The sequence below is a fragment of the Saccostrea cucullata genome, unplaced genomic scaffold (genome assembly GCF_032062105.1).
Source record: "Saccostrea cucullata isolate Sc308-1 unplaced genomic scaffold, CSIRO_AGI_Scuc_v1 ctg330, whole genome shotgun sequence".
Classification (NCBI taxonomy): domain Eukaryota; kingdom Metazoa; phylum Mollusca; class Bivalvia; order Ostreida; family Ostreidae; genus Saccostrea; species Saccostrea cuccullata.
The window spans coordinates 583,640-655,728 of NW_026935947.1; the positions used below are offsets into that span (position 1 = coordinate 583,640).

General features: G+C 33.7%; 2 protein-coding genes across 5 annotated transcripts in view; both read left to right on the forward strand.

The window, feature by feature from the left end:
- The first annotated feature begins 25,631 nt into the window (after positions 1-25,631).
- On the forward strand, positions 25,632-45,699 carry LOC134244338 (uncharacterized). 4 transcript variants are annotated; one of them, XM_062726613.1, is made up of 2 exons: positions 25,632-25,754; positions 43,608-45,699. In XM_062726613.1, exon 2 carries the CDS (start codon positions 43,630-43,632, stop codon positions 45,577-45,579), a length of 1,950 nt encoding a protein of 649 aa, XP_062582597.1. In that variant the 5' UTR covers positions 25,632-25,754; positions 43,608-43,629; the 3' UTR covers positions 45,580-45,699. The 4 variants fall into 4 exon arrangements, with proteins under 4 accessions (XP_062582597.1, XP_062582594.1, XP_062582595.1 ...); XM_062726610.1 differs by lacking the exon at positions 25,632-25,754 and adding an exon at positions 35,995-36,418; XM_062726611.1 differs by lacking the exon at positions 25,632-25,754 and adding an exon at positions 41,215-41,275.
- Positions 45,700-67,341: 21,642 nt separating this feature from the next.
- The window catches only part of LOC134244339 (uncharacterized), a 6,574-nt gene continuing 1,826 nt past the window's right edge, over positions 67,342-72,089 (forward strand). The window contains exons 1-3 of the mRNA XM_062726614.1: positions 67,342-67,988; positions 71,548-71,747; positions 71,977-72,089. The exon at positions 71,977-72,089 is cut by the window's right edge and continues 1,826 nt beyond it. Of these exons, the coding sequence (XP_062582598.1) occupies positions 67,709-67,988; positions 71,548-71,747; positions 71,977-72,089 (593 nt within the window). The 5' untranslated portion in view covers positions 67,342-67,708. The remainder of the gene's footprint in view (positions 67,989-71,547; positions 71,748-71,976) is intronic.

The window sequence follows — 72,089 nt, forward strand, 5'->3', positions numbered from 1 at the left end:
ACGTATTCTCGATGAATGTGATATTGATATCATCATAGGCAAATTCGTTTAATGCGCGCAGAAGTTCAATTATTGAATCTGTAATTTAGTTAAATTAATTGAATTTTTTCTAAATAACCAAAAGTATATACATGTACGTATATAAATAACTAAAAGATGTTTATATTAATTTTGGAACGGCAATATTATTTATCGACCGTTTGATTATAACCGATAACAATTCAGGTTGTTCAAAATAAAGTGTAAAATTTACAGATTAAAGTGTAAAATTTACAGATTAAAGTAAATAATTTACAGATTAAAGAGTAAAATTTACAGAATAAAGTGTAAATTTTACAGATTAAAGTGTAAAATTTACGGATTAAAGTGTAAAATTTACGGATTAAAGTGTAAAATTTACAGATTAATGTGTAAAATTTACAGATTAAAGTGTAAATTTTACAGATTAAAGTGTAAAATTTACAGATTAATTTGTAAAATTTACAGATTAATGTGTAAAATTTACAGATTGAAGTGTAAAATTTACAGATTGAAGTGTAAAATTTACAGATTAAAGTGTAAAATTTACAGATTAAAGTGTAAAATTTACAGATTAAAGTGTAAATTTTACAGATTTATGTGTAAAATTTACAGATTAAAGTGTAAATTTTACAGATTAATGTTTAAATTTTACAGATTAATGTGTAAAATTTACAGATTAATGTGTAAAAGTTACAGATTAAAGTGTAAAATTTACAGATTAATGTGTAAATTTTACAGATTAATGTGTAAAATTTACAGATTAAAGTGTAAATTTTACAGATTAATGTGTAAATATTACAGATTAAAGTGTGAATTTTACAGATTAAAGTGTAAATTTTACACATTAATCTGTAAAATTTACAAATTAAAGTGTAAATTTTACAGATTAAAGTGTAAAATTTACAGATTAAAGTGTAAAATCTACAGATTAAAGTGTAAAATTTACGGATTAAAGTGTAGAAATTTAAAAAAAGTGAAGTGTTCAAGTGACACTAATACGCTTCCGTACTATTGCAATATACAAGTCTTGATATTATACAGAAAATTTGAGTAAATATTAACTTCAAATCTGTGTTTATGCAGCTTTAAGTTGGGCTGGATATTTTGTTCTTGGTTTTAAACCTCTTTAAACATGTCTTAATGTAGCGGGTATTCCCGGCAATATGATGGAAAACACCAGTAGTAGTAGTTTAACACATTTATTATGATGACATCTTTAGTATTCGGACAATGGAATATTGGAATAATGGAATTTATAAGGAAGTCCTGCAATATACAAATTGCGTCATAAAAATATGTACAAAATAGTATTTCAATTAAACATTCTGATTATAAAAATATAACAAATTATCTGTCTTCCCTTTTACAATAAATTATCATCATTCTATATGATAACACATGAAGCATATACTTTATACATGATATAAGGGAGGTAACTCTTATAATGCAATTACACTTTACAATCTTGTGAAGAGTTATCTTTCTTTGATATTTCTTTACAAATCATAAAAATATATATACAGATAGACATACCAATCTATGGAACTGAACTTTCTCCAATGCAAGTTTACATATTCGTTATATATGGAGATACCTATGTACAATAAATGTAATAATAAGGACTTGCTCTATACAAATACCTTTCTCAAAATAAATAATTATTTAAGTTATCTTTATTACCAAAATCTTCACTTCAAAATATTTTCAGGTTTATATACAAATTGATCTTTAGGAAAACTTCATCAGATTTATCAATATCTGAATAAATAGACAGATAACTCAATACGTAACAATTAAAAGTAAAATATCTTGTTTTCCACATTTTTAACTAAATATTATAGAAAACATATATTGTAGAGAGCATAAAACAAGTAAAAACTTACATTTCAGGAATTGTCCAAGGTCTCAAGGTCTTAGGAAATAATACAAAATCAGCAACAAAGTAAACTACGTCTTCTCCATATGAAATCAGAAATCTAGAGTCTAAACTGAATAAAACTCACTACACCACAAAGACCAAAACACTAACCAATGAAAACTAAGCATTTCAAAACTTGACCAATAGATATGTGTGTGTTCATGTAAAAGTGTATGTACAGGTGCGGATCCAAAGGGGTGTATAACTATAGCACTAAATACCCAAGTTAGTAAAGAATGAAAAGAATAAAGCTTTAACGGAAAACTATCATTTATAACTTATTTAATAGTTTATTTTATTTTATTTATATTTAATATTTATATTATTTCATTTAAAATCACTCCCTTTTATTATTTCAAATAAAAGTACCTCTACTTCAAACTCCCCCCCCCCATTAGAAAATGACGTCCCCGTCATTTCTCTAATGGACTTACCAAATATACTCTGCTCTGTTCCTGCAATTCTTCAAGCTAACTGGACGATCTGAAATAAAAATAAATATGTACAATTAAAAACAGATTAATTTCTCCTTAAAATATCTAACATGGTTTGAACTATTTCCTTTTCATATGATTTCATTTCCTTTGATGATTTCAAATGATGTAGATAGTCACACTTCTTCATCCATTCTTGTTGCTGCTGTTGTTGTACTAAAACAAATTCCTGGGGGTTTAATCTGTCTGGTTTTCTTCTCTCCCTATTGCTTCTTCTTGGTATAACTGGTACAGGTTCTTCTTCTTCAGATCTGGTACTACTGGCTTCAGCATTTTCCTGCTGTTGCTCTGTCTCTTCTGGCTGTAGTTCCGTTACTTCCTCATCTGCATCATGATGCTGTATTTCTTCTTCTCTTTCCTTTCTTCCTTCTATATGATCCATCTGTTGTATGGGTCTCTGTACAGTCTGCTCTCTAGGGCTATGTACAATCTGCTATCTAGGGCTATGTACAGTCGGCTTTCTAGGGCTATGTACAATCTGTTCATTAGGGCTCTGTACTCTCTGCTCTCTAGGGCTCTGTACTCTCTGCTCTTCTGATCTCTGTACTCTCTGCTCGCCTGGGTGCTTACTAATATCTACTGGGATGTTAACCTCAGGGATCATTGGTATCGGTACCGGAATAAATTCTATATCTGAGTCTTCATCAGAACTAACATCTCTGTCATCTTCTGATTCTCTAGTCTCTGATGTTTTCTCTTGAACCTGTCCTTGTTTCTTCAGTGTCTGCCTTGTCCTGGGTTTTGGAGTAGGTCTGGAAGTTGATGGTGATGATTCATCTACACTGGTTTTATATGAATCTAAATGTCCAATAGGGAGTAAAAGGTTTCTATGTAAAGTCCGAGTTTTTCCTTTTGTTGTTTCTTTCTGTACTTTATATACTGCGATTTCTGGATTAGGATGTTCAATTACCAAGTACGGCTCTTCTTCCCATTTATCAGCAATTTTGTGCTTTCCATCAAAAGCTACAATTTTTACAAGTACTCTGTCTCCTATCTGTATTTCGGCATTTGTTGTTCTTCTATCGTAAGTGTCTTTCTGTCTTTCCTGTGATTTCTTGGTAATTTTGTTCACTAGTTCGTAAGCTGCTTTCATGTTTTCTTTCAAGTTGCTGATGTATTTCGATACGGATTTCTTTTCTTCTTTCTTTAGGCCAAACTCTATGTCGATCGGTAATTTTGGTTCACGTCCAAACATAAGGAAATATGGGGAAACTCCGGTTGACTCGTTCTTGATGCAGTTGTACGCATGCACTAATGGGTTAATATACAGCTTCCAGTTCTGTTTCTGTGATGGTTTCAGGGTTCCTAGCATGTTCAGTAAAGTTCTGTTATATCTCTCACATTGACCGTTGCCCATAGCATGGTAAGGGGTTGTCCTTGACTTCTTCATCCCTGTAATCTGACATAATTCTTTGATAATTTGGCTCTCGAAATTAGCTCCCTGGTCTGAATGTATTCGTGTTGGAATTCCGTAGTAAGTAATAAAGTTGTTGTATAACGCTTCTGCTGTTGTCTTAGCAGTCATGTTGCGTGTTGGTACCGCATGCGCAAAACGAGTGAAGTGGTCAGTTATAACAAGTACATGTTGATACCCTCCTTTGCTCATCTCTAATGTCAAGAAATCCATGCAAACCAATTCTAATGGATAAGAACTGATGTTGACTAATGGTGCTTTCTGGTTTGTTGATTTCCTGTGCACACATCTGTTGCAGTTCTTTATCCAGTTTTCGATGTTTTGGTGCATTCCTACCCAGTAGAATCTGTCTTTGACTAGAGATGATGTTCTTTCTCTGCCCGGATGGCCAAACTTATTGTGTAATTCCATCAAAACTTTGTCTTTGAATGATCTGGGTATTACTAATTGCTGATTCACATTGTCGAATGAAGTTGTTTCCCTGTAAAGAATATTATTGATTAGTCTAAGTTTGCTGAAATTTCTAACTAATGCCTGTGAGTCAGGATGAAATGGTAATTCCTCAAGTCTAGGTTTCTTTTGCAGTTTTACATGATGAATCCAGGATTTTAGAGTTGGGTCGTTTCTCTGAACTCTGTACCAATCTATCTGCTGGTCGATGACATCCTGTTGAGAAAAATTTTGATCAATAATAGAAGTATCTAAAGACAAAGTAGTAACAAGTGGCTCTGCATGAACTGCTTTACATACGGCTTTGATAGAATCTGTAGAGATAAAATGAAAATCATCATTAGTTGGTCTTCTGGACAGGGCATCTGCGTCTTGATTCTGTTTACCAGGCCTGTAAATAATATTGAAATCATAAACTGATAAAGCTGCTAGCCACCTATGCCCTGCTGCGTCAAGTTTAGCTGACGTCAATACGTATGTCAAAGGGTTGTTGTCCGTCAGTACTGTGAATTTATGTCCATAGAGATAGTCATGAAATTTCTCACAAATCGACCATTTCAAAGCTAAGAATTCTAATTTGTGAGCTGCGTAGTTCTTCTCTGTAGGACTTGGACTGCGGCTAGCGTAGCTGATGACTCTTTTTCTTCCTTGTTGTTCCTGGTACAGTACAGCTCCAAGTCCTAGCTTGCTGGCGTCTGTATGTAACTCAAATGGAAGATTGTAGTCTGCATATCCAAGAATCGGTGGCTCTGTCAAAAGTTTCTTTAGATGTTGGAAAGCTTGATGTTGTTCTGTTCCCCATTTAAATTCCTTAGCTGCTTGTTTTCCCTTTTTGTCTTTCTTAGTATTGGATTTTGGCATCATTTCCGTCAGTGGCTTTGAGATTTTACTAAAATTGGGGATAAATCTCCTATAATACCCGATGAAACCAATAAACTTTCTTATTTCTTCCGGTGTACGTGGAATGGGCCAATCCAGGACTTTCTGTACTTTCTCTGGGTCTGTCTCTATTCCTTCCTCGGAAACAATGTGGCCGACATACTTTACCTTCTTCATGAATAAGTTACACTTCTTTGGTGAGAGTTTGAGACCTAATTCCCTGAGTTTGTCAAAAACAAGTTGTAATCTGTGGATGTGTTCTTCATATGATCTTGAGAATATGATTAAGTCGTCCAGGAAAATAAAACAAATATTCAAATGTAAGTCTCCTAAGCATCTCTCCATCAGCCGTTGGTAAGTGGCTGGGCTGTTTGATAGTCCAAATGATAGCCTGTTAAATTCGTAAAAACCAAGAGGTCCTACGGTGAAGGCTGTACGCTCTTTATGTTCTTCTAATATCTCTACCTGATGGTACCCGGACTTCATATCCAAAACTGAAAAGTAACTATTTCCTGAAAGAGCATTAAGAATTTCTTCTATCCTCGGCAAGGCATGTGCATCTTTCTTAGTCCTCTGGTTAAGTTGTCTGTAATCTATGCACATCCTTAATTTGTTGTCCTTTTTTCTAACTAAGACCACATTACTCGAGAATGGTGAACTTGATTTTCGTATGACGTTGGAATCTAGAAGCATTTGTAAATGGTTTCTGATCTCTTCAAACATTGCAGGTGGTATTCGCCGTGTTCTCTGCATGAAAGGTTGTTCATCGAGTAAGTCGATTCTGTGCTTTACGGTGTTGTTAAATCCAATATCAGTCTCGCCTTTTGAAAATATATCCTCGTACACTCTGAGTAGTTCATGTACTTCCTGTATCTGACTTGATGATAAGTTGTCAGTAGATATTTTCACATCCTGTAAATGAGTTATCTCCTCCTGTTGTAAATGTTGAGGCTGTTCTATGATGGATACTGGGTGAAGTTCACATAGGATTGCCTTTGGATTAACAGTCACTGTTCTTGTTGTCAAGTTGCTAATATTGACTGGTATGGTTTGATTTTCTTTCGAGTTGAAGTTAACGACAGATGGTTCAATGTCAAGATCTGTTGGAATTCTGGAGTATTTTGTTGATTGTAGTAATGCACAAGTTGAGTGGTATGGGATCTTTCTATTGGCATATCCATTAATCACTACTTGTCTATTTGGACGGATGGTGATTGTCTGTTGTTCAGCTGATTTCACCACGGCTAATCTAAAATTCTGTTTCATCAATGCTTTTTCTCTCAGCTGTAAACTTCTAAATGCTAAATACCAAGGTGTTTGTAATGGTGTTTCTTGCAAGAATTTCTCTCCATACTGCTGATGAGTGTTGTTGAGAAATAAGTTGATGATGTTGGTTCCTAATAATATTGGAGTTGATTTGCTGTAATTCGAATCTGGTACAATCAAGAAAAGGCATGGTAAAAGTTGACAGTTGGGAATTCCTATTGGTTGAATTTCTGCTTCAATGTACCCTTGGTAAGAAAGAGAATTTCCATCTGCACATTCGATGTTGATAAAATCTTGTATTGGATGGATAGGATTTTCTTGCAGATTGTCGTCATAAAATGATCTTGATATTGTGGATACTGTTGATCCTGTATCTAGTAAGGCTTTGGCTTTAATCTGTGAAATCAAAATTTCTGTCTCTGTTGATTCACCGATCAATTTCGGCTGGTACATGGGGCTCTGTAATCTCCGACCTATCGTCGTCCCCTTACCGATGGTCGACGTCCTTTTAAATTTCCTCTGTAATGGTCAACGTTAACTCTACATCCAATTTGGAGGTGACCCTGTTGGCCGCATCTCCAACATATAACTTCCTCAAAGGCTGTTGATTGTGGATTCTGAAATCTGGTATTCTGCTGCATCTGAGGAGCCTGATATCTGTATGGCGTGCTGAATCTATGAGGAGCTCTAAATCTAGGAGTGTAATTTCCTCGTGTCATTCCTCTCCCTCTGTACTGATCATTTCTCCTTTCTCTCTTCATCTCCTCTAACTCTGTTGACAGTCTATTAACAACACCTCTTAAATCATCTGTATCCTCCTGTTTTCTGTCCACAGTAACTCTCTTTGATGGTATGGGTTTTGACTGTTTTTCTGATTCAGCTCTTTTCTCTTTGTCCTGCTCGATTACTCTCATTGCCATTCTCAGTTCATCAAAATCGAGGTATTTGTCGTGTAAATGGCCTGATATGTCCTTCAAACTAGGCTTCATTCCATTCCAGAACATGTTTCTTAACATTTCATTTTCATCGCCTTGTTTAACTTGTCCTCGCATGACAGCTTTGCTGAGCAAATCCTCTAGTCTGCATCCCCATGTTGAGATATCCCCACTTTCTCTTTGCTTCGCACGATAGAAGTTGGCTAGTAATGTTTCTTTCTCTTCCACAATGCCATAGATGCTGTCTAGTTTATTTAAAATTTCCTCCACCGTTGCATTTGGTCCTAGACGCATTAATACCCTACTAGCTGGAGAACGCAATGATCTCCTGATCGCTAAACAAATAATGTTCTCTGAAAAATCATTTGCTTGCAAACACTTTACCTCGTATCTCCATTGGTCATATAAAATATCACCCTTTTTGTCACCTGCAAACACTGATATTTTAGGAACACCACTCAAAGGAATGTGGGTCGAGGAAGTGGGCAGGGTAAGGTCATGGGCAAATAGACTAGGCTTGGGAGGGGTAAGGTCATGAGCAAATGGGTTAGGACTGGGAGGGACATGGTCACCGATCGCGAGAAATGGGTTAGGAGTAGAAGGGGTAAGGACATAGTCAATACCAGGACTAGCATGATCAGACGGCATGGGTAATTCCTTCTTTAAGGAATCAGCATATTTCAAAACCCAATTCTTAAATTCTTCAGGGGTACTACCTTCTGGTTTGATCTCTAATGCCTGAAATGTAGACAACAAGTCAGACTTTTCTGTCTCTGAGAACTCTGCCATGATGATAATGACTAATAAATACCAAATCATGCAAGTACTTGACTAATCAATGCAAAAATTGCAATAGTATCACAAGCAATTAAAAAAAAAATAAATGACAACTCAAAGAAACCGACGCGCAACTAATTGACAGATGTAACAAATAAACCGACGCGTTGAATGCCTGTAAATAAAGTCTTGCTTGTTTTAAGTTGTTTCAAACAATTTACATGTTTAAATTGTTTTAAACTGTTTTAAACAATTTACATTTTGCAATAAACACACAAAATGTTAAGCGATTTTTTTTAAACCTTGTTTATACTTTTAGCTGAAAAGATCAGAAGCTAAGAAGTTAGTAGCTTAACACTAAACTGTTTGGACACCATGACAGACAAACTTTTGATCAGACTCTGTATTCTTGTTCTATATTATACTGTATTAGTATTATGTTTTGGTTTTTTTTAGCTCACCTGAGCCAAAGGCTCAAGTGAGCTTTTCTGATCACAATTTGTCCGTTGTCTGTCGTCGTCGTTGTTGTAAACTTTTCACATTTTCGACTTCTTCTCAAGAACCGCTGGGCCAATTTCAACCAAACTTGCCACAAAGCATCCTTGGTTGAAGGGGATTCAAGTTAGTTCAAATGAAGGGCCACGCCCTCATTCAAGAGGAGATAATTGGGGATTAATGAAAATTTGGTGGTATCTTTTAAAAATCTTCTTCTCATGAACCACTGTGCCAGGAAAAATGAAACTTATGGGTAAACATCCTCAGGTAGTGTAGATTCAAATTTGTTCAAATCATGACCCTCGGGGGTAGGGCGGGGCCACAATGGCCAAAGTTTTACATAGAAATATATAGGAAATTTTTTTAAAAATCTTCTTCTCAAGAAAACCAAAGCCATAATTGATCATATTTATATGGAAGCATCCCCAGGTAGTGTAGATTCAAGTTTGTTCAAATCATGACCCCCGGGGGAAGGGCGGGGCCAAAATGGCCGACCAAAGTTTTACATAGAAATATATAGGAAAATTCTTTAAAAATCATTTTCTCAAGAATAGCAAAGTCATAATTCATCATATTTATTTGGAAGTAACCTCAGGTAGTGTAGAGTCAAATTTGTTCAAATCATGACCCCCGGGGGGAGGGCGGATCCAAAATGGCCGACCAAAGTTTTACATAGAAATATATAGGAAAATTCTTTAAAAATCTTTTTCTCAAGAATAGCAAAGCCATAATTGATCATATTTATTTGGAAGTATCCTCAGGTAGTGTAGATTCAAGTTTGTTCAAATCATGACCCCCGGGGGTAGGGCGAGGCCACAATGGCCGACCGAAGTTTTACATAGACATATAAAGGAAAATTCTTTAAAAATCATCCTATCAAGAATAGCAAAGCATGATTGGTCATGGGACTACTTTTTGATAATAACTATTCAATAATAAACCAATTTCTGCTACAGGTGAGCGATGTGGCCCATGGGCCTCTTGTTGTTTGTTTGTTTGGAATAACTTACCCGAGAGATTCTATAAATTAATTATAAGAAGAAATCAACTCCAATCATTAAAAACAATTCTTCCGATAAAAGACTTTTTTCAAGAGGATGGGGCACTTACAAACATCTTAAAATATTTGCTTTTAAAACGTAAAAAAAAGATACGATCCCAAGATACAATTTTTATTTATTTTGTAAAATTAACTCGCTTTTAAGATAATTTGACTGCGTCAGCCCAGAAGAATATTAACAGCGAATGTCAAAATTGACTCTCCATAGACCGAGTCATTAGCACTACCAACATGGCTACCTAGGGCTGCAAACGATCCGCCATCTTGAGTATGAACGCCATTAAAGGACACATGGAGAAAATTGTAAAATATTCATAAATCCGCGGCATCTTCAATGCGTCCTGGGGATTTTAATGCAGACTAACTTATTAGACGGCCATAGCTGCTTTTACTCTCAGGATCACTGAATGCCTTCCAATGGCGACTTTTTCATAAGAAACCAAAATATTTTTCTGTCACACTCGGAATCAACTTGGGTGATAATTTCCTCTCCGTAAGGTCATAAATGTCGCTAATGCCAGAAAGGAAATTTAAAGCTCGGGATCATAAGAAAAGATGAAACTATTTGCTTTGTGGTATATCTTCTCCGATCGATTTAGATATAGTATATCTTTGGGAATCAAAAATTGAAGGAATTCTGTTTCAATTCTTTAGATTTTTTTTTCAAAATTCTGGTCGTTTGCCTACAAACTGAGAACAGAATTTAGAAATATTCTCAAATGAAAAATAACCTTTGAAACGATTTGATATTGAAGAAAAATTTTCATTATTGAAGGAAGCAAAATTTTTTAGCACAAACTCAGAAAAGTGTGAAATTCAAAATTTTGACTTATTAATAAGTTTGTTCTCAGTATAGGGGTCATCGTCTCAAGCCAGGGTTGGGAGTCCGCACGAAGGAGAGAAGATCGTACATTTTTGCCGTGGTTTGGGACGATGTATAAGGGTTTGAAACCAGGAATGACATTTAACAGACACTTTGGGAATATGGGTATATAAAGTTTTTGACAGACAGGCGGACAGTGAATAAGATGTTATGTCCCATTACATGTATAAAAATTGCACATGATTTGAAGAAATGAAGTTTTTTAAAAATCATAATTTCACAAGTTCATTTCTTGTGACAATATTCCTTATGCACATGTTCTTATATATTTGATCTCTAGACCTTGGTCATAACTTTTGAATTTAGGAAGTGGTAGGTCTTTCATACTTTTAATGTACATTTCTTGTAATGAAGCCTTTCCATGGGTGCAGATTGATTTTACCTTTTGTCTTTGACCTTGGAGTTTGACTTCCTGTATACTTCAGAAAAAACTTTAAGTTTAGTCATAAGTTTTGAACTGTTACTGCTAGGGCCTTTTTAAAAAAATATTTAACAAGTATAAATCTTGTGTCAAGACCTTCCCTTGGGCACCACAAATATTTAACCTTTGACCTTGGAGGTTGACTTACTTTAAAATAACGTTAACCCTGGCCATAACTTTTGAAGGGTTAACGCCAAGGCTTTCTCATTTGACCGGTGTTTTTCATGTCAGAATACCTTTCTTTGAGTAACATTATTTTATCTTTTTATTTTACCTGTGAATTAAACGTGTCTTGCATTTGAGAAATTTTTACCATCGCAGAGAGATGTCATACGGGCTCAGCAGTGTCTTTCATTTTTGGATTGTTTGTAATTTTCATTTCAATGTGGTTCACAAGGACCAAGGAACATGACATTTGCTAAATAAAATAATCATGCTGATCTACTCATGTCTTCCACAAAGATATTCTTCAACGTAATAACGATTTCTTTGTCTACTAGTATTTCTTTCGGACTTTCTTATTCTTAGCTTCTTTTTTTCTTGGAAATCAACAACAAGGATTGGGGAAGGGTTCCCATGCCTCCCAGATATTTGTGACTTTTATTCGTTTCTGTGAGGGTGAATCTAAGTTCACAAATAATTGCATGGGAATTTTTAAGATAAGGATCGCGGTTCGCCTTTTTTGTTTTAAAAGAGATAAATCCATTTATGGTTAACACAAGTTTTATATGGTAAGGATTCATCATCCTTGTGTAATTAATCATTAAAACCATTTATAGAAGTTAGGTTGGCTTAAAGACGTACTCCACTTAGACGCCATCACGTGATTCACTATTACTCGAAAAAATTGTCATATGTTCAAAATACATGTACCGGTATGTATAGTGTACGTATAAACTTCCTGTACCCGGGGTAGTTACGTAGTGCCCATAAAGCGGAAAGCAATTACCTACACATCATTTCTAGTATTCGAAAATTTTAGACCTTTTATAATAAAACAGAATTGATAATAAAAATTCAGCTCTAAATGTTAAAGCAATGTAGATCATGCAGAATTAATTCAGTTCCTTTCATGAGTTCATAAACTCAACAGTAATAAAGTTTTAGATATAAACGGAATATAAATGACTCCATTATTAATCACTATGGGGTTTCATGGTTCGCTTTACAAAAAACAAAAATGACCAAAAATTGTACTATTGCCATATGGTTACGAAGTTCCATAAAATTTATAAAAACGTCATTTTTGTACAATTTTTGTCAAAGTTTAATAAAGCTTGTCCTACAGGGAGATTAAAACAAGGGTCGTTTTTCTTTTTTCTTTTTTTTTATCTACGTCATGGTTTCGATCTCGGCTACAAACATGTAAAACTATGGTATCGTCATTTGTTCAATCGGGAAAGATGGACAATGAACGTTTCTCTAGTATTTTTAAGAATCTAGGTCCCAGCTGCAGGATCATTAAGCAGTCCTTGATTTCAGTCAAAATTTCATTCATTCATAAGATGAATATATTTATTAAAAGCTGATACTTGAAAATTAATATTAAAAACTTGAAAGGGGAGTGCATTTTAAATGATATTTAATTTCAGGTGTTTTCTATAATGAAATACATGTATATGGAGATAACGGACACTATCCAAGCTCAAGTCCATTGAACAATACACAATAGGAGCAGAGCAAACACGGAACCCCGAAACATCAGGTGGGATCAGGTGACATGGAGGAGTGAGCATCCCCTTCCTGACCGGTCACATCTGCCGTGTACTCCTTGTTATAATCGGTGAAACATCGAAAAAAAAATCCGTCGGCAATTCAGTGTGTATATAAAATTTATAATAATAAAATTTTAAGTCAAAGTACTACTTGTATTCCGACTAATGTCTATAGACCTGAGCAATGCAAAATGTATTTTACCACAACAAAATACTTAGTATATTTTACCATAGTAGACAATTCAAAGTGGCTATAAATCCAGGCGCGTAGCCAGCATGAAAATGAAGTGTACGCAGAAAACGGTCGGGGGTCTGGGGATATAGGCCCCCAGTGGGTCCAGGGCGAAGCCCTGGTGGGGGCCCAAACAAAAGCCCCCGGACGCTCCTGGATTTTACGAAAATTTTCAGTCATTTTCTCGTAAAAGAAATCACGATAACATCACTTTTCTCGAGCAAACACTTAGCTAAGTTATACTGAATTTTAATAAAACAGATTCCATTGATACTTTGGGAAAAGAATGATAATTTATCAAATTAATTTACGCATATATTGGTATTGGAAAAAAGTTTAAAAGTGTGTCAAGATAAAACAGAGTAGCAATTTCAATATCGTTAACATTGGAGTTTAAATATTTCAAAATATAAAGGAGGTGTTGCTGTCTTTTGATTACATTCGTATTTGATAGCTGATACGATTCGAGAATGCTTCAATTATAATATACATGTAATTCTTTAAATTGGTAACATCAGTAAATGAAGCTATATATTTTTATTTATTTTGTTCACCATAATTTAAATTGTTTAACGACATTTATTCATTACCTCTACGGAAATTAGACCTTTGTAACTTTTTCTTTCGATCAAAGTCCCTTAGATCGCTTTCCTTCATCAAATATTTGTCCGGATAATCAGGATTACGCGGAATAACAGTTGAACATTTTGGTTCAACAACATTTTTTTCCTCAAGGATGTTGAAAGATGTTTTGGAATTGATTTTATAAAGGACGAAATTTGAATGTGCTGAAAAAAATTTGAATCGAAACAATAAGACGCAAAATAATTTGAAACACGGGGAGTGCCTCTTTTTCCTGACCGAATAAATTTCTCTCTTTCTTTTATTTCCTTCTTTACTTTTATCCCTCTGGCCTCTTTCTTCCTTTTTTTTTTTGGAAAATGATGTGTACGCACTTGCGTACTTGCGTATAGGCAGCTACGCGCCTGAAATCGATATTGCCTTCCATGATTTTTACTTCTGTCTCTTTCTAAGGACATGTAGGTAGACATTGTGCCAAATCTTTGGTATCAAGAAATATTCTTAATGCATTTAACACATTAAATATACCGGAAAACCGACATCGAATTTCTTATTTCCGGGGAATGAAAATTTGGATAGATTCATGTATCCCTTGGTGAAATGGGAAAGACAAAAATGAAAATATACTTCTTTTACATTTCTCTAATTTAGTTTGGTTAATACTCGAGCCATAGACGAGACCCTTAGCTGGCATCGCGAGGATGTACTCATGCAAAATTAAAAGCAATTTATTCTTTTTGTAAGTAATCCTTGTGAACCCTCATTTAAGTATGATAAAATTAAAGAAATGATAATTTATGGGACTGACTTACAATTATCATGGAATAAAAGTTTAGGGGGAATAATATACTAGTACAAGTATTCGCTGCATTGCTGTGAATTGGATAGCCAATAATCAAACCCGAGATCTAGACTGGAATTATTTCCCGAGACTTGCTCGAGTTGATGAGCAGTTTATTTTACTGCATCGTCGATGATTTTACTGACGTCTGTTATAATTTATGAAGGCTGGGTAGCACATTTAATACTCCGAGTATAGGTTTTTTGGAACTCTTCAGTGTTGGAGAACTCGACAACCAATCACATAGAAATCAAAATTGGCGTCAGATGTTGAATGATTTTTTGGGGGGTGGTTGGAGGGTTGGATAGCATAAGGTATAGCTTTACAATAACATATAAATCTTTTGACCATAGATATACCGGTAGTTCATAATTGACAGAAACATTCATAATATCACATATATGAATATGTTTACAGATGTAAATCAGATATATTTAAAGGTCCGTCTAATACCGGTATTCTATACATGTACTGATAGCACATCTGTGATCTTGATAAACCTAAAAATACAGTGCCAGAAATGATAGAAAGTTACTGATAATTTGATTTCTATTCTCAAGACAGAAAGAAGTAACATTGAGGCTGTATTTTGTATCGACCGTTCGGAAAGCATTACGTTCTACTGTTGCTATCAAACCAAAAATCTTAAAAGACTCCGACGTATAACAGGGAAAGTTACGTAGGTAAGTTGATGGGCATATTTTTTTCGTATTATATAGATAATACGCGTGACATGGTGTATTGATATTCTATATTTATAGAGAAAATCTGAAGGATTTCCATTTAGGCAGGGATCAAGTTAACGCCCGCGTCTTTGCATTAACTTTTATACATGTAAATGCGATTGGTAGGCATCAGCAACACCAAAAGTTGCATATGATCTGATAAATGGCCTTAATCTCTCTATCGTTCCTGGGCGGTAATTCAGAGGAGTCTTAAGAAAAGTCCATTACGTTATTTTCTGGGCGATTTGGTCAAGGTTCCATAAATGGGACATTTTCTCCCCCAAACGACCGTAGACCAAATGGAAGTGTAGACCATTATCTGTTTTCTTTATTATATTACCCTGCTGTTAATGACGTTATGGGTATATGCAGAAGGCGAGTTGTATTGATTTAATTACATCTGCGCCGAAAACCAGAGACACTGGTCTGAAAACTAAGCGAAGTTTTGTGTACTTTTTTCTTTGTGGATACATATTTTTATCTTTGTTCTTGAAATATAATTTTATTAATGCTTATAATTAAATAGTTTCTTGGACGGGTTATATTACTACTAATTTTAAAATATATATATATATATATATATATATATATATATATATATATATATATATATATATATATATATATATATATATATATATACTATTTAAATACTTGTGTGGATTTTTTATCAAACTTTTGGATTATATATATATATATATATATATATGAAAGGAAAAATGCTTTCTCTCCTATACGTTTAAGGCATTTACTTTCTGGTGTGAAAATAATAAATGACAGATGTGGAGAATTTAAAAAATGCATAATTCATCATTTTACTTGTCATAAGATTGAATATAAATACACGTCAACTTTATTATTTCCAAATTTATGATACATATTACATCGGAACAGATGCCAGATGGGCATCTGTGTCAAAAACTTCATCCGAAAAACAAAGACAAGTATTTATACTTCGGAAACAATATATGCGTCCCACCTGCAGAACACGAAATAAATATATCATATACCGGAGAGAACTTTCCCAGTGGAGACATTCGTGTCATATAAAAAGTATCATGTCAAATTTTTATTATTATTCATCCGTATCTTTGTAACATTTTAGACATTCTTTTGCCAAGAGTGACTTCTCCGGCAAGTACATGTATCCTATGGTTTATCAGAGATTGTATACCGGGATCATGTTCCTATAGTCTAAATAGCTTGAGATATTTATTTGGCGGTAGGGGTCAAATGGATGCAGTTAACCATAAACAAAATAGTTCAACAAATTTAAATTCCTATTTGTATTATTGTCTTGGTACAATGTATACACTTTAATGTATTGCGTTGTTTGCAGCTCTTTTTCTTGTTTGCTATGTTTTGAATGTTTGAGCCATATTACATGTATATATACATTGTGTGTCTGTAACAATGTATTTCCAGCAGATACTCTAAAGCGTCTTTGAACATTATAAAATTAAATACTTGATGTAATTGGGGGGGAGGGGGTACAGGTGCTTACTTCTATACAATTAATCAAACATCTGCTATTGGAGATGATAACTTAAGTTCTCTGTAAGCATTTTTAATGAAACTTAAAGTAGGGTAGGGTGGTGTAATTTCGACCGATTATTTTTTTGTACTTAAGATTTGTTAAAGTGTGTCACTGTTATATTATGCTTCAACTTTTACTGAATCCTTTTACCGTCGAGATACCTTTTATCTTTCAGATTACATTGATTTTGACTATATTTTTGGTCATAATATGAAATAAATGCGTTCGATTTACAAGATATGTGTGTTTGGGTAATTTCGACCGCAAACGGGGTATTTTCGACCGATGGGCCAATACATAGGAAATAATTAGCGTCAGCTCTAATAAAGTAAAAAAAAAATATGAATTAAAATTTGTCTGCTGTACAGCATAAAAGATCGAGTAAAGATACTGACCAAAAAATGACAAATTTCAAAATGTACCTAATTCGAAGACATCGAGTGCACCAGATGTCTATGACGCCGATTTGCCAATTGGTTAAGGTATGCTACAAATGCACATGTACAGGCATATAAACCGCATGTAAATAAAACAAATGATTTTTCACTATTGTAGTGCAAGATTCTACCAGGTATTAATGTACATAATACCTGTCCTAATATTTTTTTCCGGACGGTAATGATTTCTTTCTAGTAAATTGCGTCATTTTACATTGGTCGAAGTTACCCACTGACGCCGTATTCATGTAGGGATAACTTCGGCCGATTTGTTCAGCTGATTTGCAAATTTGATTTGTAAAAACTAAATATTATAAATCAAAAGGGTATTAATTTCATTTTCAAAATAATATTTGATAGATATCACGCCAGGAATATTCATTTATTGTCTTTCCAGCCAGGGATATCCATTGATTGTCTTTCCATACAAGATTTTTCTGAGGTGATAGTTCGCCGAAGTGGTAAAAAATATATTCGTCTGTAATTTTTGGGTGATAATGCCTTTTCTTTGATGTAATTTATCAATAAAGATCTTAATAACGCTTATGGAAATTAATTTATTTTGGACACAATATATTAAAAATACGTTTTCTTTCTGCATGATATAAATGTACATACACAATTATACACAATAAACAAAATATATTAAGGTATTTATAAACGGTCGAAATAAACCAGGTGGTCGAAATTACACCACCCTACCCTAATGTATTTCTTTAACCTAAAAGAGACTCTTACGTTGACTTTAAGGTCAAATCTGAGAGGTCAAGGTTAGTTTTTTTCTCCTCCATTTGAATATTTTGACCGTTTTTCCATCCTCTCCACTATCTGAGGACCCAATGTCACTGATTTAGATTTTTAACGACATTGGACCTTCACATCTAAAATTTAATACTGAAAGTAGTTTTCAAAATATTAGATCTAATCACTTGCAATTTCTGACATTTTCACTGCATGCATTGACTCTCTGACCGGAAGTATACGCATACATAAAAGTTCAGAGAGTGCTCGGGTGAAAATTCCCTCGTGCTTAAAAATGGTACTCACAAGGCTGAACGATTTACTGTCAAACCTAACAATGCGCGAACATTTTAACGATCGTGTTTGATCCTACCGACAAATCGTAAAACAGATTATTACAATAAACACCAGTTAATGATCGCTCAGATTGACGACTATCATGTTAGAAGGAGTTCTTCAATGGATTTTTTCCCATCTCTGTTCGATTCATTTGACGGTCAGACACATATAATCCTATACCGTAGCTTTATCCTCCCACCTCTTCTGACGCCTGAATGGACCCTCGTTATGCAAATTAGAATTAGGGCTACAGAATGGCATTGTTCCATTTTTCTGTCAGTTTTGTTATCTATTTATCTACTGATGTAATGACTAATTCATAATTCTTTTTTTTTATGCATGTATGTCTTTTAACAATCTTTAAAACGGTGGTTGGTAAAAGAAATTTCAAATGCAATACATGTGTTCAATGTACTTTTTTTTTTATCTTAATCATGTTTTGATAAGTCTCAAGATTTTTTTTTTTTTTTTTGTTTTGATTTTTTTTCATTGGTATAATTGAAGATATATAGTGGATAAACATACTCTGCTGTAGTTGCATGAAGAATCAAATAACTAGTTAGATTATTATGTTGCGGGGATAATTTTTCCTCTTCGATGGATTTTGTTTTTGAAAAAAATCAAAACCCATAATATTGCAGATATTATTCTCAAGGAGAAAGGAAAGACAAATTCATTATAAACATTGATAAATAACCCCCTTGTGATTTGACGACATCTTAAAACAATCCGATGCACAAAAACGCATGCATTTAAATCTAGTTCGTCAGCATGACAATTTAAGAAAAATATTATACACTTGAGGCCAATACGTAATGCATGTTTCGTGAACTCTGGCCATATTGTGTACTTGTGGTTCATTAGATTATCTCTGGGTTGCTTTATATGCCCCCTAACTTAGAGACCTTGCTTTGCGTGTTTCGTGGTAGTCCTAACATGCCAAGCCCTCGTCCTCGCGGTATAACTAGAACTAGGTTTTCCTCTTCCTAAGCGAATTAGCAGTAACCTGAAGTGACGGCAATAAAATGATTTTGTGGATAATTATTCAATCATCGATTTCCCCGGTGTGTCATTCACAAACACTGGAGCCTATAAAAGTTAACAAGAATCCCTCCATAAATTACCTTCGTTTCGGGGGATTATTTTTCGAGGATTATTATACGGGTGGATCCATTGCTAGCATTGCTCTTTCCTTTATCATTTGCATATTTCTGTAAATGAACAAACATTACAAATACTTTGTAAATTGATAAAAATAATATCTAGCTTATCAATATATTCATTGATTGATTAGTAGTATGTTAAAGAATACTCGTATTTCTTTTTGTGTACGGGACTTGAGTTATGAATTGCACTGTGCATTAATTTTCAGTTTGAAAAAAAATCTATCATAATTACATGAAGATACCGGGTTTATTTTGATATATTTAACCAAAAGCGATCGACGGCGATAAATCTCTATATTTCAGAAGAAGGAAAATAGACAGTTAATATAACTATTACAAGAAATACATTTCCTGCTGAAAACGAGTTGAAATATGAAACTTTTTCACATTTATTGGGATTAGGTGCAGACTATGCGACAAAAAGATAAATTAATTCCGCCATAATATTTCTGTGAATCCATATAAATATATTTGTAATTACTGCCTCTGGAATTTATCTTCTTTTGATACAAATATGTAACTACACATGTGTAATTTCCGTAAGAAAAGTTTTTTGCTAATAGTTTCAATGATATCATTTTGTGATATGTGCATGACATGTACTTTAGTAAGTGCGTATTGTCAATTTGAATTAATTATTTTAATATAAATACTTTAAAATTTACGATATATATTATATAAAATCAAAAAAAATATTATGGGTGTTTATGATGTAGGTTTTTTTTTCAGACGCTTGAGATTAGAATATTTGAGCAATGAATCAATTTTCTGATTAGGTTAAAATTCCCATGAAGGATTCGAGGTTTTTGTTTGAGAGTTATTTTGTTGTTGATAAATCTTTAATTTTTTATCGCCGAAATTATGTTTTATTACAATCACAACTTATAAGGTTTACAGAAAAGTACTGCATTGTGTTTAATAAATAATTAATTTATACTATTACAGTAGCCTCAAAAAGAATAGTCTTGTCTGAGTTGATTTTTCGGGTTTCTATTTTTCCTTTAGAAAATAATGTGTGCCTCGACCAAAAATATGACTTTGCCAGTTATATTGTTTTGGAACAAATCGTTATTTAATTACATATTTCTGATTTTAGCTCCAAAATATAACCAAGAAAATGTCAAGTGTAGGAATATGGTTCAGAAATATTTACCAATGCAATACATGTATATTCAATCTATGCAACATTTAACTAAAAGATTTCGTCAGTGTTTTAAAGGGATTAAATGTGTTTAATCATTATAAGCCATAACTTTAACAGTAATTAAAAATATAGGAATAGAATAATGTCATAAAATACATTTCTCTTACGAAATATTGATTTGTCTAACAATACATTTTTTCCTCCAAAATAGAATTTTGAACACGATCGGAAAAAGGGAAAAACACACACATCTTTACGTCATCACTTGCATTCTCTGTTGTCTTTTGTTTATCGTAATTCAGCATATTGGAAATGAATTATTTCATTTCTTCTTCTCCCGGGGGAAAACTAAATTTCATCACTTGTCTACATTTATGTGATTATCCGGATATCTAAATTGTCTAATCGATAAACAACACATTAAGCATTCTATCGAATTAAAAGGAAACAAATAAATTCCTCTGTTTCACTTACACTTTTCTTTTGTGACTCTCACAGCGTGAGTTTTAGGAATCATTAGAAGGGTTTTTTTATTCCTTTTATTCCAGATGTATAATTCCTGTGTTTTTTGATCATTCATAATCGAAAATCAATTTCTTTCAAATATCTTATTCAGGATTTTTTTTTTTATATAAAAGATGGCGCTTTCATTTAACATAATCTCTCAAAAACAGAATATTTTCTGTTCCTGAATTAAGGAATGGTGTAAAATGCGAAAAAGTCATTTTATAGAAAAGCTTTTTCACATTTTACAATATATATCTTATCAGATTATGACTCCATAGATATATTAACATCTTTAAATATGTTTTAAGGAAGGAAAACGCCTTTAAAGAAAGACATTTTCATTGATTTTATCTTTTTTTATCCCTTCAAAAATCATGTATATTTCTGTCCATGAAAAATTTTCCTGTAATATTCAATTTAATTAGAAATGTTAACTTTTGATTTATTCTCCCCCATTTCATCAGAAATGTGTTGACATCGCAATGAAATGGATTTAAAGAAATCGCACAGTCTTTGCAAATAGAAATGAAAGTCTGAGAGGAAATTTCTTTATAATGGATTTGGAATATGATAAGGTCACATTGAAGGCATATATCCTCCCGAAACAATGAGGAACTGACATGCTGAATTTGTTACCGAGTCCGATGACTAATCGCTCCAACATCGGACAGGAACAAGAGCCGGAACTGTCGGCCGACAAATTGAATATCTGAATTGGGAACTACCCTGGGGCCTCATAATTCTAAATGAAAGATGACATTAGCAAGTCAACGTCGTCTCTATTATAAAAACTAAATCGTTGTATCTGTGCAAATATTGTTTTTTCTAGCTGTAAACTTCTCCATCGGAGGGTTTCTGACAGTTATAATAATGTAAAAAGAGTTCCGAAAATCATTGCTTCTCATGTACTCTTAATCACATGGGTCTTATTTTTAATATAAACTTTATTAAGAAGTGTTTGGGAAGGGAAATAGATAACATGTTTATTCAAGCTTAGATCCATGTGAAGCAAAACATTCTATTTCTGAGTCATCCTTTTGAACGCACCCTAAGTCAATAGCTCAACGAAAGTTTCGTAAAAAAAAATCTATGCCGCATTTTCGTATTATAAAAGTGTCTTTGAATAACAGAAAGTGTAACCTTTTCCTTTTGTAAAATATTTATGAGACTTTTAAAAACGAAATAATATTATTGTGTTTGAATTTTTCTTTTATTTTGAACTACTTTGCAATTTGAGGTCCAGCAACCTAATTAATTTCTTCGGCAAAGAACACACTCCTTGTGATTTTCCTAATTTTGTATTTCTTTTTTGTCTTAAACAGATTCACTTATGCTTCTTGATTCGATTCAAAATTGTCAAGTACTAGTATTTTCAAACATTCCCTGAGACATTCTACAGGTCAATTGAATAGAAATTAAAATTCCTACACATATAGCGAAATATCGACAATCAAAATTAAAACCATAGAAGTCATTTCTAGTCAGTTTGATTACAAGCCAACATTCATTCAATCTCATTCAAAGAGAGAAAAAATAACAATTCAAGAAGACTGGTAAAGAAGGAAGTTGTACATGATTTATTTATCAAAACATCTCAATGATCCAGATCAAAGGAAGTCATTTGAAATTAACATCCATACGTTTGGAATCGCGAGGACATCTTTGACACTTCAGGGTTTTGAGTTGCTGGCAAAGGGGAACTTGGAACCATGGAATTGATCGATCCACGTAATATTACCCGGTATACCTTAAATACTAGCAAGCTAATGAGAACTTAAGCGCTAGCTAATTATTTTTGTCACGGAAATTACTCTTCGTGTATGAAGATTATTCTTAGGGATGGCTAAGGTATCAACGTTACAATTCCTAGAACGGTTGATAGCTTACACCATAATATGGCATATATGAATGCGATTAAAGACAAGAGCATTGATAGACTTATCTTTGGACCTGTAACCTGCCTACAAATGAAACACATGCATGTTTACATTCACATTCCATATTCTCTATACTCCTAAACCATATATGTATGCTATCTTCAATTATCGATTTCAATTAAAAATTTAAAATTGAATAAAATAATTCTGAGGCAATTTATTATAATTAAAAGTGAGCTGTGTTAAAGGTAGATCGAAGCATATATTTTTTTTTTATTGAACAGTATACTTCGTGCATATATTTGTAATTTTGTATCCAATAGCCTATTTTAAGATTTTTAAGAATAATTAAACGGTATATGTTTTACAGTCTGATATTAACATCAAATAATTTTTTTCTACAAGTTAGGATTGTGGAACATATCGGTATGGTTAACTGTCCGCAATAATACGAACAGAGATAAAAATCATGACGAATAAATTAGGAGTGCATATTTGTACTGTGAATTCCCCAAGAACGATGATTCAATTCCACAGTGCCAAATAAGTGATGAAATTGGGTACGTATTTGCCAAGTATTGTCGATTTATGAAGAATTAACTGTCATAACAAATTTGAGGTTTGTTTCATCAAGTTTGCATCAAAGACCGGTCGGTATCAAATTCATAGAAAAACATCATATATTGATTGTTTGGGGCTTCATACATGATTTTCCTTTCACGGATTATTCGGAAATTTGGGAAATATTCATGTAGATGTGGTTGAAATGAGACGACCCCCTTGAGAAATACCGTTTAGAAACTGACTTTACTGCGTTCCATCAGTCACACAACAATTGAATTATCGTACCTTATACCAAAGCCTGGCTATTTTCAAGAAGAGTCTGCATATGGATGATGAAAAGTCCACTGCCGATGATTTGCTTTATGGTGAGTTTTAAAGACAAGAGAGTTGACTAATATTGGTTCTCAATGTCTAAATATGATACATATGAAACTCAGATGATCAAGCTATAAAACGTATAACTATGATATTAATAACCTACTTCCGACAATTTATTTTTTTTGTTTTCAAAATGAGCAATAATTAATACAAGTAATTGTATATGTACATGTATACCAATAGCTTATTATCTGTTATGTCTAATTCATCCTTATGCTGCAATGTCAACACCGTTGACTCAGGACCGCAGGCTTTGTAAGGATGTGTCTGATTATACAATGTACATTGATAGATCGTCATATTTAATGAAATATGGAAATAACGAACATTTCAACAACAATGAATCTCAACAGTTAAATGAAACAATAAAAATCGGGATCAGAGCGGGCCTCTTACTTCCCCACAGTTGTGAACAAGTGCCATGGAGGAGTCCCATGTCGACTCTGCTTTATTTTTTTTTCTCGAAAACTTTATTACACCAAGTGCTCCATTCCAAACTTGCTTACTTCTTACTTATCCTGTTCGTCCCCGATGGGACATAACGCTCCCACAAGCTGTCTCCATCTTCCTCTGACCCCACGAGTAGCCCATTTCCTCTGATGTTATGATTCTTCTCCATGTAGTCCGTGGTGTACCTCGCTTCCTCGTTCCAGATAGTGTCCATTCTAGAGCTGTTTTGGACATTCTTATCACATGTCCCAACCATCTCCCTTCCAAACGGCAAGTACTAGAATATATTTAGAAACACGTATTTTTCTATATGTTGGTAAAAAAAAAAGGTTCTAGAATCTACGACAATCTCTGAGAAAAGACAAGTTTACATTGTACATAAACCACTAGGCCAAGTTGCTTTTGTTTAGCAATGTAGAAGTGTGGGACATTGTAGAATGTAATAGCCTTATCAAATGATACAATAAACAGCAATTTGATATATCGATTGTTTGACTGATATTTTGCTGTTTAATGTCTCTTTCGAGAATTTTCACTCACATGGAGACGCCACCACTTGCAGGTGGAGGGCTACAAATTCTGACATATTCTCGGCTCTTACGGCCATGGAGTAGTGAGAGATCTTTTTCGTGCCAGCACCTACATGTACTGCGACACGGAAATCTCTTTATACGGTCTCAACCGAAGGACCTGTCTTCACGTCCTACCGTGGGATTCGAACCCGCGACGTAAGGATCATCTCCCTTACTCCATGATTGTTGAATATTTAAGGGACTCGAACTAATCGTAATTCGGTCAACAAACTCACTAGATTACATTATATGCCAAAGTCCTTTCAATATATCTATGTAGTGCTTTTTAAAACAAAATTCCAAATCCATTAATGTTTTATGCCAGTAATTTATGACAAGATTTACACGTTGTTATCACTAAGTGAGGAGGGAGTTTCCATTCAAGCGTAAGCGATAGTTTTATGGAAACAAAAACCTTAATCATTCTCTTATAAATTGTGGGGGGATAAACATCCAATAGTGATTTCCCTCCTCACCGTTAGCGTCCAAATGCATTTCTCTGCTGATTGCTAGACCATATTCACAGAATCCGCAGTTATTAGAGCGACGTCTATGCGATCTTGACATAATTCACTCGTATCAACCATATAATCTTACATTTCATTAAAGACAAGGGTTTCTGACGACTCCCCATCATTCCGTCATTAGCTCAAACACTTCTAGAGAGTTTTGATGGAAAAATTTGATTACTAGGCCATAAGAAGCATAAGAACACAAAATCTACCATCTTACTTTTCGCACAGGGAAATACGATGGCTTTTGTAATAAGGTGATACTGTAGGGAAAAGGGTGTTAAAAGCCCTCTATCCTGCCATACATAATTCAACCTTTCCCGAAGACTACAGTGGACGTATTTATGTATTTCGATATTTTTTTTTGTATCAAAACACAAACCGTAAAATTGTTATAAAGGAAATCTGTTCATAAACAGAAGGTAAGTCGTATTTGACTTAGATAAAATGTATTTCATCTTCTCACATTTTTCCTTTTTTTTTGCATGCTACTTGAATATAGATATTAATTTTAGGCATTTAAAAGAATATGAACTTGCTACAAGTAATATACTTCGTGAAAATATTTATGTTTTCCCTTTTTCATCAGATTAGACACTGAATAATCAAGAGTTAATTTATCTGCTACATGTAATATATATTATATATTTTTTTTTGCTTTACTTTATACTGGTACTTCGCTGTATTATGGCTTGTTAGAACATTTTTGTTTTCTTGATTTAGACCAAGAAAAGGGTTTTTATGCTTATATCCTTGTCATTTCACTTCATTATGAAAGAAACATTAAAACATTACATCTGTCTGACTGACCCATACTTTTTTTATTCAGTGTAATAATTAAATCTGCATTTACCAGTAAATTTTACTGGAGCTTATTCTTACAAATTTGTGCTTGTTATGTTCTGTTTAACGGTTCTGCCTTAGACTTGGATGTTTTACTGACAACAGATGTTAATAGCCGACTGGCTATATGACAAATGAGATAACTTTCATTTTTCTATCGTCCATTCTGCCTATTTATGTATCATGTTCCACAATCACCTTCAGAAATGTAATGTCTATGTCTCCCAAATGATTCGATACTCAAAAGCATGTGACGATAATGAACTTTTTTTTTCTTTTAAAATGACGCATACAGACAAATAAGCTGATTCTACAGGGTTTTCAATTGTCTTTTTGAAGACAGCATTTCTCAAATTTCAATTCGCAGCAATTTTTAATGTATCGTTTTTCATTTCAATTTTGACAGTCACTATACGAATTGCCATACCCTTTGAACTTAATGTATCAAGACACAGGGTGCAGGTTTGATTCTAGTACAAAGAATGCTAACCTCTCCTGGGTACTTGAACCTATATGTTGGGTTTCCCAGGTTCATTGATTTTTGTGCTGTTCACAATATTCTCATTCTTTACTGGAATTAACGGAAAACCTGTCATTTACGAATGAAGCCACAGAATATGCTTTTTACTCTTTTCGCAGTAATTTCAACATAAATATTATTGAAATCTTACATAATTATGTCTGTTTCTTGTGGCCACTGAATAAATAAACTTGTTCACTGATGCATGTATTGGTTTCAGAAATGGGCTATACAGAATTTGAAACACTTTGACGTTTCTTTCAGTTTTTTCTTAATCTATTTTCACAGTTTACCTTGAAAGAATAAGACTGAAAGTTGCAAATGCACGTCATGATTTAGTATTATGTTATTACATTCGTCTTTTCAGACTATAGTCTTGTTAAAATTGAGAGTAATGTAATTACCTGCAGGTGACAAATTTTTGTCTTAAAAAATGGAACATAAGCCGGATGTGATGACCATTAACTTTATTGCTACGTGTGCTTGGCTTCGTCTTATTTTCTTACCAAGTCTACATCTGGAATCTATAACAGACCAATTGTAGCCTTCGGATTTCCCTTGGGCGCACTTTACCGGTTTTGTTTATTAAGTTACCTCAGAAATTTCCTGCAGCTGACACTGTTTTGGGCCTACTGTTTCAATGAGCTTTCTCACGGGTTGGGAGATATTTTGAACAATCTTTGACAGAAAAAGTGAGTGAAACAGTTCGGTACAATCAATAGGAATTATCTATGTTGTTGAATGAGGAAACTAGAAAAGAAAAAGACGTTTTAAGAAACATAATCCTTTTTAGTTCAATTTGTTTCAATTTCATGTTCCCTTTTAACGTTTTGTGTTCAAAATAAGGCGATTGAGAGCTTCAGTGTACAATATATATAATGTTATAGACACTACTAAGTTGGTTTGGGGACGATCATATAAATTGTTTTCTTAATAGGTTGTGTTAATTTGAGTAAAGCTATTTTATGTTAGACTTTGGAACTTGGACCGTTTCTAAATTCTTGAAAGCGTACATAAATTGGTCTGGCAGAAAGTAAATTTAAAAATACATGTAGATATTTATATTCAATTGTCGAAAAATACTTGTATACAGGAATTCTAAATATTGCATTTTTGAAAAGATACACCTGTAAATACGTACCATTAAAGTTTAGAGTCTACAGGAAATTCAGAAATTTAACTTCTAGACCCCATTCCTTTTGTAATGTCGAGAGGGCTTTGTCCATGATAACAACTAATGGACATCCACCACTCCCATGCTTTTGATATCGGCTCACAATTCTCAGTAGGCCGACTTAACTAGGTTAGCGTTAACCGTGAACTTTCATAGAAAATGTTTTATTGAACTCGAAAGGAAGTAATTTGCATAACTGATTAGTGTACTAAAGCATCAATGATGTCGTTACATTAGGCCTCGAATATTTTTGATATGATATGCCCTTAAAATCAAGTATCCACGTTTAAAATGCAAATTGAAACAAAATATTAATTTAGATATTATTTTCTAAATGTAGCTTTTTTTTTTAGTAGAGGATGTGCTAAACAAACTGTTCGAGTATTTTACGACATCCACAAACCATAGGTTTTTATAGTTGGCGAATGTTTCTGTGTTATGTACTGGTAAATTTAGTCTTTGAAAGGTACAAGTTCTTTAATTCTTACTCAACTTTAAGCCTGACTCTCATCAACCGACCCAACCATCCATTCCAAAGTTGGGTAAGAAAGATTTCATTTTAAAGATTTTTTTTTACCCAAAGAAAAAAAAATTTAATCTAATCGTCTGAAAAATGACGGTGATAAAATAAGGAATCATGCTTTGCAAAAATCATTGAACGTTTGTCTAAAACGGCTTTATGACAAGTATGTCAATTACACATCACGCCTGTCCAATCAAATACAAAACATTTATCTGTTTCGCCTCGTAATCCCATCAACCTTAATAAAAGATCATTAATAACTATTTTTACAAGGGAAAGAAAAATATTGAAATTGTCCAAATTGACCTGCAAATATTGAAAGACATCAAATTATCACTATTCCCATTGATCGGACACCTAGAAATGTTTAAATTCGTGCGCCTTCATTAACGCACCTGAACTCTGAAAAGCCTCTACCCCTTTTGACCATCTTTTGTGTAGGTATGGATTTTCCCAACATAAGCTTCGTTTTCATTGTCTCACTAAATATTGACACAGCCATCCAACCTCTCAAATATCCCGTAATTAGAGGTTTTGTATCATTGCAATACCTTCGAGAACAAAATGCACCACAGAGCGCAAAAAATGTCTAGATGTACCTGGAATATATGGAAACTTGATGCAGCCATTGCTTTATCATAGTTCAATGAGTTACGATTTGCATGTTTAGATTTTAATTTGGTGCCTTGTAACTTGCAAGTAGTTGCATAGAGTGCGCAGATCAGTCAGTTATATAATTAACAAGGGCATCATAAGATGGAGGATCCCCTCGCAAAGAGCATATCGATCCCGATGTAAAAATTTCGTCATTTACCTTTCGCGCAGCGCTAACCCACTCACCGACAAACGAAAACACAATTGTGTTACTTTTGGGTCCAACTCCGTTACAAGAGGATAACAAATATTAAAATAACTAGTGCAGAAGTTAGACTTGCTCGAAACACCAAAAAAAATCAAGTAATCTTCACTCTAAATAAAAGTTTCGAAACAATCTCTCACTAGAGGGCACTCTCGCAAGCACTTACTTTTCGCACCCCCTGGTGGAGATGATTGGTTTTGTATGAATGATATTCTTACGCATCAGGTGAATACGAAAATTTATTCACAGTTTACAAAATTTAATTTATACAACGTAGATGTTTGCTTTTCGACGTAAATACACTATAAAACTTTTAGTTTAATTTTTCATATTTAAGTTACAGTTTGGATGCCATGCTGCTCATAGCCACTCAAAATCAAAGACGAGTACTCAGTACTTGAATATGGAAAAAGTCTCTTGTAAATAGCCTAACAATATCCTAGGGGACTATATTAAGTGTAATTTGCTCTTATATATACCTCTTAAAGCATACGGAGCCGAAGTGTATCGTGGTATGTGCACTTATGTACCCCACAGTGAATTGTTTTTGCTAGACCCTTCATTAACAATTGTCCTCCAGGACTATAGAGAACTAAATTATTAATGTTTAACACAACAGTGACTTATGATAGAAATCAATATGAATTCTATATTACTATATCCCTCTAAATGCCGTTCATCAGATTTTCTTGTTTGTAATTTTTTTTTTATCAAACCAAGAAAAAAAGCTCTACCATAAACTTTAATTATTCAGATGTGTTTTCCTCCCGAGGGAAGCCAGTATCATCACATAAGCTGTTGTTTCTCAAGAATATGTGCTTTGGTTTTTCATTTAATTTACGTTTCTTATCTTTTCAATTAAATTTTTATCATTTGCAAATACATAATTAATGCAACTGAAAGAGAAAACAATTAAATCTTACATTAGTAGGAAAAAAAGCTTGAAAATCAATTTGTCAGATTTTATATCAGACAAAATAATTTTCAAGCAAAAACAAACGTAATCCATGACATCCCTACTTTTACAAGGTACTATTCAAAACTTTTGAAGTGCATTTTAAAGCTTGTGCAGAAATACGTCCAGAACTTTTTCCTCTTACATGTACTTGTCTACGTTTTCGTTGTTGTTGTTGTTTAACGTCCCTCTCTAGACTTTTTCACTCAGATGATGAGGTCACCACTTGCCGTTGGAGAACTTCAAATTTGACCTATACTCAACTCTCAGGGTCATTGAGTACGGAAGGATCTTTTTCGTGCCAGCGTCTAGTGTGACAAGGGGCCTTGGTTTATACGATCTCATCCGAGGGACCGTTCTCCACGTTCTACAGTGGGTTTGAACCTGCGACGTAAGGATATGCTTCTTACTTCGCGACTCGAGAGCAGACACTCTACCAACTGCGTCACGGTGGCGACTCAAATCGTTTGAAGTGCTTCTCTCAAGGTTATGTGGAAATAATATACATGTAATATATTATGATGATTTCTTCAATACTTATTTGATGATCAAATTCTAATAATGTTGACCAACTGAAAATGACCTACTATCAGAATTGATATCCATGTGGATGCATTTACACGTTCTTCGAAGCTACAAATTTCGGTCACTTTAAAAAAAAATACCAGCTTTGAGAAAACATTGATTTATTTAAAGAACACATTCTAAAAAGTTAAGTATTTGAAATCTGTCAACGAAGAAAAATGATTTATATCATTTACCATCAACTTTCAAATAGCTATCGTATAAAAAACAAAGACAATTGAATAAGCATCTTTTAAAATATGGAATCACTTCATTCAAAGTTAATGACAGATCGAACGTTTGATTTTAGGGAGGGAAAATGTTGATCTTGATAATCGTGGATCTTCTTTATGTGGGCTCATCGATCACAATTGATGCTATTTTATAGTTGTGTTATATAAATTTATTTCCGCCGCTGCATGCCATGAAAAATCAAAGATCAATTTTTATTCAATTTGTACCCCCCTGAGGCAATATTTTGTTTGTAAGGGAGATACAATTCACACGTTGCCGTTTCTATTTGCATAGCGCAGTGTAATACTGCTCTGTACGGTATGAGGAATATGTCATGTTCTTCCATTTTGATGCATAATCTTCGGTAAAGCGTCAGGGAGAGTCACGAAAAGTTTCTTATAGTATTTGTTACCATGGAACCACATACTCCTTGATTGAGCTTATTGGTAGACCATAAAAATATTTTTTCACTGAATTCTCGACGGATTTTCCCGTTATTTCACGATCATGATAAAAAGCACACCGCGGGTGTGGCAGGTCGGCAGGGGATACTCATTTCTCCATGGCACCTAATCCCACCCCTGTTGCTTTAGTGGCTCTTGTTTACCCTGTTCCTGATTTATATTCGAATGGACGTTTGAAATTTACTGTGTCAAAATAACATTCAACTCTACGTTTTAATCAAAATTTAAAAAAGAGTATGAAATCCCCATCATTACCCACTTAAATATTTTTTTCAGAATGTTTTTGTTTTGCAAATGAGTTATTTTGCGATATGAAATACATGTATCTCCCTTAAAGAAAAAAATCGAGGAAATTTTTTTCTCTGAAATGGATGCATAAAAAAAGTTGTCTTCCAATTAAATTATGAAGCCTTTGCCAAAAGACTCTAATTTCCTTTTAAGGTTATAAAAAAAATTATTCTCGTTATATGTTGAATAAGATTCCGTAATATAAACCGACAGCAGACTTTCATCAAATTACTGGTTTTCCTGAGGAATTCCTCGGTTTCCCTTGGCCTCTGTAATGAAAACTTTTTGTCAATCTAAATTCTCTTAGCTGTATCCGTGCAAAAAGAAAATGCACTTAACGATCTAAGTCAACCTTCCAAATTTTAAATTATTATTGAATGAGTTTGTATTTTGAGACATGAGTTTTCTTTTAGGATTGGATAGCAGTAATAAACATAGGTAAGCAGAGATTACAGAGCTCACCTCAACGAATGTTGTCTTTAAGTGAGGCAAAGTCACACAATTACCCAACAAAAAGTGTACATCCAAAAATGCAAAATTTATGCAATTTTGATCTGATACTTTGGAATAGACCTATATAAAAACTTCAAACTAGTTCTTCATCACGAAAATGTGATTAAAATCCAGCATCTGAAGCAAGTTTGAGAATTCTCATCCCTTGATGCATCATTTGGGCAAGTTTGATTTATATAAGCCTTATAGTTTCTTGGTAATAGACCTGCACCCATAACTTTTACCTGGTCCATTATCTGGAAAATGTATGTCGAATTCAGCATCTGGAGCAAGTCCATTAGTGTGCATCTTAAGATGTATCATCCATGCAAGTTTGCACAACATAGAGCTAATAGTTACTTAGAAATGAAACCTGCATAAAAATTTAATCTCTTCACTCATCCAGACAAAAATGTAAGTCAGATCCAGCATCCGAAGCAAGTTTGGTAGTATGCATTCTAAGATGTACCATTCATGCAAGTTTGGTCAGTATAGGGCTCATAGTATCTTGGAAATGAAACCTCCGCCAAAAACTTTAACCTGTTCACTCAACCAGAAAGTGAAGGTCAGATTCAGCATCCGAAGCAAGATTGGTAATGTGCATCCTTAGATGTATCATCCATGCAAGTTTGGTCAACATAGGGCTTACAGTTACTTGGAAATGAGACCTGCACCAAAAAACATCAACCTGTTCACTCAACCGGAAAATGTAGGTCAGATTCAGCATCCAAAGCCAGTCTGGTAGTTTACTTCCTTAGATGTATCATCCGTGCAAGTTTGGTCAACATAGGGCTTATAGTTCCTTGGAAATGATACCTACACCAAAAACTGCACCAAAAATTTTAACCTGCTCCAAAAACATAAACCTGGTCATTCCTTTGCTGAAATTGCAGCATCTGAAACTTTGACTGGTACAATATCTTCCATACATGTCTAAGCAATATAGGACATAGAAGTACTTAAAAAGAAAACTGCTCCAAAAAACTTAACCTTAACCTGGGACGCCGACACCGACGCCGAGGGTATTACATAAGCTCCCCCAATTTCGTTGAGGTGAGCTAAAAATGGCTTAATTAATAAGAGAAATCTAAGACTTTTAAAACATCTTTAAGATTTCCCACGTTTTTGATATTATTCTTGTCGCAAACCATAGTTTATGTTCATTTTGTACGATGATAATCGAGGGGATACAAGCAAATTCAAAGAATTGGGGTCCCCCGCTTTCGGTGTCTTTGTGGGTGATATGTTATTTTTTATAACATATTGTGTGTAATATGAACATCTTATCATATGTCATTTTTTTTTATAAAGTAACATTGAAGTTGATTTTTTGTGAAGTACGAAAGCCCTAGCCCTCACCGTTCAAAAGTTATGGTCATTAAAGTTAAAGTTTTTTCATAAGTACGTAAATCTCCAAGGTCAAAGTCAAAAGGTGAAGGTTGTTGGTATCCAATGAAATGTCTTGCTACAAGGAATTAAAATGTGAAATATAAAAGGCCTAGTATCCACTGTTTTTTGACCAAGGTTAAAGTTTTTAAAAAGTAGTTAAAACTCCAAGGTCAAGGTCTCAGGGTAAAAGTTAATGGTATCCAATCAATGGTCCACAAGGTTTATGTTCATTTTGTAGTTTTTTCATAAGTATGATCTCCAAGGTCAAGGTCAAAAGGTCAAGGTTGTTGTTATCCAAAAATACCACGAACAATAAAAGTGAAATATGATGCCTAGTACCTACTATTCAAAAGTTATGGGGGAATTTTTTAGTAAAAGTATGTCAAAATCCAAGGTCAAGGTCAAAAGGTCAAATTTGGTGGTACCCAAAGAAAGGTCTTGTCACAAGGAATACACATGTGAAATATGAAAGTCATAGCTTCACTAAATCTAAAGTTATGCATGGTCAAGGTTAAAGTTTTTGTGACGGACAGACAGACAGACGAATGAGATTTAATGTCCCCTCGCTTTCGCGAAAGCGGGGGACAAAAATCAAGGTAACATAATGATGCCAATGGGGGTAGAATATAAAGAAAAACTCTTTTTTAAAAAAAAAAAAAAAAAAAGAAAGAAAAAAAGGAAACCTAGTCCGCAAATCATAGAGTGGGATAACTTTAAATATATACATTATTTTGCTTACTTGTAATCAATTAAAATAGCTACGATTAATTTCTGAGGAAAAAAAAAAATTTATCTAAAAGAAACAAACGGCTTCTTGCTTTTAATGCAAACAATGCTTGAAAAAAATCTATACGTAAAATTATATAATGCCATCAATTTGCGATGATTATTAAAAGATTTATGTCTCAAAGTGTGTTTGCATTAAACGGAAATATTGAACTGATATGAAACATTGTCTATAACCCAATAGTGTTTGTTCCTCATTACACAGTGATGTTCAAATTACAAAGATATTCGCCATAAAAAAAATATTGACGCAATTATAAACGAAAAGCGATTAAAACTTTTTTCAAATAAAACTCAATCTATGAAATATTTTAATAATAAACCAATTTAGTTTTAAAAAAAGGTATTTCAACAAAAACTAGAAATGAGAGATATACGAGAACTGATGATGGTATTCATGAATTAAATTTCTCTGAAGCTACCACTTTCCCCTTTAAAAATTTGCCTATACAGTGTAAATGTTATTACATGGTGGTTTTCGGTGGTGATAAGCATTTTTACGTGCTATAATCTAGGAAGAGAAATTTCGAATTAACCTTTGTTCAGTGAGCACCAGTTCCTAGAACACCATAAAAAATTAAATGTTTAATGTGGAGAAAAATTGCATTTCTAAAGTTTTACTTCGGATAACATACAGCATTCTACTAGTACCTGTCCGTCTGCCTGTCTTATTTTATCTTCTCAACATTCGTTAGGAACTTACTGAGAAACATTTTCAATTTATTGTTTCTGAACATATTCATAATAGATATCTCACTCTTTCTTAAGCTTAAATAACTTTTTCTAAAGCTCTAGTTTTTTTCTCATCTTCAACGTGACAGTTTCTTTCTTCAAAGAAAGTAGATGCTCTACCATATAATTCTTCATCTTTTAATTTTTTTCATTTATCCAAGTAAAATGATAAATATCAAGAAAAAAAACAAATTTTTTTAGAAATACGTAAATAGCGAAATAAATAAGAATTTGACATTTTATATACTTTATTGTCCCAGAACAATACGGTTAAATGCATCTATTATTTTCTCCAGACTGCCTTTAAATCCATGAACTAAATTTAAATTTGCGTCCCCGTAGGTTCTCTGAATTAGGATCCACTGGAGCATGCGATAATGAAAATGTTATTTTCTAAACAATTGAAATTTAAAGATAAAAGAGATTTAGTCTGATGGTATTTCTGATCGTAGTTCAGATATGACTGAAACTTATAAAAGATTAATATTTGAAAATATAAACATTTCAGAGAAGATAAAAGTTTACATGCATCAGTTCTGCACAACAGTTATGTGAAACACCCGTAGAGAATTTGTCTCAATTTACACCACATTTGTTAACAGCAAGCGGGTAATATGACAGCATTAATTTTTAATTACCGCATCCGCCGGAGAAAATTACACAATTTTACGCACTTTTACCGCTTTTCCTTCTCGTACAAGAACAAATAAATTAGAATTCGTGAACTTTTTGCATTTTAAAAAAGGGAATATATTTATCAATTCAGCGAAATGTTGATGCAAAATTCATAAAAGGAAAGTGAATGTAATGAAATATAGACAAGGAGACGTCTACAGGTGCAATTATAATTGATTAGTATTGTTTAATATTAAATAATATATCACCGTTTTCTCGCCATCGATCGCCATATGCCCCAGATCAGACGACCAATAGTCCACCTGACCACACATGCAATAGAACTTCGACAATGCCGAACCGGAAAATAGAGTAATTGGGCGGACAATTCGATTATCGAAGATTCCTATATTGGCCATCTCCAGTCTATATAGTTAATATTAGGAGCGCGCATTGATAGTTGTGTTTAGTTAAGGTAAAGAGACAAAGTGCTAAAAGCTTAGACTGTGTCTGTATTTGACGCGGAAACTGTAGTGATGTATGAAGATTTAGTATTTGGGATCAAATAACGATAAGTTTCTTATATGTGAAAATGATCTTTTCTGTCGTAATTGGAACTTTAGAAATAGGATATTGCACCAAGTCTAGGTAAGAGTTGATTGAAAGCATAAGCATTTTTTTTTCTTTTCACAATTTCTGAAAATATTTTTGTTAAAATTTTTTTTTTTTTAAGCCCAAGAAAGATTTAATATAAAGAAATCTGTGAAGATGCTTTGAAATATATGAAGAGGAGAAAGTCCAAATTAAATCGATGGGTTTTATCCGTTTTTAAAATGCTACATAAAAAAACTTTGCTCTCATGGTCTCTTTGATATTAAATTAAAACTTGTTTCAAAAATCTTGAGTGTTGTTAAATACTTCATGTTCATCAATTCTTATATTGATATATCGTATTACTCAGTGTATAAGAAAAGTTAATCTGTTTTATTCCTTAATTATTAATAATTTTTTTCTTCAGCGTGAAACTGAATTCTTTGGTATAGAGTGATGATCCCAGCTAAATCTTATTTTTAGAAAACTTTAATTTCCTGGTTGTTTTTTGTTTTACCGGTTTATTTTTTTCCGAAAACAAACTTTTATGATTCAATGTCGTCCCCTTCAGAAAACATTTGTAACACAACTATCTTTCTTGAAAGGGATAGAATTTTTTTAATATGAAAAAATTCTTTATTACAAGTTCTAAACATTTACCAGCATTTAAGTGTATGATATTGATTTTATTAGACAATAATGATAATAAAGCATGCACTTAAATGCCTAGAATATTTTTTGAAATAAAAATACTAGTATTTGCTATTGAGTAAAAAATGATATGAAATTTTATAAAACAGTTTTAACTATTGCCACTGAGAATGGGTTTTCGTATGACTTTCATGTTGTAAAAGAGTTTTTTGATTCATCGACAGTCATGAACAATCACCAAAGGAAATAAAGCGCTCGTATATTTCCATTATTTGCTTACTGGAAAAACCCTAATCAGACCGAATGGCGAGCGGAAGTGAAGGTGATGCGAGCGCTGTGAATTCACGGTCGCTAACAACAAGATCACGTCCAAACGCCATAATCACGAGATTTGCCGCTAAGGTGAATCTTAATCCACGAACCACTTACTAAAACCAATTAAACTCCCCCTGCAATTTTTTTACTTTCAATTTCACGAGCACTGAGGGGAGAAAAAATAATGGAATGCTATAACCACTGAATGAAAAAAAAATTGTCTAGATTTGTTTATACAAAAATTACATGTCATTGTTTTCCTGGCTCCCACTGGGGATGACCTGAAGCACGCCATCTGCAATAAAAGTCTTTAACGACTTCATCGGATCATTCACCGAGTACAATTTCTCATTTTCTTCCCCCCTGTGTAACATTTCTTGAAACAAAGTCAAAATCAATGTCTATGCCTAAAAGACGGGGTATATTTTATTTTTCATAATTAGCGATTAATAAGACGATTGTTTTAACCCACTCCACCTTGTTACGTACAGTTTACATAAGAGATAAAGCAGAGATTGGTATGTCTAAGTCTGCAATTTGTCGTCAAGAGAAGCAATTTTTTTAGGTTAAGAAATAGCAGTATTGTAGTAATCTAGAAAACGTACACAAGAAATAATTATTTCGGCTAAAATTAGGTTGTAATAACTTTTGAGAAACTCGTCCTCAGACAAAATGATCTTCAAGAAATCTCGGATTTTTACTACAAAAATTAGAATCTATAAGTCTAGAACATTGGAAAAGTCCTTTAACTCGGAACCTTCTATCACAAACCGTTAGGCTGCGTATTTCAAGAAATTAAAAGTTAACATTCCTTCACCGTAAATTGTGAATTGCTTTTCTAATAAAGTTTAGTCGTTATAATTCAAAGTGCTGTCTGGTCAATTAAAGACATCCATATCAGAAAACCAAAAATATTATCGCAGCAGAAAGTGGGCCTCGTCTTGGTGGCGCGGGAAGTGTTGGTTGCTCACGTGACTTTCTAAGAGAAAGATCACTATCGTTAGCGTAAATATTTCTCATGGGCATCTTGACATTTTGCTCCATTAAAGCAAATTGCATTTTATATCCTATGATTTGGGCCTAACTGTTAGTTTCAATGTCCCATACTCTATACGGAACAGAGCACAATGCTCGCGTTATTCATGGAAATGACCAAAGGGGATCGGGTTCGATATCTGAATTATCTCCGACTCCATTCCGTGAAGTGTCTCAGCGGATTTTAATTTTGATCCTCAGACAGTTTATCGCACATCTGTAAGACTGGTATTTAATAGAAGTCCATATTTTGTTGGTATACTAAAAGTAGCATTTAAAAAACCAGGGGATGCTCTTCCTTGCTGAAACAAAAAGATGAGTTGACATTTACAAAAGAGATAATGTATTGGCAATGTCCTCAGAGCATACATGTTCACTTTTTTTTAATATCGGGAAGATGAATATAAATATATGGACACTTACTTGAGATAAGTTAGATTTTTTCAAATAATACACTATTTTGACTAATATTTTTTTTGTGGTACAGTATTGCTGTTTTATTACCGATGAAGTACAAAGTACTAGTGTATTTTTTATGATTACAAAATATTAAACAAGCCTCTTGAGCTCCATGTTCTATTAACAAAAGTCAATTCTTCGCTCTCCGGATAAACAAACTTTTTGTTTCACCGTATAAGGATATTATATTAATCTATAGAAATTATTTGATTGCTAATTACCCAGATTTTCTAATCAATACAAATAGCAGCGGGTCCAGATGTAAAAAGCCATACAATTCATTAGTGTCCATCAATTTCATTGTTAAGTCGTTTTAAAGTATTTGCATGCAAATCGTGCTGAGATTGGAGATTTCTTGCTCAGTAATTTTATTAATTTGTTTTACTTGCAAGGATTGTTAAGTTACTAACACAACCTAACATCAGAAACATTTTCATCAATAAAAATTTTAATTCATCTTAAATAAATATCTCAGAAATTTTTTTTTTGACTAACCAGACATAACATGTAACTTGAAAATAGAAACGACATGTAGATAACTAGTTTTGAAATGAAGTTTTCAAAAATTAGTTTCATATAGAGGCACCAAACAAACAAACAAAAAACAAAAAACTATGAGGACCTATATTTTACCTATTAATTCAGTTTTATGTTTAGTCTTTACACGGGAAGATAATTATCAATTACCAATTTAGGGTACTCCGATCCTCAGGTTCTGAAAATCAGGCATTGACTAATTGAAAATGCTCACAGAAATGTCTGTGAATTCTCTAAGTAATGTGTTTTTATCCACGATAATTCTTCAAACTTCATCTTTAATGTTTTAATCATTTAATGTAGGGAAAATCAATAAATCTCAAATAAATTTTCAGGAAATGCAAATAAAAATACATACTATTTGCATTTTCCAATTTAGAAATTTAGATTTTCAAGGTTTGTATTTATCATTTTAAAAATAAAAAATCTGTAAATTACTTTGAAAATGACCTAAAGTTGAAGCGTTTTTTCAATATTTCATATAGAGCACAAGCTCTGATCCAAAATATGCCACTACATAATGAAAGGCCGATTTCTGAAGATCAAACAACATGTTTTATTTTTTGGATCGTGGGCTGTGCTCATATTTTATTTCTTTGCTGAAGATAGTCAAAAACGCATATTTTCTGCAAATTTCAAGAACATTGCAATTTCTCAAAGCCTGTTTTCAAATAATTGGATTCTCAAAACGAAATTTCATAATAGAACATGAAAGCACCAAGTGTCTACTTTATTTTGATATATGAAAATGGAAAGAGGGTGATAGTTAAATAATTGATATAAGTACAGGGCCATTTTATGCATAAGATGGCTCTTGCTCTTTGATTTTCAATTGCATTTTAAAAATAAAAAATCATAGGTATCCATGCTTTCAGAGAAACATTTTTTATACATATGAGTTCTCAAGTTTCTTCTATTTACTTCGATCATTTTACAATGCATAGGACATAAAGATTTTTCTATCATTGCAAAGCACCATAAATCATCTATGATTAATGATTGCCTTGTGTATCTGCACCACTTGGTAGAAACCACGACGCTGTTTGATATTATTCCTATATACAGTATTCAACATGTCAATATTTGAACACTAACACATGTTATCTGCCTGTCATCACGTACTTATTTAAATATATATTAATGATGGACAAGCATGCTTTTATCTGAGATAATATAAGTTGCAAAAAAAAAAAAAAAAAAAAAAAACAATTATAGCCACAAAAGGCATTTTAAACTCAGAATGTACCTGATACGTTTCAGAAGTAAGCCAATTACTAGTATTATACATTTCACACAGAAAAGGAAAGACAGTGTAAAAATATTTTGCCCCAGATATTCGAACTTCTGGGGGTATAAACCCTTATTTTGTGTCCGACATTTTATACAAGTTTTACATGGTTAAAGATACTGTGATAATATTACACATGCACATAATTATGATTGATTGAGAAACCTTGATGCAGAGATAATCAAATACAAAAGAAAAGAGAAATGCTTGGGGTGACTAAACACTGTTATATTTATATTTCATTTCCGTATATTCTTCGCCTATTGATTTATCATATTTTCTGGTTTATGTTTAACGCAGCTTCATTAGGATATAAATTAATGCTTCAAGGGTGAACGGTAATGAAATATTCTACACTGTATTTTATATAAACACAGATCATTTTACAACATTATGGACGGACCCGATGTAGTGTTGGCAGATGTGTATACCGGGTACAACTTAATTATTAACTATTTAAAAAGAATGCGAAAGTTACATGGAAAAAATGACACTGAATTCTTAAAAAGTTTTAAAAAAACGAAACAAAAAACAAAACACAATTACCCATCCTTAACTTATCATCTTTAATTTCTGGATGCCAGTACGGTGGCCCTGGCACTGATTTAGGTACTTACTGCAAAAGAGAGGTTTATATTTTTTTCGTTTTGGTTAGAAATATCAACAATCTGATTAAAATCAGATCCTTTGATCCGCTAACATAGATCTGAAGAAAGCCCATTCAGGGTCATCTCCTGCTGACCTTTCTATTAAAAATATTCATTAAAAAATTTGACCAATCAGAGAGATCGTACTTCAGCGACATTCGGGAAAATGAATGTAGAGGTGAAAGTAGGTGTGGAGAAGATCTCATCGTTTGGTACAAAACAAAGCTGAAAAAAAAACAAAAGCAAGTGCTTAAAAATTATATTTCTAAACAGAAAAGACTGTGGTTGTTCTCTTGGCAGGCTACAGAAACTAGGTCAAGATTTTCCGTTCGTGTATCATCTGGGCGTTCACTTCTGTTACTGAATTCCGAGATACTTATAAATTCTCGGAAGCGAACTTTTGATTGAATAATTGAAAGGTCACCAAGAGATGACCCTCCATGGTTTTTCTTTTGATCCTTGTGTAGCAATCCAAGTGAGCGGATCAAAGGATCTGATTTTAATCAGACTGAAATATCAAATATCAGATCACTAAAATAACGTAAAAATGTGTATTTCCTGTCATGTTCATAATATTTATCCCATCGCAACGCAGTTGGAAGAGTTATGTGTGCGGGAGAGATAGGGGTAGTTGTCTTTTGTGCGAAACGGGGTGACGTAGTTTGCATCGGGATCGATGTCAAATCTTGCCTTGATTTATAAATATGCTCTTGAGGGGATGATCCGCTTTGCAGTGCCCTTTTTTCTTTCTCTGCTTATTTAATAAATCTACACAATTTTTAAAATCTCTTTTATTTGACATTATTGAAAATACATTTAAAGTTAACTTTGAAAAAAGGATAGAGGAAAAATTACTGATTTGTGAATCCACACTTTTTTGTTGGATGCAGAGTGTGAAATTGTGGAACAAATATGTGAATTTATAAAAATACGTGTATGGAGTTACTTTATTGATTCTTTGATTTATGTCCTGTTTGAAATTAAAACAAGTTAATTCAGAGAATTCGTGTCCCCCGCTGTGGGAAAAAGTCGGCTCCCCCTGACTGAATTTGTAGAATTATTAAATGTATACACTGTCATGTATACTGAAGCAAATAAAATACATATATGTCAATATGCATATAAAGATTTGATTGCTTATTCTTTATTATGTGTATAGAAGATTTTTTTATATGGAATATTTATCACACTGTTATGATGATTTTATAACCTCATAATTTTTTCATTTCACATGCTGAATACTATCATTTAGTAAAAAAAAAAGTATTTAAAAAAAAAAAAAAAAGAAAGGATCGACCGAGATTCGATCCCGGGACCTCTCACACTTGAAGCGAGAGACATAACCACCAGACCACGGAATCGCTTTTCACGGTGTGAAGTATATGCAGAACTGAAGTCACATACATGTATATATTCATGTTTTCATGTTCGGTATTCTCAAAATTTTACACAATCCATGGTGTATGATCTATTTAGCCTTTATTAAACAGTTCTAATAGATGTAATAAGAACATAAAGTCCGCCGAGAACCTGTTTTATACGCAATAACTCTCCCTGCGCTAAAAATAGCGACATGTAATACTATAAATACTAATAAAACAAACGGGGCGGGGCACTTTGAGAGGGGCGAGAGACGTCCTAGGGAGTTTTGGTACAAAATTACATTGCATAAGACCAAAATCTTCTTGAAATATCGCCCGGAAATGATAGTATTACACACGGACAGAATGTATAAATTTACGACCTTGAACTTTGACCTTTTGACCTCAAAATCAATAGGGGTCTTCATTAGGCCACAGGGAGTTGTTATATAAAATTTCATTGCAATAGCTCAAATGATTCTAGAGATATCGTGTGGAAACGAAAGTGTTTTAACAGACAGAATTTGCTTATTTATGACCTTGACCTTTGACCTTTTGACCTCAAAATCAATAGGGGTCTTCTTTAGTCCATAGGGAGTTGCTATGCTAAATTTCATTGCAAAAGCTCAAAGGGTTCTCGAGATATCGTGTGGAAACGAAAGCGTTACAGACAGACAGAAAGACGGACGGACGGACGGACGGACAAACCCAAATTAATATCCCCCACTTTTCAAGCGGGGGACAATTAATAGCATGATATATCATGAAATGCGATACGTACATTCTCCTGTCCTAGTATCGGTTTCATAATGTCAAAAGTTTCTCCCAGTTTGTTTCAAAACGCAACAGGCTTTCGAGCTTTTATTTTTAACCTCTTTAAACATTAATAAATATTGTTTTTGCTATACAAATAGGTCATTTCTTTTTACAACATTTGACAATTTTTCTTTCAGACACTGACGAAATAACGGAACCATGAGGAAGTTCGTCAACCGGTGCTTTTCTTCTCTTGTTCTTCTTTGTCTTCCGTCGTTACTAGTGAGCATCCAAAGTAGAAAACCAAACTGTACGTTTCCGGATTTTCTGGAAAGGGATAAGCTATGGCGCACTGGAACGGATCTTCACGATTCCGAAACTATGTACTTCAATGGAGATTATATCGATATAAGGCAAAATGACCTACGCTTCGAAAAAAGATGTCATGAGATGATTAACCGTGAAAAAGGGATTTACCTAGTGGCCCACCTTCCTAAACAAGGTGGTGTAAATGTTCGGACGTCATATTCTTGTATTCAATTTCTTAAAAGATCGGACTCTGTAGTTCAGATAAGAGAATCTAACCCGTCAGAATTTACACTTTCAATTTGTAATGAGCAAAACATGATACTGAAAAATCGTCCCATTATCAAGTTTCCTATAGAGGACAACCCGTCTATAAAATGTCCTTTTTCTGGAGGATACAATTTAAAGATCACTTACAAGATGGAATTAAAGTGTGGATTTTCTGTTATTTCTCCTCGAATGGAAAGCGAATGCGAGGATGGCGACGGGGTGACTCTGGATTTTAGAATAAAAGAGTGTAAGTTGGATGATGTTCACGAACTGAAAGAGAAACTAAGATGTTTGGCATCATGGACTGATAAATCAGCGGAAAATAATTACACCTTTGTGGTTTTAGCAAATGATCAAAGGTTCCCATTGTGTATGAGACTTGAAGGAAATTTGTCGGATTTGAAAAGAGCCACCATTTTCCGTGACGGTAAATGTGTTGTCAATGACAGAGATAGCTACTCGCAGACGATAGAAAGGGTGAATTTAGAATTCGAAAAGATGGTAGTTTCCAATCTCTGCGAAAACGAGTTTGACTATTGCTCCCAAGAATTTGCTTGCTCCAAGTATCAGAAATATTGTCACAATTCATGTCGAGGCTGCCAACCTGAAACAAACGTCTGTTCGTTCCCAGAGGATTTGAAAGGGGCTTGGCACACCGATTTGAAATCAAAGCCAATTGTCATGAATATTTCTACATATAACTTGCATTTGCCAGGTGATGGTAATTTTAAGTGCGTTGGGAGAGCCAACTCCACAAAAGAAAGTGTGTACAGACTAGCTTTGCTCCATATTTTTGAAAATGGTTGTTTTCCTAGAATGACATGTTTTGAATACGAAAAGACATCAAAAATGACGCTACAGTACAAGTTTGGAACTAGAGTTGAATGGCCACAGTTTCCGTTGGATAAGATGATTCATACAACTTGCCTAGACAACCAGCTTAAGAAACCGTTTTCAGTGGCGGTAAATGGGGCCCAAATTTATACCACCAGTTGCAACCTGCCCAGTGACTTCGGATTCAAGTCTGGTCATATCTATCTTCGGGATTCTAATTCCAGGGATTACTGCATTGCATACTACGAATATGGTTTAAGTGGCAAATTCAATATGGTGGATATAAACAAAACAGAACCAGTAAACAAGGAACACATGTGTCTGTCTTCTGAACAATTCAAAGATGGCAGCATTCTAGTGGTGACGGCATCGTTCTCTGATCGTTCTTACAACTGTTGGGCATTTATGGGAAAGGGACACAAGCGGAGAATAATTCAACTCAGGCTTGAGTACTGTAACGAGGGCAGTCTTAATTCACTGATCAATGGCCAATATACACATATTAACTCATTCATTGTGTTAGAAGAACCCAAGAATGTATGTACCTTAATGATTGACATTGCGACAGAACCCGGACCATATCGCACTCCTTCGGTTTCAAACCCGCCTTCGCCCTCAAAGCAGACGACACCGCCCATCTACAGGACGCCATCGCAGCCCGGGTCAATTTTAGCAAACGATCCCGACGGTGGTTCCGGGGCACATTCTGGCACACTTCTTTTGTTGCTGTCCTCTTTTATTTTTTGTACGTGTCTTTGATTTGTATAATTATATATATGCTTAAATTGCTCAAATGCTGGAGACCAAAGTTAAAGGCACCATTATTGTCAAAAGACTGAAAAAAAATGTCTTAAAAGAAAAGATGATTTTCAATTGAAAGGTCTTGAGATATTACAGTAATTGCCCTAGAAAAGTAAGAAGCTAGAGTGATTGTTAAAAGAAGGATTGCAGCTACCATGCATGTCAGATAGAAAAATCTTGAGTTTGGTTTAAGAAAGGCCCGGACTAAAGTGCGCAGGCGCAGAGAGGAAAAATGGCTTTGCAATGTCGAACCCTGCGACTAATTATATCAGTTTGTTTACACTTCTATATAGTTTATGGGGGAGTAAAAAAGTAATTGCCTGTGATATACTGTATAAAAGGTCAAAGAACTTCATCTCCGCTGTATATATATTTGAATGTATTTGTTCTATGAAATTTAAACACTAACATTAATTAGTCCATATTCTACGTTTACAAGGATATTGATATGTATTTTAAAGAAGAGCTGAGTTTTATGCTTGGCATAAAAAAGGCCATGTACTATAGTGTATATAGTGACAATGCCGTTATTCTATTGCATGCACAGAGCTACATTAAAGTCGAGGAACGAATAAAAGCTGGGGTGTTCAGACGATTCAGAGAATCGTACCTTAAAATAAAAATTTGCCTTTTATTCTTGCTTTTTCTGTGGATCTTTAAGAAAGCCATTTTAAACTTTAGGTAGACTTGTGCATATATCATTTTCTTTGTTTTTTTTCTATTCTATACATTCCACTGACAAAATAACAGCGTAAACAAAAAACCAGAGGCACACTACAATGGATTTCATGAAAATGTTGTTAATTTTGAGTTCGGACATCAGCCATTACTGGTACAGTTCTTTAAACGGACGTTTTGCTTTAATTATGCAATGATAAATGCTGCCAATTTTAACAGATGTGAAAAAAAAAATAAATCGTTTCAGTTTTGGAGGATTAACTTGTTGAAAGATAACTGTTAATAAAAAAACAGAATTCTTCAGAAAAATTGTTTTATTTCAGTTGAGAGTAACTCAATCATTCAAACTTTCCTTAACAATCAATTAAAACCACTTTATTTCCCTGAAAATGAACGTTATATTAAACATTCATAAGACGAATGTCGATCGAGAATGAATATTTGATAACGGGTTTTTAATTGTAACGTTTGAAATAAGTAATTTTTTTCATGCTTTTTGCGTTCATTACACAGAATGCAATAAATTGTAATTATAAAAGGAAGTGCAAGTATGCAGATGACGTGTTTGAATGAGTGAATATTTTGTCACAATTTTTTTTTTTGCGTGTGTTAATTTTTCATATGAACACACACATGTCTTTTTGAATGGTATGGTATTTATTTTATAATTCTAGCTTTAAAAGCTAAATAAAATTTCATAAAGTATTTGGAGTGGATGCGATTTTCTGAATGTGTATGAAGAAATGGTTGTAAGTTTGACTATAATCCAAACTGGAAATTTGTAAATACTTAATTTTTTTTGCATTATTTATGTATTTCGTGTTTGTAAATTAAATGGAAGTGACAACTATTATGCACTAATTTTTTTGTTTGTTAAACATTATTTCATATTCATGGTTTAAGCATGTTACCTCATTTTTTCCCTATATTTTTTTGTTTTTTAATATTGTGATATACAGGTGTCAAAATCTCTCATCTGTGTTTAAATTGTTTACAGTCTAATACGTGCATTTTTAGAATTTAAGTATATATTTGATTGTTACAAACGATGTGAATAATTGCTTCTGATCATGTTAATGTTGCAAAACAAGATATATATGACATTGTATATCAACTTATTATATGAAGGCCAACAGTGTTTCTGTGGAAGCATAACTTACTTTATGCATACAGGTACATTTAATTCCTGTTCCTATTACTATTGTTAACCATCTTCGAGAGTTTTATATTTGTGTTTATTTCTCATCTTAGATTGATTTTGATTTTTTAATTGATGCTAAATATGAATAAAAATAAGAATAAGCTGATGGCTTGGTGGTTGTCTTTCACTTTTACAATGTTGATCGAACTTGGACTTCCGACTTAAGAATTAATATGTTGTTATGAACAGAAAGTTCTTCTCCAAGGCCAAGTTAACTGCTAAAGCATCGATTTAAGAAATTCATGTCACAAATTCCAAAATATGTTCAAAATTAGAAAATAATTACATGTATATGATGAAGTTCAAAAGTTTAACTGAATCTAGAATCGTTACCAAACGATCACCAAGACAAACTAAAAATCGATTGTCAATTCCGGTCTCGGGAAAGGGGGGGGGGAGGGTGTCTAATTCTGCTTCTTGCAAAACGTCATCTAAAACGAAACCATGTTTCAAAGTCATACGACCAGGAACAAGCTTCCAACACTCTTTTTCCCAAAGACAAAAGGCTTGGATATAGTTGGATAAACGTCGATGCAAAGTTATGAAGAGTAATTGTATATTTCATGGAACGTGCTTGTTGGGCATGGGATCATCATCTAATGTCGATAATTTTCACTCAATTATTGATGTGAAATGTTACACCTAATACAGTGTTTGAGACATCAGGCCTTCACCGTGCATCCTGTTTTATTCCTAAGTCCCAGAGCCGTTGGAATAAGAGATGAGATGGGTGATATTTTTAAGATTAAGGTGACAGAATATTAAGAGAGAAGAGTGTGTAAATGCAAGAGAAATTTTGCAAGAGATCGGTCTATAAAATGAAATAATGGTGTTTGAGGATTACCGTTTGTTAGATTATGATGTTTAACTGCATAACAAATGCATAAGGAAAGCTTTCGTAAAATATTTATGTTTTTCAATATTACGAGGAACGTTCAATAAATTATGTCATCGGGGCTCGGAAAGAATAAAAAAAAGCTTTTCTATGATTTCGTCTTTAATGATTCAACTAAAATATTCCCTTTTAATTAAAACACATGTCCGTAACATTTTTATTGAATTTCTAATTGATTTTGGAACACATTTTTGAGTATGACGCTTCGTATACTAAAATATGGCACATCCTATGATTTGCTGTACTTGTTTTTTCTTTCTGAAAGGTGTTTTCCTAAGTTTGGGAAATGAAACAAGTCAAAGGTTGAAAGATCTTGCGAATATTGTTGATGTGACAAAACATTAACTTTCTGTTTACCTCCAAAACTCCTTTACTCTTCATGGCCTGTGGGTTTGGACGTTGTCACGAAGAAATTTAATGTAGTGAATTCCTCATTCGGTTTCCTTCCTCTCATAAACCTTTGAATTTTTTGCAAATATTTTGCTTACTAGACTCCTCCAGAAATTGAACTGCCTCCCCAAATATGAATTTGAACAACAAGACCGCTAATATTTAAAAAAAATATCGTATAAAACTGTTTTTGTGTTCTTGCAGAGCTTTGCTCTTCTTAGACCTTTGCAGTTTGTCAAGTGCATCTTACTGTTAATTTGTTTTGAGGGTTTAAAGCAAAATGGATTCAAGTTTCATGATCTGTTTGAATTTTAGACAAACGTGAATAAGTACAATTTTTGATTTTAAAAAAAAAGAATAATTGTTTAAATATTCCTACACGCTGTCGTTTTCACTCATATCACTCATTTTTAAAAAAAAATAGGGTGACCTTTGAGTACTAAACTTTTTTACTATCAAATGTTTCTTTAAAACAGTGTGAACTACCCCCAAAATGATTTCTATCAAATTTACTATGTGTCTTAAATTCAATAAAGCATAATCAGTGATAATTTGTTGAATTTTCGCTGATATACATTGGTTGTTGTATGTCCTTGTTGACAAGGACTGTACCCATTTTTGATGCCCATTATATAATTTTTGTTAATTGAAATCCACCTGTTCATATGCGTATAAAACAGACATTGGTTGCTGTAAATTTCACATATTTCAGTCAATATGTTACAAGTTTTACAGCAGCTTCAATGACGCGTTCAATTTTACTCTAGTTTGCTGATTCTTGACCATTCATTTTTAATGCAGTGTCTCGAATAGCCCTTGTTTTCCAGCTTTCCACAATGAAATAATGCAATGAAAAGTGGTCACATAAGCTGTTATCAATTCATTAAAGATTCAATAATGAGAGAAAGCCAAGCTTAATGTCATATGATTTCTATGTTGTATGTCATCGAGCTAATGACATTATTTATTGAACGTCCCTCGTAGTCTTCGTTTATTCATCAAATAACTTAAAATTTAATATAATATAATTCAAAATTATTTTGAACCCAAATATGTCATGCCCAATTTTTATTATTTTTTTCTTTGAATAAATTAAACGTTTTTTCAAATTTAAATTTATAAAAAAAAAATTTTTTTTTAAAAATCATAGAATTCACGTGTTCATAAAAACCCCATTAATTTAACTGTAGAATTTTGGTATGTTTGAAACGAGCCAAATATCTCACAATAAATGATATTCAATGCGAAATGGTCATAAAAAACATTAATTTCATCAATCTTTTCGCTAATCCTCCTATTGTTTTCCAAAATTTTCAAATTACGTGGAAATATTGATTATATCAGTGGATTAGAAGAAGTAGATTTTCCTATTCAATACCCTTCCTAAATCATATTGTTTAGGTTTTCAAAAGTACAGCTAAATTGTTTGATATCCCATCTATTTCGATCGAAAATTTGTAAAATGGTATACTTGAATATTTTTCTTTATAAAGAGACACCATTATACCTGAATGGATATAAAGATGTATTTTTTCATTTTCAATGGTTCCAAACAAAATCGAATTTCGAGAGAACGTGAAAAAATAATGAGATAAAAGTACATCAATTTAGTAAAAAAGTAATTTAAAAATTGATATAGGAATTTTATTTTTACAGTTCTGTATAATTATATGAGAGATAAGGACTCATCGTAATTTACAAATAAACTAATTGGTGACTCATTTCTGTTTTGCAATTTTTTTTTTGTTTTTACATTGAACGTCATACCTTATCTATTCTTTGAATACTTTTGTACGCAAATCAAATTCCCAATCGAATTCAAAAGTCAAACTAACTACGAAACAAAAGTATATTTACCCCTTGAAATAAACCCTTTATGCTTTGAAGGCAAAGTTGTGGAATCTGTTTTGTGGTTCTGAGGGATATTTTGATTATTTATTGCATGAACGTAATGAAAAAAAAAAGCTATTTGAGAAATTTATGAACCAGGTAAAAGTCTACAATATTTTATTTTCTTGTCAGGATACATAAATACAATTTATATAGCATGGAACTTTTAACAAAATATATGTTTATTCCCCTCCAAAGTAGCTCACAATTTTATTTTGATCCAGATGATCTTCAGTAAATAAAGCTGAATAGTACAATTTAATAAAATTGTTACAACAAAAATTAGAAAAATGATCTATGAAGATTTTAATAGAGGCGTTTTTCATACAGAGGTTTAAACTAATTTTCCTTTTTATCGTTCTTATATTTTTCGTTTGAATATTGAATTTTGTTCTTTAAATTTATTTAAGGACCTCCATTCTAATTGAAAGGACTTCATACGATCTATACTCATTCTTACTTCCATGTTGGCTATAATAAGCGGGATAACTCTAATTTTTTTTCATGCTTCTGTCTCGTGTCCCGATTATTTGCACATTGTTTCAATTTAAATTTTGCGATCTGGATTCTGAAAAGAAAATAAATTGATAGGAATAGAAAGCAAAGTATTTCAATTTAATAAAATTTAGTCCTTTATGATTAACTAATTAATGCATGTAAATGAGGAGCGGCAAAACCAAGACCATGTACATTAAATTATTTAGCGGATCAAAGGTTATAGGGCCTAGTCAATTCGATAAGATCAAAGACTACCTCTCAACATACGAGTAAGTAAAAACATATGCATAAAAAGCGAAGTTTATGGGAGTTCTTCCATAATACACAATATGAAAAGAATTATATGACTGAATTTAATCTGAAAACGTTTTATGAGATGTGGATTGGATTTTGTGTTGTATGAAAATTCAATTCAAACAGTTTTGGTAACATACAAACTTTTTTTTTAAATTCTTGCAGTCTTTGAAAAATATTTTTTACATTATATTCAGAACAAGATGTGTTTGTGAAACATTGATGCCCCCGTATGACAGCTTACGGCGAGGGTTGAATTTCTCAAACGCAAGTCAAACTCCAAGGTAAAGATCAAAATTGTTGGTATCTCAAGGAAGGTCTTAATACAAGAAATATAAAAACCTTGTACTAACTGTTCAAAAGTTATAGCCAAACTTAAAGTTTATCAAAAATAGGCCATACTAAGTCAAGGTCAAGTTTATTTAAGTTGATTGAGAGACCTTATTAACACAATAAATAGACATAAACATTAGGAAAGCCGTAGCACCAACTGTTCACAAATTATATCCAAAGTTAGTCTGCAATTTTTTAGTAAAAGTGGGTCAAACTCCAAGGTCAAGAGGTCAAATTTGGTTGTACACTAAGACAAGAGGCCCACGGGCCTTATAGGTCACCTGAGTATCATGTAACAACTTTCCAGCGATTGTATTTGGTTCATGTTTTAATCCAAAAGCCATGAAATTCACAAATTTTGAAAGAGGCACCATTGCTTATCAAAGGGCAGATTTCAAAGCATTAATTTATTTTTAGTCAAAGTACCCCCCTGGTACCCCTGACCCAGCAGCCCTGAAATTATCTATTTTGAAAGAGGCCCCTTTCTTCATTATAAGGCCAGCATTTTTTTTTAATGTTTAGGTTTAGTTCTGAACATGAGAATAAAAAAGTCCCGAAGGAGAAGGAAATAAAATTTTTTTTTGATAAATCAATTATTAACATTTGTACATTCTTTTTTTATGCTATCCTAATAGGCTCCTTACCACTGGACACATAATGCTTACAAATAGGAAAGTAGAACATTTAATTGCTTATTTCATCATCTGTCAGTTTGGGCCAGTTATATAAATTTTGTGATGTTGATCAAAATATATTTTAAAAAATCAATTCTTTAGAAGTCTTTCAATATATCTTCATTTTTTTAATATGTGTTAGGTGAATGTGTAGACATTGTTCTAAAATTTACTTCGTCTCTAATATTATAATTCCTATCATAAAACAGACAGGGAGTATTGGGGAGTAGGGTGAACATTTTTTCAATTAAGTGTAAAATAATTTTTCTGGCTGATACAAATGATACTACATGCCTGTATATATTTGTATATTCTTGACTTTTAATAGTTGAATTTTTTTTTTATTTCTTCAGGTTATTGTTTATTTCTTCCTCAAATGGACTTAACTTTTCCCATAGTTTTATTCATTATATTCATTACATCTGATACATAAGCAACCCTTTTCTGAAGAATGATGATTAGACTGTAAGCTATAACAGAGACCTAAACAATGTCGCTGGCAATATGCAGTAGCTACCACGGGCAGTTTAAAACCTGGGGGAGGAAAATAATTTACAGACAGTTACTTTTGAAACGAATACATAATTATCTCACCAGCATGATATTGTGCAACAAAGTCGTCAGCATTTTATTTGTCCTTTGATCGGGTGAAACGTTTTGAATGGCACTCTTATCGATGAATTTTGCTATTTTCTCAGCTTTATTTACCCGCCGTTTCATCGTAAAACCGGAAGTGCGAGTTCGTAAATTTGAAATCTCGATCCCGACTCAAATTTGACATCGGAAAGAAATTTTTTAAAAATTTTTTCTGAAAATTCAAAACCTTGAGCGGAGGGTTTGTAAAACTGAAAATAAAATAAATCCTGGCCTTAAATATGTAATTAAATCTTTAGCATATTAACCAGGAGCAAAGGATAAGATGTTCAAAGAAATCATGCATTTCACTATATAATCATTAGAGCCCCACCCTAAAACAAGAACCCCTGACCCTGGGGCCATAAAATTCACAATTTTGGTAGAGGCACTCTTGCTCATAATAACTATGTACTTAGTTAGTTTATTTAATACCCAGGAGCAGGGAAGAAGATTTTCAAAGAATTCATATATTTTCACTATATAATCAATAGAGCCCCGCCCTAACACCAGAACCCCTGACTCTGGGGCCATAAAATTCACAATTTTGGTAGAGGCACTCTTGCTCATCATAACTATTTACTTAGTTGGTTTATTTAATACCCAGGAGCAGAGAAGAAGATTTTCAAAGAAATAATGCATTTTCCCTACCTACTTATTTAGCCCCGCCCTAGCACTAGAACCCCTGACCCCAGGGCCATGAATTTCACAATTTTGGTAGAGGACTCATTGCTGGTTACAATCATGCAAACAGTTTGACTACTTTATGACCAGGAGTAAAGAAGAAGATTTTTAAAGATTGCATTAATTTTAGTGGTTTTGGCCCCACGCCTCAGGCCCCAGGGGGGCAGGGATCATGAAATTCACAATTTGTGTTCCCCTTCACCAATAAATGCTTTGTGCCAAATTTGCTTGAAATTGGTTCAGTGGTTGCAGAGAAGAAGCTGAAAATGTTCAAATGTTAACGGACAATGCACAACGCACGACGACGGACGAAAACAGATAGCAATAGGTCACCTGAGTTTACTCAGGTGACCTAAAAATTCATAAGGAATACACCTGTGAAATGTGAAAGCTAAATCCCCATCCACTCATAAAATATGGACAAGGATAAAGTTTTTGCGGACAGACAGACGGACAGGCAGGGCAAAAGCTATGCATCCAGAATCTTCGATTTCGGGGCATAACAATCAGTTTATCGGTTATTTTTTGTTTATGTCAACATCAAAACTTGAATTTAACCGCTGTTATATATATATGGCAAGCGCTTTTGCTATTTATTCAGAAAATAAAATTCATTTTAAAATAACAGGGATATCTAGATATCTCTTAAAAAATAGAGATATCTCCCAACTTACAGATATATCTCTCATTTTTAAGAGATATCTTTGAAAAAGAGATATCTCTTAAACTTAGAGAGATATCTCTTACATGTATACTTAGACAGGTATCTCTTTTATAAGAGATATTTCTTCCGCTTGAACAGATATCTCTTTCTCCTTGAAAGATATCTCTTTCGTGAAAAGAGATATCTCTGAACGGTAAAGAGATATCTCTTTCACTAGAGAGATATCTCTTTTACTTTCGGATATATCTTTCCAAGTTGAGATATCTCTCTTGGTTTATCTTAAGGGATATCTCTTAGAATGACAGAGATATCTTTTAAAAGTGTATAAAAGAGATATCTCTTAAGCAAAAAGAGATATCTCTTTATTGCAAAGAGATATCTCTTTTCATTATTTTTATTTAAATTCCATTTGAATTGACTTCTCCCTTTATCGGAATTAAGCTTTTTATTCACGGAAGTGCATTAAAGTATTTTTAAATTCGACATATTCATGATATTCTAAACTAGTGCTAATTGTAACGGGAACCGTTACAGATGTTCCCCAAACGCTCCCCAACTCCCTTTTGGTGTCATATTCCCTTTAAGCTTCATTAAATAAGACAGACTCTATGCATCTGAGATTTTAACAACATTTACAAAGAAGTGTACAAAAATCATTTAAACTTTAGCATTGCACGCGTGAACATGTGAATGCATTTGCGTCATGACCATATCATCTTGTCTACACAATCTATATTTTTAATACACTGATTATTAAAGTATTTAATCCAAAATTATTTTAAAAATACGCTCATTCAAGTGTATGTTTGATTTTACTCATTTCACGTGCACGCACGTGCATACATGAGCATGGTGACCATACCTTCTTGTAGAAGTCCATTACATCTATCTATGTTCTAAATTCCACCCCGTTTGGGTGAAAACTAAGGGAGTTATAGCTGTTTAAAGTTTCAGCCAATCAGATTGCAGCACATGTACACGCACGTGTATGCATGTGCATGGTGACCATACAGTACAGTCAACGCGGTTTATCCATTTACCGCGCACCCCCGCGGTGTGAATCTCCTCGCGGTTAGTACAGGTGTCTCAGGTAAAAACCGCGTGCCCCCGCGGTTCAGTAATCCAGGTAAATCACACCGTCGCGGTGCATCTTACCGAATACAGGTGAAAAAACAGTCTTGGTCTAAAAACGCGAGTTACCTCCCTTTGAAAATATCAACCAAAACAAAATAAAACGAAATTAATGATATTTTAACATTTATAGTCGCTGAAATATTTTAAGTACAAAATGAAAATTATTTTTTCTAAAAAATATACTCGCACGTATCTGAATAATTATAAAAATCGTCAAAGCAATTTTCAAATAGCGTTTACTAATCCTTGAATTACTTTTTTAAAATGTGTTCATTCTATAAATTTAGATCCACGACTTTGATATAAATTACTGTATGTGATATATTTATAAGACAATGCAAGATAAAACACCCAGTGTGCTATTCAAGATGTTCAATATTAATTCATATTTTCGTAACGTGTTTTTTTTTTTAATTTTGATAGTGGATTGATTAAAGAAACGATCTATCGTAGTGTCAATTTCATTGGGGCTATAAATGAAAGTGTTTTTTTTAACTTATTAATCTTCAAATATAGGATTATAATTCGCAGAAGATTTTTATGTAATCAACATTCTCCGAGTCGTCTGTAAAGTGTCATTCCTTTATTCTGGGGCAATGTTCTTGAAATTAGTAGAATGTGTATGTGTGTGTAATTTGATGGCCTACCAATCCGTAGAGAATAACATAAAATTACATAATGTCTAGAGCTAGACCTGGTACGCATACTTGGTCCTCACAGCTGTACACTGGACAAGGTGCGATCCCCTGCACCAGCCCTACCCCTGGTGTACACGTGCGTACCCGAAAGCGGGTCAGTGAATTTCAACTGTCGTACATGTCTAACATACTTCACAATGACATTTACATTGATCATACAATTTAATACATATTTGAATTTTAAAATTATTTAAATTTACTATATGCAGATTACCATGATTACTTTCGTGTAAAAAGTTAATTTTGATGTAAAAATCACCTCCATTCCCCCTTTTATTTACTTGGACACTATTAATGTGTCTTACACAAAACTCAGCACAATCACAACTTTGGATGGGGGTTATTTTCCCAATATCAGTAGATATAAACTAAGTTGATTTAGAAAATATTGTATTCATGTATGAAAATTCAACCAAAACAGTGCCCAAAAAAAAACTACTAAGCTTAATAATGCAAAATTCTATTAGGACTATTTATATCGCGTAAACAAAAATTTACTGAAAAGAAATTCATAAACACCGCAAACAATATCGGAACAACATTTTATGTGCATTTGGCATTGGTAAGTAATTTTTTGGTCCTTGTTAGATCTAGTACATGTATACACAGTGTACGTGTACATATGTAGCTGCACGGACTAATCGTGGTCTCCTTAGTAACTGGTGGATTCCTGTGTATTGAGCGCGTTCAAGCGGAGAGGGATTTCCTGTCTCACAGTGACACTGTACTGGGTTTAATTTAACACCTTTGTGAAAGACAAAGGCTTTGGATTTTCGCAACATTTTGACAGTTTTAAAATATAAAATCATATACTGGGTGGATTATAATTTTCGACCCCCCCCGGGTTCTCCTTCTGCCGTCTGCATGAACTTCATATATATATTTTTTAAACATAAGGTTGTATTTTTCAACAACATTAATTTATCCCAATATTAGTAACTTTACAATGGATTCACAAATAAAAGACTGATCTTAATAAATTTAAATGACTTTCCCTGTATATGCTTGGTCTTCTACAAAATTATTAATATAAAAAACTAGAAATGTTAACACCGAGGGCTGTCCTATATGTACTTTGCACATGTTCCTCCAAAATGACAAGCTAATGTATTTCATTGCATAGTTAATCCCATACGTTGATAGGGGTGGCTATGGAGGTGTACATGTAAATGGTAGAAATAATATTAATTCTTTTACATATACATGTCAAAAGGACGATATATCAATTTATTATGCACAACGGTATGCACAACAAAGTACCCCGTTTCATCTGTTTAATATTATTATGCGGAAAGACAATTTTAAGCTTTCTTTTATTTTATTTGAATATTGAGAGTTAATAAATTAAGTAAAACTAAACTGCATACAAATATTTCTACTACTCAGTGTTTTCAGTTAACATGTTTTTCTCATGAACACTGTTCGTACTTACAAGGAGTTACCTTAATGTATGCTTTCCAGCGGAAATGCGTTGCCGTTTAAATTGAATTTTGCCGATTAAAAAAAACAAATAATAATACGAGAGAGAGAGAGAGAGAGAGAGAGAGAGAGAGAGAGAGAGAGAGAGAGATTTACTGCACATTGCCTATACACATGTTTCAGAATATCTAGCTCTTCCATCCATCGAATATTTATCGAAACATGTACATGCGTTTCATTGTAAAAGTGATACGCGGTATATAGTCATTAATTTAGAGAAATAAAGTTTACGCTTATGCTGAGGATATAATTTATTTTTTAAAAACATGTTTTAAAAATTACATTTATCAAACATCAGAATAACTTGAAAAACAATCATACACTATTTGATTTTTTTTTGTCGTTGTTTGTTTTTGTTTGTTTGTTTTTTTGTTTTTTTTTTTTTTTGTTTTTTTTTTTTGTTAAATTCTTCGGGTAGTAGTTACATTGTATAATATTTTTAATAGCTCGATTTTTTTTTACTCTAAACCTGCAATTTTACAGACCGAACAATATGCAGTTATGGATATTATACGGCCGTACAGGTAAAATAAATCCGATGAGCCAGTCAACGGTAAGTCACACCGCCGCGGTCCATACCTGGCTACAGGTAGGACCGCGATGAAATAACCGCGGGGGTGTATCGCGGAAAGGATCAAAACACCGCGGGGGGAGCGCGGTTTAATGCCTAATCCGCGTTGACCGTACTGTACCTACTTGTAGAAGTCCATTATATCTATCTATATTCCAAATCCCATCTTGTTTGGTTGAAAACCAAGGGAGTTATAGCTGTTTAAAGTTTCAGCCAATCAGATTGCAGCGCACGTGCATGCACGTGTTTTCATGATCATTGCTTTATTTCATGTTGTAGGATATCCTAATGCATGACTATGTTCAAAATTTCAAAGGATTTCGTCAAAAAACAAGAAAGATATTGAGACTTTAGTTGCAGCCAATCAGAGCGAAGTGCACGTGCATGCGCGTGAGATCTTGCTATTTTCACCATGTCGTCATGTCTATACTACTAATATATCCTCACATTATGAGTTTCAAAGCATTTCATCTAAAAAAAGAAAAGTTGTGGCTATATCTATTATATTGGTCATTTCACGTGTTGCACGTGCACGCTCTTGCAAGCACGTGCGCGCAAAATGACCTTGATTCCGCAAATCTACATAACATGTCTACTAACCCTAAAAAGGTTTTACCTACATCGGAGGAACAGTTTACAAGATCATTCCCGGACAAAAAAGTTCCAGGAAGAAGAAGAAGAAGAAGAAGAAGAAGAAGAAGAAAAATAATAATAACTAGTGCTAATTGTAACGGGAACCGTTACAGATGTTCCCCAAACGCTCCCCAACTCCCTTTTAGTGCCATATTCCTGTAAGTTTCATTAAAATAGGCAGAATCTATGCATTTAAGACTTAAACAACATTGCATGAGCGTAATGACTATATCATCTTGTCTACACTATTTTACTCATTGCACGTGCACGCACGTGCATGATGACCATACCTTCTTGTAGGAGTCCATTATGCCTGTCTATGTTCTTAATCCCATCTTGTTTGGTTGAAAAACAAGGGATTTATAGCCATTTTAAAGTTTAAGCCAATCAGATTGCAGCGCACGTACATGCGCGTGTTTTCATGACAATTATTATATATCATATTGTAGGACATCTTAAAGTATGCCTATGTTTTAAATGTCAAAGCATTTTGTAAAAAAACAGAAAAGATATTGAGATTTTTGTTTCAGCCAATCAGAGCAAAGTGCACGTGCACGCACGTGCATGCATGTAAATGCTGACCATACCATATTGTAGGAGTCCTTTATGTCTATCTATGTTCTAAATCCCATCATGTTTGGTTGGAAACCAAGGGAGTTATAGTCATTTAAAGTTTCAGCCAATCAGATTGCAGCGCACGTGCATGCACGTGATTTCACGAAAATTTTTATATATCATATTGTAGGGAATCCTAATGTATGACTATGTTATAAATTTCAAAGCATTTCATCGAAAAACAAAAAAGATATTGAGGATTTTGTTTCAGCCAATCAGAGCAAAGCGCACGTGCATGCGCGTGAGTTCATGCAAATTTGACCATGTAATCATATCTATACATCTTATATATCCTTATATAATGAGTTTCAAAACATTTCATCAAAAAATATAGAAGTTACATCCATATTAAATATATCAGTCAATTCACTCATTTCACGCGCACGCACGTGCATGCGTATGCGCGCAAAATGACCTTCGTTCCGCACACCTACACTACACACCTATTAACCCTAAAAAGGTTTTAGCTCAGTTGGGTGAACAGTTTCTGAGAACACTCGCGGACAAAAAAAGTACAGGAGAAGAAATAAGAAAAAAAATAATAATAATAATAATAACTAGTGCTAATTGTAACGGGAACCGTTACAGATGTTCCCCAAACGCTCCCCGAGTCCCTTTTAGTGCCATATCCCCTGTAATATACTATATGTGAAAGCTTTCAGTCCAAAAGTATCAAAATCATTCATTCAAGTGTATTTCTAATTTCATTCGTTCCAAATGCACGCACGTGCGTGCACGTGCATGACAACCATACCTTCTTGTAGGAGTCCCTTTTGTTAATCTATATTCTGAATGCCATCTTGTTTGGTTGAAAAACAAGGGAGTTATAGCCATTTCAAGTTTCAGCCAATCAGATTGCAGCACACGTGCATGCGCGTGTTTTCATGATTTTTTTCTATATCGCATTGTAGGATATCCTAATGAATGACTATGTTTTAAATTTCAAAGCATTTCATCAAAAAACAACGGAGATATAGTCATTTAAAGTTTCAGCCAATCAGATTGCAGCACACGTGCATGCGCGTGATTTCATGAATTATTTTCTATATCATATTGTATGATATCCTAATTCATGACTATGTTTTAAATTTCAAAGCATTTCGTCAAACAACAGAGAAGATACTGAGATTTTTGTTTTAGCCAATCAGAGCGAAGCGCACGTGCATGCGCGTGAGTTCGTGCTAATTTGACAGTGTCACATTATGTACAATATTAATATATCTTTATATAATGAGTTTCAAATCATTTCATCAAAAAATGTAAAAGTTATAGCTATATTAAGTATATAAGTCATTTCACGTGTTGCACGCGCACGCACGTGCATGCGTATGTGCGCAAAATGACCTTCGTTCCGCACACCTACACTACACACCCATTAACCCTAAAAAGGTTTTAGGTCACTTGGGCGAACAGTTTCTGAGAACACTTCCGGACAAAAAAGTACCGGAGAACAAATAAGAAAAAAAATAATAATAATAATAACTAGTGCTAATTGTAACGGGAACCGTTACAGATGTTCCCCAAACGCTCCCCAACTCTCTTTTTGTGCCATATTCCCTATAAGCCTTATTAAATAAGACAACATCTGTGCATTTTTGACTTTAACAACGTTTTCCCAAAAGGATACCAATTATTTTCAAATTTTAACATTGCACGCGTGCCCATGTGAATGCACGTGCATAATGATCATATAATCTTGTCTACACTTTCTATATATTAAAATATACTTTATATGAAAGCTTTTAGTCCAAAAGTATTAAAAATCACTCATTCAAGTGTATTTTCAATTTCACTCGATCCAAATGCACGCACGTGCGTGCACGTGCATGATGACCATACCTTCTTGTAGGAGGCCCTTATATCTATCTATGTTCTAAATCCCATCCTGTTTGGTTGAAAATCAAGGGAATTATAGCCATTTCAAGTTTAAGCCAATCAGATTGCAGCACACGTGCATCCACGTGATTTCAAGAATTTTTTTCTAAATCATATTTTAAAATATCCTCACGCATTACTATGTTTTAAATTTCAAAGCATTTCGTCAAAAATCAAAGAAGATCTATATGGCCATTTAAAGTTTCAGCCAATCATATTGCAGCACACGTGCATGCGCGTGATTTCTTGAAATGTTTTGTATAGCATATTGCAGGATATCCTAATGCATGACTATGTTTTAAATTTCAAAGCATTTCGTCAAAAAGTAAAGGAGATATAGCCATTTAAAGTTTCAGCCAATCAGATTGCAGCGCACGTGCATGCGCGTGATTTCATGAAATTTTTTTCCATATCATATTGTAGGATATCCTAGTTCATGACAATGTTAAAAATTTCAAAGCATTTCGTCGGAAAACAAAAGAGAAATTGAGATTTTTGTTTCAGCCAATCAGAGGAAGGCGCACGTGCATGCGCGTGAGTTCATGCTAATTTGACAGTGTCATATAATTAACACTTTTAATATATCTTTATATAATGAGTTTCAAAGCATTTTATCAAAAAATGTAAAAGTTATAGTTATATTAAGTATATCAGTCAATTCACTCATTTCACGCGCACGCACGTGCAGGCGTATGCGCGCAAAATGACCTTCGTTCCGCACACCTACAATACATACCTATTAACCCTAAAAAGGTTTTAGCTCAGTTGGGTGAACAGTTTCTGAGAACACTCGCGGACAAAAAAGTACCGGAGAACAAATAAGAAAAAAAATAATAATAATAAGAAACAGAGTAAAAACAATATGTTCCCAAACTCCGTTTGGGGAACATAACTAGTGCTAATTGTAACGGGGACCGTTACAGATGTTCCCCAAACGCTCCCCAACTCCCTTTTGGTGCCATATTCCCTGTAAGCTTCATTAAATAAGACAAACTCTATGCATCTGAGATTTTAACAACATTTACAAAGAAGTGTACAAAAATCATTTAAACTTTAGCATTGCACGTGTGCACATGTGAATGCATTTGCGTCATGACCATATCATCTTGTCTACACAATCTATATTTTTGATACACTGAATATTAAAGTATTTAATCCAAAATTATTTAAAAAATACGCTCATTCAAGTGTATGTTTGATTTTACTCATTTCACGTGCACGCACGTGCATACATGAGCATGGTGACCATACCTTCTTGTAGAAGTCCATTACATCTATCTATGTTCTAAATTCCACCCCATTTGGGTGAAAACTAAGGGAGTTATAGCTGTTTAAAGTTTCAGCCAATCAGATTGCAGTACATGTACACGCACGTGTATGAATGTGCATGGTGACCATACCTACTTGTAGAACTCCATTATATCTATCTATATTCCAAATCCCATCCTGTTTGGTTGAAAACCAAGGGAGTTATAGCTGTTTAAAGTTTCAGCCAATCAGATTGCAGCGCACGTGCATGCACGTGTTTTCATGATAATAGCTTTATTTCATGTTGTAGGGTATCCTAATGCATGGCTATGTTCAAAATTTCAAAGGATTTCGTCAAAAAACAAGAAAGATATTGAGACTTTAGTTGCAGCCAATCAGAGCGAAGTGCACGTGCATGCGCGTGAGATCTTGCTATTTTCACCATGTCGTCATGTCTATACTACTAATATATCCTTACATTATGAGTTTCAAAGCATTTCATCTAAAAAAAGAAAAGTTGTGGCTATATCTATTATATTGGTCATTTCACGTGTTGCACGTGCACGCTCTTGCAAGCACGTGCGCGCAAAATGACCTTGATTCCGCAAATCTACATAACATGTCTACTAACCCTAAAATGGTTTTACCTACATCGGACGAACAGTTTACAAGATCATTCCCGGACAAAAAAATTCCAGGAAGAAGAGGAAGAAGAAGGAAGAAGAAGAAGAAGAAGAAGAAGAAAAATAACTAGTGTTAATTGTAACGGGGACCGTTACAGATGTTCCCCAAACGCTCCCAAACTCCCTTTTGGTGCCATACTCCCTGTAATGTCTATTAAATAAGAAATACTTTATGGAATTTAGATTTAATCAAGTTCTCCCCAAAAGAATACAAAATATATTTAAATTTAAGCATTGCATGCGTGTTCATGTGCGTAACGACCATATTATCTTGTTTACACTATATAATATATATTTTAATATACTTAATATCAGAGCATTTAATCCAAAAGTATTAAAAATTGCAATTACTCGAGTGTATTTTTAATTTAACTCATTTCACGTGCACGCACGTGCAAGCACGTGCATGATGACTACACGTTCTTGTAGGAATCTCTTATATTTATCTATGTTCTTAATCCCATCCTGTTAAGTTGAAAAACAAGGGAGTTATAGCCATTTGAAGTTTCAGCCAATCAGATTGCAGCACACATGCATGCGCGTGATTTCATGAATTTGATCTTTATCGTATTAAAGGATATCTTAATGAATGACTATATTTCAAAATTCCAAACATTTCATCAAAAAACAAAGGAGATATAGCCATTTAAAGTTTCAGCCAATCAGATTGCAGCACACGTGCATGCGCTTGATTTCATGATTTTTTTCTATAACATATTATAGGATATCCTAATGCATGACTATATTTTAAATTTCAAAGCATTTCTTCAAAAACAAGGGAGATATAGCCATTTAAACTTTCAGCCAATCAGATTGCAGCACGCGCATGCTCTTGCAAGCACGTGCGCGCAAAATGACCCTCGTTCGGCAAATCTACATAACATGTCTACTGACCCTAAAAACATTTTACCCTAGTCGGATGTGTAGTTTACAAGATCACTCGTGGACAAAATTTTCCCAGGAAGAAGAAAAATAATAATAATAATAAGAAACAGAGTAAAAACAATATGTTCCCCAACTTCGTTTGGGGAACATAACTAGTGCTAATTGTAACGGGAACCGTTACAGATGTTCCCCAAACGCTCCCCAACTCCCTTTTGGTGCCATATTCCCTGTAAGCCTAATCAAATAAGACAACATCTGTGCATTTTTTACTTTAACAACGTTTTACCAAAAGGATACCAATTATATTCAAATTTTAACATTGCATGCGTGCCCATGTGAATGCAGTGCATAATGATCATATAATCTTGTCTACACTTTCTATATATTTAAATATACTTAATATTAAAGCATTTAGTCCAAAAGTATTAAAAAATCACTCATTCAAGTGTATTTCTAATTTCACTCATTCCAAATGCACGCACGTGCGTGCACGTGCATGATGACCATACCTTCTTGTTAGAGGCCCTTATATCTATCTATGTTCTAAATCCCATCCTGTTTGGTTGAAAACCAAGGGAATTATAGCCATTTCAAGTTTCAGCCAATCAGATTGCAGCACACGTGCATCCACGTGATTTCAAGAATTTTTTCTAAATCATATTGTAGAATATCCTAATGCATGACTATGTTTTAAATTTCAAAGCATTTCATCAAAAAACAAAGGAGATATAGCCTCTTAAAGTTTCAGCCAATCAGATTGCAGCACACGTGCATGCGCGTGATTTCTTGAATTTTTTTATATATATTATATTGCAGGATGTCTTGATGCATGACTATGTTTTAAATTTCAAAGCATTTCGTCAAAAAATAAAGGAGATATAGCCATTTAAACTTTCAGCCAATCAGATTGCAGCGCACGTGCATGCGCGTTATTTCATGAATTTTTTTCCATATTATATTGTAGGATATCCTAATTCATGACAATGTTAAAAATTTCAAAGCATTTCGTCTGAAAACAACAGAAATATTGAGATTTTTGTTTCAGCCAATCAGAGGAAGGCGCACGTGCATGCGCGTGAGTTCGTGCTAATTTGACAGTGTCATACTATTAACACTATTAACGTATCCTTATGTAATGAGTTTCAAAGCATTTCATCAAAAAATGTAAAAGTTATAGCTATATTAAGTATATCAGTCAATTTACTCATTTCACGCGCACGCACGTGCAGGCGTATGCGCGCAAAATGACCTTCGTTCCGCACACCTACACTACACACCTATTAACCCTAAAAAGGTTTTAGGTCAGTTGGGTGACCAGTTTCTGAGAACACTCGCGGACAAAAAAGTACCGGAGAACAAATAAGAAAAAAAAAAAAAATAATAATAAGAAACCGAGTAAAAACAATATGTTCCCAAACTCCGTTTGGGGAACATAATAATAAGAAACAGAGTAAAAACAATATGTTCCCAAACTCCGTTTGGGGAACATAATAATAAGAAACAGAGTAAAAACAATATGTTCCCCAACTTCGTTTGGGGAACATAATAATAGCTTTACTAAAGATGACAGTAATTCAGTATTATCTAAATTTCAAATTAGTAATCGTTTATTATATCATTAGCTGAGAAAATTCGGTCCATTGCATTTGAAATGTGGACGTAACTATGGTAACTATAAATAATGCATTTGGGAGGATTTTAAAAGATTTTCTTATAAATCCCTATGATGTGTTATCCACTTTACCCTCAGGGACATGAACTGAACTAATCTGAATCTACACTATTTGATGTTTGTTTGTTTCGAGAATTTTTTACTCATATAGAGACGCCACAAGTTGCCGGTGGAGAGCTAAAAATTTCTTCTTCCTATACTCGGCACTTAGGGCCATTGAGCATGCAGGGACTGATCTTTTTTGTGCCAGCACCCACTGCGACACGGGACCTCGGTTTATACTGTCTCATCCGAAGGATCGGTCTCCACGTCCCACAGTGGGATTCGAACCCGCGAAGTCGCGACTCTAGAAACAGACGCTGTAAGAACTACGTCACGCGGGCGACTCACTTTATATGTGATGAAGCAAGTATGCAAGTTCGATCTTTATTTCTGACCCAATAGTACTCAAAAATGATTTTAAAAGATTCCAGTATTTTTCACATTCTAATCTTTATTATATTATCTCTACTTAGAAAAGGGGTAGCCCTTTATATGAACAAGACCGATTACCCCTCACCATTTTTTACCGGTAAATTGGCCTGGTCGTCCTTAAGAAAAAAATATAAAATGAGCAAAGTTTACAGAGGGACAGGCAGACGGCTGGACAGATGGACGCCGGACAATATGTTTGCACAAGGAATGTTCCATTTAAAAAGGATAGTACTATCTGTCAGAACAAAGAAGTTTAAATTCATATTTTTAATCATTCGGCATTGAACATCAAACATTCTATTTAAAGTCCAAATTTTTTCACCTCTATTAATTTTTTTTAACATCAAGAAAATATTTTCACAAAGATTTAAGGAATGAAAATATTCCCGAAGCGCTCTTTATGTGAAATATAAACACATTAATTTAAAATTCTTAATCCACCGTATGTCGTTTTCGTCTGAAATTTTTGAATTGTTGTTGATTTTTTTCATTGATTGAAGACAATTTAAAACGACTACAAGATTTGCGTGTTGACCGTACATTATAACTCCAATTATTTTAACAATGAGGAGCGAAATTGAAAAATTATCATTTTTATTTTCATCTGCATTATACTTTTCAAAAAGCCAGTATTTTTTTTAGGTTAACCTAAAGCAAATAAAGAAAACTTAGCGTAATTGTTTTAAAGTCATGCGTACTCTCATTAAGTCCTAGATCCGATAATTGATGGCATGCCTTTCCTTGTTTCTTTTTCATCTCAACAATAATACGAAGATTTCTTTTCTTACGGACACCTTATCTAAATACATGCTCCAACGACTTGTAAACATTCTAGTATACTGATAGTGCGAGTATTTGAGGGAGCATGAACGTGTATCGTTATTAGTTTCATGGGGTAATTGCCAGAGTGACCCAAATTAAGAAGAAAATATATTCTAGTTATGACCACGTGATAAAATGGATTCTAACAATGAAGACACAGTATGCAAATGATTCTTTTTTCTTCGAAAAAAAAAACAACATCTGTACAAAACGATACCTGCGAGCTGGAATGTAATTGACTAGGATGTGATTTTATTAATATTGACTAAGTTGACTTCCTGTATGTTGCCGACGAGGACGAGTTGATTTCCAATGCCTCATCATTTATTTATTTCTTATCGATTGCTGCACAAGGTAGACGGCTTACGCAGATGCAACGATATACACAGTAATAATTCACCGTGATTTCAATTCAAAAATCGAGAAATTTAAAAGTAAATTCTGAATTCAAAAAAAAAATCTCGATGAAGCAGCGTAAAAAGCAGGGGGTGGGTCGATCTAAGGATCAAAGAGGAAACCACAATGGAATTATGGGTCTGCCAGATTCACAATTTGGATATCGAAAATCCGGAAGAAATTGTGAAAGTTCCATTAAGAGAGAACAGAGGTTAGAGTCGGATTTATTCCCAAGATATTCCGAATGGATTGTTTTTCTGATAACTTTGATCTTGAGAATTTACTACGTTTGTCAAAAGCACAATTGGTGGATCTTACATCCTGACGAAATATTTCAATCAATGGAAGGTGAGTAAAGTTTTTTAAAAATCAAATTTTATTTCTTTAATTATTCAGTTAAAATTAAAAGTATCATTTAAAAGTAGGTTTATGAAATGATAGGTCTTTGACCTGAATTTTAAATTAAATTTTATTGATTATACGTGCACATTGTATTAAATCAAGAGCATGAAAGTCTCTCCAGAAATTCTTTTAATTTTTAAAAAGTCATTTAATATACATTGCTGATCATATGGTATTGTGTTTTATCATGGCTGAACATTTATTGATTTGTTAGATGTTTCACAATTGAATATATATATTCAGTCGCGACCTTGAAAAATAAATTATTTAAAATAAAGACTCGTGCATCAAGAAAATATATAGTCTGGTTTATCATTTGGTGAATATTGTACAGAAAATAAGCCTCAAGGAAGAATTACAAAATGTGTGAAAAGTTTCCACTATTGAAAAATAACTTCCCTTGATACAAACTTTTTTAGAGGTTTTTCCTGTTCATGGTTGGCAAAGGATTTGGGGTAAAATGGAAGCTTTTTAAATGCGCAATGGTTTCCTCGTAAAAAAGAATGACTTTAGATTAAAAGAAAAATGTAATAAAGCTGAGAATATGTATCAAATAGCTTCATTGTTATTCATGAAAACCGCAATGCGAGTGGTAACTTTAAACTACACGTAATTCATGTAAACAACTGATCTGGAACTTCATTTTAATTTCCTCAAGAACAGTATTGATTTTATTTCATAATAAAAGTTTTAATTGTTCCATATGAGATGATTCTTTGAAACGCAGATCGAAAATTCACGTTCCTTCTCTATTATATACTATCTGAGCTCGTAGTTTCAGAAGAGACTGATGGAAAAATTTTTACGAGGATGAAATTGATTTACTAGATTATCTTTAAAATGAAAACTGTGCATGCAAAAAGAAGTCTAAACTGGTGCTATTGCATTTTATACAAGCAAAATAATTCAGCTTATTGGACCCTCAACCCCCACAAAAAAAAATCATGTCCAAATGGAGGTCACTCAAGACATCATCAAAATGTCCACCCTGTTTTCCCTTTTGGTCAAACGAAAGTCCAGTCCTTGCCATGGCAATACTAAGCAAGGCCCTGTGGAATTCGCTAAATGTCTGATGATGTTCAGATTAAAGTGACTTTTATGGAGTCGTTCCATTTTGTGGTAGCATTTTGTCTTTGGTCCATTAACCACAGATTGACTTCTATAAGCACCGGAGGCAAATCCATATTTAATTTACTTGTCAAAGTTTATCTTTCCAGTAAAAATTAGACTTCATTGTCAGGCGCGGTAGTTCATTATTGTAATGGCAAATAACCGGTAGATGTCGTCCTTGTTCAGTTATGATAATGCACAAAATCTTGTGTAACGTTACCCCCTTTGTTCGTTATGGGAGGAGGTTTGTTGCGATTAAACAAATTTCACTCTTGAGTGGATTTTTCAGGTGAAAAATATTTTTAAAAATCTATCAAGAGAAAGCAAAGACCAACTCTTTATTTTAGTGCAAAATATTTTATAACGACGATTAGAAATTGCGTGAAGAAAACAACGATTTCTACTTCTCCTTAACAAATATATGCTGAGTGATGAATTGCAATTGCAGCGTTAGGTTCTCTATTTTTCCTATAATATTGTCGGTTAATTTCGTCTGTTTAGGTCCTCAAAAGCAAAAGATGATATTACGCAAATACGCTGCTAGATAATACGCAAAATTGAAATCTAAAGCTGCTAGGATTCTATGGTATTAGATCCAACGTCCGGGATCATACTGCCCTTTACAAAAATTTTGATACTTGTCATTGACAAATTGTACAATTTTTGCATAAGAATTATATAAATAAATCTTGCAAGGAGCGATACAGTAATGACAAGAGACATTTCATTTCAAGTTCTGGATCTGGATTTCAGGAAAGTTGTATATTCTTACATTTTTTATACACATGAAAAATACTAGTATGTTTCCATGCAAATGAGTCTCTTTTCAGAGGATACACATAGAAAGATTATTTCGTCTGAAATATAAATCGTTGTCGGGACTAAGCAGTCTGTTAATCTTTTTTGGAAGTTTAGGCGCACTAAGTCCTAGATACTTGATTGAAATCCGTTTATGTAATCTCAATCCTAATGCATGCTTCACTAGTTATGATGAGGTGTAACAATTTAGACCCAGTGTGAAGACGAAATTTTTACGATACTGCGAGGTGTTCTAGTACGGATGTTCTTATATTACATCTTCTGACGATCTTCATTATATTTCCCTTGTAACCAAACGCTGGCACCATTTAAACTGTTTTGCAGCAATTGGCTGACTCAGTTAGATCTGTCAACCTAAAAAAAGAATGAAATAAAACGGTTTTGAAAACTTTTTTAAGATTTAAAGATTTTTTTTTTTTGAAGTATATCCTTTGAAAATGTTGCCACTTGGTAGGTGACATATCTGATTTAAAAAAAAAGTTCAAAGCTTAGTGTAAGAGCTTATGTAAATTTTGCCATTTGCATTTTATCGGAGTGTATTAAGGTTTCGAGGTATAACCTGATTTTATTAAAGGACAGATGATAAATTGGTTTATGTTAACGTGTTGGGAGATTTACTAAGTGTAGTCAGTGATTTAGATAAAAATCTTATCAATTTTAATCTGACAGAGGTATAATACAAAAGGTAAAATCAATTAGGTTACCTGTTGAATTTGACTGATCACGTAAACTGAATGAAAGAGAAAGACTTTATCTATATCTTTGTTACAGATGTTTAATAATTCCACGTTGCTAGTATTACATGCGTTCAATCATTCAAATTGTGCTCTTTACACACTAATAAATGTATATCCATATCTTTCGTGCGCGAATAAGGGCAGAATTTTCAAATCAATTTTCAAAATAAGTATCTTGATTTGTAAGTGCCAATTTTGTGTGGTCGAACGGTAGACTGGGGTTTGAATCCCAACAGGACAGACCATACAAATACTGCACTAAAAATCAACAGGTATTTAGCATTCTTCAGCTTCAGCGGAGAAACCTAAGCAATAAACTTAAAATATACGTACAAGTTGTATCATGTAGTCCCATTTGAATCAATATCTACATACTGTAGACGTACTTTTTTCCACGGGGTCATAATTCCGCGGAATCTCAATTTCTGTTTAATCTGCGTGTAGAAAATTACGCGGATTTTCTAGATTGTCACTATATGCCTTACATTTATATTAAGTACGCATGGACAAATTTCCGCGGAAAATTTGTGACCGCGTACATAGCGCAAATTAATACCACGCGGAAAAAAGTACTTCTACAGTACGTTGTGTGGTATCTGGGGTTGGAACACAAGGTAGGCCACGAAAAATTTTACGAAAAGAAAAGAGGAAAGGGTTCAAAATGGTGCTAGTAAAATTCTTAGGAGTACTTTTTCTTTCCCAATCCCCTCCTAAGTTATCATAGTTCTTGTTGATTGTTGAGACACACCAACTCCGACCCAATACATGTTGAACATTATGCTTCTATCCGCTGTGTTTAATTACCTTCGATTTGATACGCATTTATGCTAACATTGCAGTTGCCTTTTCCGAGGTACATGGTTATGGTTTCCGACCTTATGAATTCCTCCCTCCAGCCACTGGACCAAACGTGACGTCAGCAAGATCACAGGAGAGGATGCTGGGAATGTATGCTCTGAGGTCATTTATTTACCCCAGAATCCTGGCAGGTGTTGGCAGTATTGTCCGTGTGCTTGGCTATCATGGAAGTCTATATGTGGTAGGCGAATTAAAATAAAATGTTAAGTAAAATCAAAGACATTATAATTCGTTTTTCTAAGAATTTGAACTGTTACATGCAACTCTAAGCCCTGTAGTATTGTATCTACATGTGTATATGTTTATCCCTATATAATGTGTAGAATGTTAATTTTTATGAGAATGTTTAAATCATTTATTATAGAAATCCGCAAATTTACATGTAAACCTGTATTCTTCAACATTTACAGATTTGGAAAATCTTCCATGCTGGTGTAACTTCATGCCTTCCCCTTGCTACTTACTTCTTTTGCAAAAATCTCACCGGAAGTCGTGATGTTTCCGTAATCTCGTGCATTCTCGT

Coding starts and splice junctions, on each gene's coding strand:
- LOC134244338 (XM_062726613.1), top strand. CDS start 43,630: ATGAGGAAGTTCGTCAACCGGTGCTTTTCTTCTCTTGTTCTTCTTTGT.